The 72089-nt window shown below is 39.9% G+C and overlaps 2 protein-coding genes and 1 long non-coding RNA gene across 3 annotated transcripts; all 3 read right to left on the bottom strand.

Moving 5' to 3' along the window:
• Window positions 1-2331: 2331 nt before the first annotated feature.
• On the bottom strand, window positions 2332-3094 carry LOC135932175 (uncharacterized). The gene is made up of 4 exons (XR_010573307.1): window positions 3031-3094; window positions 2854-2940; window positions 2594-2692; window positions 2332-2391 (listed from the first exon to the last, which is right to left on the bottom strand). It is a non-coding gene; the product is annotated as an uncharacterized LOC135932175 (long non-coding RNA).
• A 12540-nt stretch (window positions 3095-15634) lies between these two features.
• Window positions 15635-24105, bottom strand: LOC134617022 (CMRF35-like molecule 7). The gene is made up of 8 exons (XM_063462167.1): window positions 23929-24105; window positions 18674-19018; window positions 18506-18587; window positions 18107-18333; window positions 16353-16407; window positions 16185-16267; window positions 16020-16063; window positions 15635-15906 (listed from the first exon to the last, which is right to left on the bottom strand). Exons 1-8 carry the CDS (start codon window positions 23975-23977, stop codon window positions 15814-15816), a joined length of 978 nt encoding a protein of 325 aa, XP_063318237.1. The 5' UTR covers window positions 23978-24105; the 3' UTR covers window positions 15635-15813.
• Window positions 24106-47948: 23843 nt separating this feature from the next.
• On the bottom strand, window positions 47949-59595 carry LOC134617214 (caspase-8-like). Its single transcript, XM_063462417.1, has 11 exons — window positions 59268-59595; window positions 59164-59183; window positions 58860-58982; window positions 57915-58081; window positions 57717-57822; window positions 57269-57398; window positions 56836-56894; window positions 56605-56719; window positions 56281-56408; window positions 48669-49063; window positions 47949-48099 (listed from the first exon to the last, which is right to left on the bottom strand). Exons 1-11 carry the CDS (start codon window positions 59593-59595, stop codon window positions 47949-47951), a joined length of 1722 nt encoding a protein of 573 aa, XP_063318487.1.
• Window positions 59596-72089: the final 12494 nt, after the last annotated feature.

Below are 72089 nucleotides of genomic sequence, written 5' to 3'. Positions count from 1 at the left end.
CTATTTGATTCGTATTTGTTCTTGTATGTAAAACTCTGCTATTTATGGTGGAAATGAGTTTATTTCTACTGTTCAAGTTGGCGTACCAAATATTTCTCCTGTAATTAGAAGTGTCTCCCAAGCCATTCTCTCCTTTTATCCCATGTCAGGTATAGATGGCAATACTTTAAAGAAAGTTAAATTTGTTATACCTGAAGAGAACCAATCCTGACCTAGAATGGGTGAATGAATAATTAGTTGGTCGCCAATGCCTAAGAAACTCACATAGACAGACTCAATAAGTCCATCTAGGAACAGCTGCAGGAAACACCTCTTCAGTTTAGATTTTAAACATGTGCATGCTCTTTCAGGTTGATGAGGATTATGGTGTGGACTGGACAGGACCACATAATCACCGCCCATCAAATGAGATCACCATTCCTGAGATTCAGCTCCCACGTGCACTGAATGAACGAGAGCTTGCTGTGCTACCAAACAACAACGTTTCACTCAGTCAAGCTTTGGATGCCTACTGTGAAACTGTTCAGTCACTCAAACTTATGTTTGATACCACACCTTAACTCTTCAAAGTAAGCAGGTGCAATATGTTCACATCCTTTTTCTTGCATAAACATACTTCAAAATCACTTGTAGAAAGACGCTATCACATTTAATCAGTTTCTATGTCAGGAGGATTTTTTTTATGTTTCTACATCTATGGCTTTGTAGCTAATACTGACTCAAAACAGCATAACCAATTTCATTTTCAACAAAACAAAACAGTGAGTGGCTATAAAACAGTTTTTTATTTTTTTTACACAGATGTCACTTTAATGATGTTCATGTCTTGGATGTACAGTACATATCAACTCTGAGCAGATTTAATAAAATGCACACAGAACAGTAGTGTAACATCTTAATGCAAATAATTTTTCCTACAAATTTTTTTGTACCAGTAGCGAGTATAAACTAAACATACTGTGTAATTTATAATGTACAGTGAACAACTGATTTTGTTTTCTGAACTTTTTGTCAGTTTATATTTAAAAAAAAAAAAAGCCATAAATGCTCACCTGTACTATTTTTTTCCACTTTAAAGTGTATTAAAGGAACTAGAACTCAGTAAATTGTCACTTTCTTTGAACACTGAATACAGTAATCTAATGCAAGAAAGAAAAAATTGTCTTATCTTACCAAGTGGTTATGGAATCAATCCTAAACCAGACCAAAACCTGAGTCAGTAGAGTTGAGACACACCTCAATGTCCATCAGAAATGACTCATAGGTACAGTAGTGTGCAGGAAGACGTAGAACTTCAAAACAGGTGGAAGACTTTGGAAGAGTGCTGTTGACCACTTCCACAGTCATTTCTCTCGGCAAGACTTCCCATCCTGTCCAAAACTTGATGAGGGCTTTTCGTTGTGCACAAGACGCTGCAACGGAACATTCTTTTGAGCTATAATGACATCCTATATTCATTATTTTGAATATTTTATGGAGAAATACCATAAAAGATGAACACTTACATACAGAGCACAAGACATTTTTGCCCCACTCAAATTGCTGTTGTAGCTGTTATAGATATTTTTATGGTAACAAAGCTAAAAGTAGTCTACATACAATTATAGTGCAACTGAAAATGCCACCACTCAGTTTTTTAATGTATTGCACAGAGGCAGTATGGAGCAAATAACAAAAAATTATACTATAGTGTACTTTGTTAATAAACTGAGATCACTGGACTGTATGTAATTTACCAAAGTATAATCAGAGAAAACCAATAGCAAAATACCTATAGCACTACTGAAGTTGGAGTCCGTAAATTGAGACACACTTTAAATGTTAAATACTTAAAGAACATCCACTGTACTGGTAAAAGCATTTCAAATGGCCTCCAAAGAGATTTTTTTTAATTGTATATGAAAAATGTACTTATTCACATCCGAAGGTTTGATGTGCTTTTCTATTTAAAATGTAAATTTATTGGGGAGAGTAAGTCAGTACTCACAGCGTGGAATAGCAGACGTTCATACAGCCACTTTCTATTGGTTTGTGTGACACCTGGCAGGTCCCAAGCCAGGGCTAGCTCGAGAACATTTCTTCGTTCCAGTTCTGTTAATTCAGCAGTGCCATCAAGCTAGGACAGAGGAAAAAAATTAGTAGTCAGTAGTAGGTACTGATGGCTATTCAATCATGTCTCTAAATTCAATATTTAGTGAAATAGTAATTCTTTAAAATAATGGTACAAAAATGCAAACCAGCTGAATAGTCCTGCGGATATCTATATCAGGGCAATCCTCAATCTGAACTGTAGCTGTTTCAGGTGAGCCACCAAAAAGGACATGGATGACGCAGGACTTATACCAGACACACACGGTCCACCATGAATGAATGAATGTCCCATTATTCTTCCTAAGATCAAACATAATAAATTCACTTAGCCTAACATTGCACGGGGGTAAAAACAAACAGTTTTGTAACTGTATTCAATCTATTTTTCATCTTTATGGTTACAGTTAGGATAATGTAACACAAGTAATGCTGTTTCCTTTAGTGCTGCACATGTATTATTTTAAATTACTCTTCCTATTATTTCTGTGCATAACTTTCTTACCTGCCACCAAAAACATGTCACTCTCAAGCAAGGTCTGAGAAGTGGATGGAGTCAAGTGTTCTGGCTCACCGTCAAACAGTCTTGTAAGATCTGTGTTCCCTGAAAAGAGTACAGCTAGGTTATGTCGCGTATGAGAAATCCAGGCAGTAATTTTAACACAATTAACTCATTTACATAACAAACACATTTTCTTTACATGATGAAATATTCTCTTATTTAATCCACTATACATGTGGCCAGTCTATTTCATACATACATACCAAAATTCAAATGCAAACCAGACTGTACTAGAGAAACTGCCTTTGAGAAGAAGAATCTCTTCACCCCTTCTCCAACAGCAACATCCCCTAAAGGAAGAAGAAAAAAAACAAAACTTGTGAAGTTTCGGATTAGTCAGTCACTGGATTTCTAATGTTTTCCCAATACAGAAACAATACCTTCCAGTTTGCAGCTGACAGGGCCCACCCACTCTACCTTTGGGGCTTTGTAGAGGGAGATAAGTGATCTCTGTTGATCCACAATACTTTCCCGCAAGTCCATTTGCAGGACTACTGCCTTTCTGGTCTCATACTTTGAAAGTAACTCGGACTTGTAGAGCCAGGCTGCTCTGGTTGCATCTTGTTCACATTTCCACTCTGAAAGGTACACATTTGTATGGATCAATCAAAAGAAATAAAATATATGTAATTTTTGCCATTTGTCTGGTATGTTCCTAACTTAATTCCTGTCACTACCTGGTTTTTCCCCTAGAAGTGACTTTTCCTCATCTTGATGAGATGCATTTTCCTGCACTACCATATCACCTGATGATTGCTCTGCTCTTGCTGAATTTATGGTGGAGTCCAAGATGATACCATCTGGTTCCTCTACCCCGCAGGACAAATTCCAGGCATCACTGTTGCTACAGGATGGGACCTCTGACCTTGCTGTTGTACTACGCGTCTGCCTAGCCTGACTTTCAGTAACAGACTGAGGTTCAGCACCACTCAATGAACTGTGAGAGGGATTGGCAGAGGTTTCAACATCCATCACCAATATATAAAGTGGATTTACTTAGTTTCCACACTGTATACTAAAATATACAGAAAATCAAAGATGTTCCTTACCTTGTGCATTTAGTGATGTGGTTTTTCATTTTATTTAAAGGAATGTTAATGTCACAATTCAGGCATTTTGTGGGGGGTCCTTGTTGCTGGAGGGTTGTCAGGCTCTACAGACAATATGGAGGAAAAAATATATATATACATTTTGTGCATGCTGTGATAAACATATTTTGACAGTTCTGCAATTGCATTTGTCAACATGTGAGCAGCAGAAACAAATTGTAAACACAAAATGACATATCTCCTTCTAAACCTTTTCTAACAATTGCTTACATACACAATCAGAACCATTATTACTCATATGCAGTCATGTTTCTAACCAGCTGACAGCTAAAGTGATTTGACACATAGTTGAGCTTCGCTAGCCATTTGAACTAGTTTATTAATACATGCAAATAACATATTCTGACCCTAGTCATTACTCACGTCTTCCAAATCAATACTTTTCTGCAGTGGCCTTATATAGATCAAAGCTTGTCCAATTCCACTCAATGGACTGCGGAGATATCGCACTGTATATCCAGTGTCTGGGCTTGGGATTGTGCACAGATTACGACTTCGTGTTGTACCCGAGATTCTCAGCAGTTCAAACCCTCCTGTGTCTTTTAGCTGAGGGAAGGTATCCTCAATCTTTGCCTTGACCACTTCTGGGTCATCATCCCTTCCTGTAAAACACATTACTTACTGTATATTACTACAAAAATGGTACATATAAGAGTAAAAAGGTAGTTAAACTAAATCTTGAAATATTAACAAATGACATGTAGCATCACCTTGGAATGAAATCCGTTTCTCTCCAAGTCCAGCTGCTGCTAGGTCAAATTTGACTGCTTTAGCTGGCACTGTGTCTGACATATGATCATGTAAACAGAAGAAGGTGTGTGTGTAAATGGAGCGGCATGCTTTCTTGGAAGATTGCGGGGTCAGAGATGAAAGTGGTGCTGAGGAAGGCCTCGCTCTGTAAGGGGCAAACAGTCTTGCGACTTCAGCTTTAAAAAGGGAAAAACAATATTAAAAAAAAAATTCTAAAAGCTTAGATTAATTGCTATTTAATTTGCAAGCATTTTACCCGCTTACAAAATCACTACATTGAACTAAAATTGCTTTCTTTTCGTTCACATAGATTACTTGACTTCCGTATTAGCAGAGAAGATAAGACACTTTAAAACAGTCATGATTAACTATTACCTACAACAATGTAAATAGTGATACAGACATTAACCCAGAAGACGATTATCTTCTCTTACCTAATTTATTGATTTCTTTGCTATGATAAAAACAGTATAAAAAATATGTGATTGAACTGATTAAAAAGCTAATTTTTGGCAGACAGACAGAATAACAAAGCAGTAATAACATCGTTACTTACCCTGAACAGCGTTTTGTGGAGTGGAGCTAGCTGTGATAGCGTTAGCATTTGCTAACGTTAACACTGTGCTGTTTTGATGAGAAATTGGACCAGGGACCGCTTCATCTCCAGTACGCTGCTGCAACACTCTCTGAGACTGAGGTGAAGACGTACAATCTAAGCGGTTAGCAACTTCTCTGAGTAACTCAGAAACGGACTTGTCTCCTGCAGCCATGCCCTTCACAAGCATTGATACACCTGTAACGTTATTCGCGCCCAGTGTTTTACATTTGTCGGTGCCTTAACTTTATTTCGAGCTGCATACTGCCGCCGTCTGCGTAGGAGACGCATTGCACCATTAAACCTAAATCGACACTTCATGTGCTATTACTTATGTCTGAGTAAAGGAGCAACCAATCACACAACTGGCTCCGCCCTGTCTTTCTTGATTGACAGACAAAGTCATTCTGCTGAAAAGTCGCATTATGAAATAAATAAGCCATTGGGAAAAACGGGATTTTGAAATAAAGACTGACTTTGAAAAAAGGCCATTTTGGATTAAAAACGGCTGGAAATAAATAAAATGCCTCAGGAATAATCTCTGTTATTGTGAAAAATAATGACCATGAAATAATATTTCACAATAATAAGTAAATTTATATAGCAGAATGCAATATATTTCACAATAACGAGCTTTTTTTTCCAAAATGTGTTCCATTATTTCACAATATCATTCTCGCATTACATATCTGTGTCTTATTTATTCACATAGTTATTTATTTCATCATGTCCTATTTATTTATTTAATTTTGAACACTTTGGAGTTCCATAGAGTACAAACAAAAAGAAAACCCTTTTCAGTAGCAGTCAAAAACTAATGTGTACACTTATGTCTGCATTTTTATTTTAAATGTGAACAAAATGATAGCAGAAGAGCTGTCACGTGTCTGGCCAAAAGAGAGTAATTTGTTTGTTTGTTTGTTTGTTTTTATTTTATTTATTTTTTTATTTTTTTTTATTTTTTGCCTGTCCCATTCTTTAGCCGTCAGAATTGTTGTCTGACGACCAACAAGGATACCCAATGGATTTATTTTGCCAAATGGATCATCATGGCATTGCCGTATTGGTCCATTTGATCGACCTTTGTTTTTATTATTTATTTTATTTTATTTTCAGTTGTTACAGACGGGACAGACATCAGTGGGGGATAGGAAAAGGAGAAAGAAAGAGAGGAAGGAAAAGAAAAACAGAAGGGAAGAGGGACAGTGAGAAAGGGAAAAAAATCTCCTGGATCACCTGTTGAGAGAGAAAGAATAGAAAACAAGCAAAAAAACAAAGCAACATACTAAACACAACACCATCGCATTAATCTAGCTAAGTGTAAACAGCAGTAAATACTAAATATTGAATGTTGTTGTGCAGCACACAGGACAGACAGCACACAATGTGCTTTGAAGTAGCAGCTAAGAAAGGTGTAGTTTAAGTCTACGAACAGTAAACACCCATGTGCACACCTGTGTGGATCAGCGCGCTTGTATACAAAAGGTTTCCCCATGTAACGGTCTGCTAGAGGGTGTAGAGGGCCATAGCCCCGTCCCCCAGGGCATGAAGCAGGCATGGAGGAGATCCAGGCCCCAGACATCCAGAGGCCCCAGAGTGCGAGAGCCCAAGGAGGACCACCGGAGGGGCATCCGTGCCACCCTCATGGGAAGGGCTGAGGAGATCCCCAGACGAGGGGTCACCCAGTAGCCACGGAGCAGAAGCCAGAGGGGGCTGCACTGGCGTGCCCGCCGGCTCTGCCGGCAGCCAGCTGTGCCAGAGTGAACCGAGCCACAGGCCCAGCGGCCGGAGGCCCGAGGGCCCCCCGCCCCCCTGGAAGAGGCCCGACCGAGCAACAGGCGCCAGGCCCCGCCAAGTAGCCACCGGGAGTGAGCTGGTACATACCTGAGCGCCCAGCCCCGGACACCAAGAACCACCAATGCACCGACCCCTGAGGGCATCAGTCACCGGCAGGGAGTGTGGTGAGGAGAGATAGGCCTCCACACTTTGGAGGGCCTGGGAGTTCCCAGAGAGGTGGAGTCTAAGACCCGACCTGACATATAGACACAGACACACAGGCACACACAGACACAAACATGCATTCCCACCCTTATGCACACATATACAAACACTCAGCACTCACCCAACGTAAGGATTGACATAAATGGACATGTACACACAATCACACTCCCCAAACATACTCTATACCCCGGGTCCAGGTACCCTTGCCCCCAGAGGGGGAAACGGCACCCAGACCCAAGAGATGTTACCCTTTCCCCCGGGGTGGAGGCAAGCAGACCGCCCCAGGCTCCGCAGCAGGGAGGCCAATCGGACAGCCAACACCTCCTCCCAGCCCCCCCGCCCCGATGGCTAGTAGAGAACGGGAGTGTGTGAAGAAGTAATTTGTTTATTTGACTGTTCAATTAAACACTGTTAGACTTTTCGTCTCCACTTTACGGTAACATCCTGGCGTCACTGTTGCCAGCGTCATACCATGACGCCGTGTTACGGTAGCTTACCGTTCTGCAGGATGATACCGTTTTTTGCTGTCGTGGTATAATACTCTTGGACAAATTATGGTAACGCACCGTAGTTTTTTTTACGGTATCTTACTGGCGTCACTGTCTCCAGTGAGATACCGTATGTCGTTATGTCGTAAATTACGTCAACAAAGTAACATTATACTGTGATTAAGAAATTGGGTTATTCACGTTTATTCACGGTATGTCACTGTAAGCCCTCTGCAAGGTAATAAACTGCAATATATTTACCAGTAACCGTTATCACGCATCATCAGTACCAAAAATATTCATCTCTGCTAGAGGATACCGTGTCCCAACAGGCGGTCATTTACTGTTTAACAGGTCGTAATTTACCGTAATTTAAGGAAACTGTAACATACTGTAAGAGACTGGAGGGTTGTATTGTATTTTTAAAAATGTACCATTTATTTATTTATATATATTTTTATATAAAAACATATATATATATATACCCACTATCGATCAATTGATCGAGATAGATATACACACACACACACAAAATATAATTAATGTGCTTCACACCACTTTTTATTTCTGTTCTGATTTTTCCCTGCACATTTCCAAAATCAAAAACTGAAAAGAACTGAAAACATATTTTCCTTGAGGAAGCACTTGTTTTTACTAAAACATGTAATCCATTATTTTCTCAGATGGTTGTACAAACAGTAACGATATTATGTCATATCCATATCATGGCAGACAACATATGCTCAAGTGTTGGATTTTCTTAGTTATATTTTGTAGGGTCTTAAACCTACAATGTGAAGTGCCTTAGCATTCATTTTGTTGGCACCATACAAATAAACTGAATTGTAATGAATATATTATCAAGCCCACACTTCTGCCTTTATATACACTTTATCCAAAATACTGGCTCACACCACCAAATCAATGCACAAAACAGGGTCCACAAGGACATGGATGAGGGTGTGTGGTGTGAAGGAACTTGACTGACCTGCACTGAACCCTGATCTTGCTTTGAGGACTGCGTTCATTGATTTGTAGGGTGAGCCAATACATGTGACAATTAAAGTGTAAGTAGCTGAAATAATTTTTAACAAATGGGTAAAAGAAGGAAAAAAAAATCAAAACTGTTGCACTCAAAAATCCTATTGGACAGAGACAGCGTCTTGCCAGATGGCGAGAGAGCTTGTCTTCATTGTTGTCCGTCTTGTGTAAATATCCAGAAAGCATGGGCCATGGATCATCTGTGGAGACACAGGTAACAACACATTGGTCGCTTAAATTATACAAGAAATTCACTAAAAATGGCAAAAACAGTTACCTAATTTGAAGTTCTCCACTCAAATTCAGTAAGCCGCTGGAGGAAAGTTGTGACATGAGGGTTAATCACTTCACAGTGGTCCCAGTCTTTCTGCTTGTCCCAACCTTGGAGGTACATTTTGTTCCCTCTTCAGGGTTTATCCTTACAAAAAACCTTAAAACATGCCAAAATAAAATAGTAACATACAGTAACATTGAGTTGTGATTTGAAATAATGAGTTACTTAGGGATAATTTATTCATCATCTATCAGTATTAGCTAACTGTTCAAACATACCTCTGAATTAGTTCCAATGTTGCACACGCTGACTCCTGGTATTCTATGGGCAGAAATCTGTGCCATCAGAAACTGAATTTGAATAAGTTAAATTTGAATTTGAATTGCTCAGATTGAATCTGAATTGTAACTTGAATAAAAGCTTTTGAAAACTGAATTTGAATTAGTCTAATTTGAAATTGAATTTATGGTTTGAAAATGATCATCACTAAATTGAAATTGAATTTTATATATTGAAAATGAATTCATTTGCTTTGAAACTGCATTTTATCCTTTAAAAATTCAGCTCTCGAATAATTTCAGTTTCACTCTCACCATTCAGTTTCAGTTCTACAATTCAATTTCAGTTCCAAAATTCAGTTTTTTGGAACTTACTTCCGGTTCCGGTTCAAGAGTAAACGAGCGCAGATTAATAGAACTACGTTTTACCAGCGGGCCGAAAGTGTTACTGACGGGATTCTACAGCGTCTTGAGCTGAATTAAGACTTCAGAAGTCATTCGTCATGTCGAATGACCAGCGGATAAACTCTCAGGTTGGTAATAAATGTATTACATGTATAAGAACAAGCGTCATGTTAACAATTGATAGCCGTACAGTAACTTTTATGCTTATTGTAGCTGTTAGCTAAAAAAGCTAATTTAGCCTAGTTTGCCCTGGATTTAGCTTTGACAAACAAATATGATCGACTGTTTCTAGTAGAATTCCAAAGTTGTCATCTTGTACCCTCTCAGAGCCTTGTATGCTTGCAGAGACCCCTACAGTAGGGAAACATGCAAAACAGCGTCCAAACCTTTGTATTTTAGCTTTATTTATGTCTTACACAGCATCCCAACTCTTTAGCTAACTTAATAACTTTAGCTAAAGTGAATAGTTAGTCTAATTCATTAGTGCAGCATTACTGGATCACCTGTTTGAAGTGATATAATATGATATACAACTATCACTGAAGCAGCAAACTTTGTAAATAAACAACACTTCTCATTCTCTAAACGTTTGGCCACAGCTGTAGATTATACTATCAGTGCTTTTTCACTCTTGACAATAATTACATTTCTAAATTCTCTTTGTGCATTTACAGGTAAACAATATCTAATATTTTATCTAAATGACTGCTTTGTCTTTGAAAAGGTGAAGAGCCTGAGGCCGGTGACAGTCCAGTTCTACTCCAAGTACATCCTTACGGTGGCTCACAGGACAAGGCCACATTCCTGTCCTGCCAGAAGAGAAGAGAAACTTCAGAGTCTTCATGCAGTTCAACCACACCTGTCATATTCCATATGGCAGGGGTCTCAAACTCCAGTCCTTGAGGGATGCATGCAACTTTTCCATGTGTCCCTGGTGCAACACACCTGAATACAATTAGTAGGTCATTAGCAAGAGTATAGAACTTGACTGCATGCTGAGGTGGCAACCCCTAACCCTACCTACTCAAGTAAATTTAAGTAAATATATGTATTTGGAAACATATACTTCTAAAATACTTTTATTGCACCATGTTCATTCACTCATGAGCTGCTGTAACATGAATCAAATGGCTGAATTGCCAACTCAGCATGCATTCAAGTTCTATACTCTTGCTAATGACCTACTAGGTGTGTTGCAACAGGGACACATGGAAAAGTTGCAGGACAGTGGCCCTCGAGGACTGGAGTTTGAGACCCCTGCCGTATGGTGTTCATGCAGTTTTCTACCCCACAGTTACAGCGTGTCTGACTGCCTGTTCAGCATATGCAAAAATATATGAGTTTAAGCATGTGATGACAAAGGCCTTCCATTATGGTGTTTGTCATCACATGTCACAGACATCTGGATGATCATTTGGAATAAACAAAAAACTTGTTACTTCATCTTTTATCTTTATTATTATGATTATTATTATTATTATTGTTCTTATTTTACATTTTTCATTGTTAGGCATTAGGTTTATTTATAGTAGTCCTTTCCAACTTCTTTCCCTCTTCCATGTTACTGTGTCAGCATCTGTTTGGGGTTGGGAGTGGAACAGAAAGTAAGGAAATCCAAAGTGCCATTAAAACCAGGAGAGGTTCTTATATTTCAGAAGAAGGGATTAATTCAAAAGAAATGACCTCAATGCCATATTTTATTTAGGAACCCTAGAGAGCACTTTGCAAAATAACACATTCTTATAATTTCACCCTCAGATGAGCCAAGCTACGACTGTCAGGGAAGGTGATGTAGGTACAGAGCATGTGAGAGTGGTTAAGTTAATGTCTCTTGTCTAGATGAAGGCACAAGAGGGATCAATGGCAATGCGTAGAGATTCAGTATCTTCAGTCTTCAGTGGACACACCATTTCTGGCACAAAACGCCTGTAAAAGATGATCGATTTAGGAGGTGACCTGACAACTTCAGCCTGTCAAACATAGCAATGGAGCAGTATGTTTAAAAAAAAAAAACTAAGCATGCACTCAGTACCCTAAGAATTATTATGGTAGTTAAACACAGTGATAGTCACATATCATATCACTTCAAACGGAGGTGATCCAGTAATGCTGCACTAATGAATTAGACTAACTATTCACTTTAGCTAAAGTTATTAAGTTAGCTAAAGAGTTGGGATGCTGTGTAAGACATAAATAAAGCTAAAATACAAAGGTTTGGACGCTGTTTTGCATGTTTCCCTACTGTAGGGAAGCATACAGGGCTCTGACAGGGTACAAGATGACAACTTTGGATTTCTACTAGAAACAGTCGATCATATTTGTTTGTCAAAGCTAAATCCAGGGCAAACTAGGCTAAATTAGCTTTTTTAGCTAACAGCTACAATAAGCATAAAAGTTACTGTACGGCTATCAATTGTTAACATGACGCTTGTTCTTATACATGTAATACATTTATTACCAACCTGAGAGTTTATCCGCTGGTCATTCGACATGACGAATGACTTCTGAAGTCTTAATTCAGCTCAAGCCGCTGTAGATTCCCGTCAGTAACACTTTCGGCCCGCTGGTAAAACGTAGTTCTATTAATCTGCGCTCGTTTACTCTTGAACCGGAACCGGAAGTAAGTTCCAAAAAACTGAATTTTGGAACTGAAATTGAATTGTAGAACTGAAACTGAATGGTGAGAGTGAAACTGAAATTATTCGAGAGCTGAATTTTTAAAGGATAAAATGCAGTTTCAAAGCAAATGAATTCATTTTCAATATATAAAATTCAATTTCAATTTAGTGATGATCATTTTCAAACCATAAATTCAATTTCAAATTAGACTAATTCAAATTCAGTTTTCAAAAGCTTTTATTCAAGTTACAATTCAGATTCAAATTTAACTTATTCAAATTCAGTTTCTGATGGCACAGATTTCTGCCCATATTCAAGAGTATAATTAAAATATACTCGACTCAATCACAATACTAACCTTACAAGTATACTATTAATTTACTTTTTAGTTTATATTTGAGTTACTTCTGATTGAAAAACAGTAATTGAAATGCAATTGAAACATATTTTTCACATGTAACAAGTCTCTTCATTCCCTAGAAAGAAAAGGAAAAAAAACCCGATCTGTCAACGTCTCATTCACCCAGCGGTGCAGAAAGAGTTAAATTACGTTCTCTACCTCATGTGACAAATATGGCCAATGTGATTGGCTGTGCCTTTCAGGGAGCTCTGTTTAGTTTTAGCAGCGGCAAGCCTGCGCTTGACCTGCAAGGAGGAGAGGAGGATGGCAGCAAAAAGGAAGAACCTCGATATACGAAAGTATTTTTCAAAGAAACCTGTAAGTCACTTAAAGTCAAGTTCACTCATAAAATGTGTCCGTCATAATAACGTTACAGGCTATGCTAGGCTTTGGCCCACATCAGTCTAAAATTGTATGTAACCATAAATAACGTGTTTTGGAAACTAACTGCACAACATGCAGCACTATTAGTTATCTCAGTCTCAGAGCAGCATTTCTAATTTTGATTGAAACTGTCAGAGAAAACGGCAGCCTCGAGCAAGCCAGGATATTAGTTATTAGTTATAGATATTAGAGGCCGTTAAAATTATATGTTTAAAGTTAAAATGTTGGTGACACAATAAATTCATCCTAATAGTGTTGACATATTCATAGGGTTCATTTTTGAGACAAAATATCATGAGGTAGTCGTGATTTTGCAAATATTTCAACTTGTAGTGCAGTTTGCACAAATTGTTTTAAAAATGCACTCACCCTACAAACCTTACCGATGAGTCAAGATCTGCACAAAGTGACAGAAACACTGAAGCAGCTACACATTTTATTCTTATTGTCATGTATGTCCTATTTGTCAGATGACAGAAGAACCAACACAAAGCTCAGAGAGTAACGGTGATACAAGATCACAGGTGAAATGTGATGATGACTTGTTGGTTCATGACTGTATTTGAAGCACATGTGTGACTGCATGTATGTGGAGTGTCTCACTGTTATTTATCAGGTGACAGAGGCAGCTCTGCCATGTTGTAGCTCAGACAGAGGTGAAGAGGCGAGGTCACAGGTGACTGACTGATGATTCGGTGCTATAGATTAACTAGTATTTATTATCATGACAGTTGTTAGGCTGCTGATGTAAATTGATTCATTAGTGTATATTTGACAAAGAATCTGAATTGACATGTCTCACTTTTTATATGGCACGAATCAATGTGTTATTTTATCAGGTGGCAATATGTTCTAGTGCAGTCAGAGGGGAAGAGCCAGGGCCAAAGCTGAGGCACATCAAGCACAGAATAATAATTTTAATCTGAGGATAAAATGCATGTACTGAGGCTGAAAGAAGCTTCAGTGTCTCAGAAGACTAAAAACATGGCTAAGGTTAACAATGACTCAAATGAGATTAAACAATGCTGCTGTATGCCATGTTCACCAGGAGAGACTGGACAGTATAGATGTAAAACAAATATGCCAGCAGTTTATCTCAGTTAACAAGAGGAGAAGGCATGCGTTTGGCTCCTTCACATACTGGACATTGAGTTGTTGTGTGGGGCACCAGTAGTCCATGTCTGTTGCTGTAACAGTAGTTCATGTTTAGAATAAAAAATCCCAGCTCACTGATTTGATCGGGGCAACAGTGTGCCTAAACTGTTGCATGATTTTGCTGAGAGATCTTTTACTTTGTGGTAATCTTAGATGAGTAGTTTTATGGACAAAAACCACGAGGTCATTCAGTGTTCCCTTAGTGCTAATGTATAAGAGATGTTGGTGTACTATAACTGAAGTAATGTTGTTAAGTCCTTAAAGTCATATTCTTTTATTGTCATGACTGTATTTGAAGCTATTTTTATTTTTGTATGATACCTGATTTATATGGAATATAAAAAATAAAAAAAAAGGAATATAGCTGAAGTAAACTAAAGCCTAAAATACTTAGTCATTTGTTTAATAGTAATTTAACATTATATAATTAACATATAAAACTATGAATTGTGATTTTTTTAAATGGTTTAAAAGCATGTAGAATTGCATATGTAGGCAAGTATATTTCTCCTCTTTTTTATTAAGAAGCAAAAACAAAAAGGAAAAAAAAAAAAAAAAGAAACAGGGCAGGGTTCCGTGGTTGAATCATCCGTCCCCACCAATGCCAGAACCAAATCTACGCCCTTGTAATACAGACACGATTATATCACCACCTGTAGCGCTGCTGTGCTCTTGACAGTATTTGACATCATTTTGCACTTTCTACACTGTTAGAGTACGATTTTGACCCTTTTGAGCAAATGCAGCATTAAAAAGCCCTAGTCAATTGCATTAATAAGCAAAATAGACAGAAACTAAAGCAAAGCCAAAAGTAAACTATACTGTCCATATTTGCCATCTGTGAAACACAAACAGTTAAACCCCAAGTGAGTGTTTCTTCTCTTCAGTAACAACTTTGATTGGCAGATTCAACAAAATTTAATTTTAGTTAAATATAGCTCCAAATCACAACAACACTTGCCTCAAGGTGTTATATATATTAATGTAAAAACGCTACAAGGAGCTAACCCTGAACAAGAACTTTGCAACAGTGGGAAGGAAAAACTCCCTTTTCCTTTTAACAGGAAGAAACCTCAGGCAGAGCCAGGCTCAGGGAGGGGAAGACATCTGCAGTGACCGCAGTGAGGAAGACATGACAAAAAATACACAGTGGAAAAGAGCCAGAGATTATTAATGACGATTAAATGCAAAGTGGCATGTAAGCACAGAGGCAGTGAAAAAATGTTAGTGAAGAAGAAACCATCAGTGCATCATGGGAAGCTCCAAGCACTCTAGGTCTACTAAAGTGTAACTAAAAAGGAAAGTTTTATGCCTAGATTTCCATCTAAATGCTAATTTGCCATAAGACCCCTACAATGAGCAAAAAGGGTCACAAAAAGGTTGCAAAAATACATAGAGTCTGGTACATAAATAAAAAGTCACATATAATTATACATGTGTATTTTTGATTTATTTTATTGAGTCTAAAAGACTGAGTCTATATAAGACAAGTCTATAATGTGCCAAATTTATATTGCAGGAAGTAGAACATATCGCTTTGTTTAGACGTGGTTTGGTATGTTAAAAAATATACTGGAACAAAGACCATGTGTTCTGTGTGGGAAAGTAATAGAAAAATTACATTCAGTTACAAAGAGTAATAATTAACAGTTCACAAAATGGTTTTAATAAGCAAGTACGTTAATTGTACCCTTGTTGTCAAACTTAATAATGTGTCCCTTGCTTCGCTGCAGGTCTCTCGTGGCCTCTGGATTATCCTGTAGTTGACAGAAAGGAGAATGAGCGATCTAATCATCAAAAAATATCCCTGATAATTGTGTTTCTTAAAGAGTGTAATAGATCAGAGATGGCCATGATAATGGGGGCTTACAGGGGATTTCTCTTCCGTCTCCTTAAAGCGTGAAGAAGCCTTCTCTAGAAAGAATGCCCAAAATATAAATGCAAATTAGTAGTCAGATACTGGCTGATGCACACACACACACACACACACACTTAATAACAATTTAAAATTCAAAGGAATATGAAGTTGCCTTACTGCGCGGTAACTTTCTTGCCAATACAGCCAAGCCCACAAGGAGCAGGAGAGACGAACACCCCACTATAGACTCCAACATGTAACTAGGAAGCAGGCACAAAGCAGACTGAGCAGACAATCCACCTTCAACATTCATTAAAGTGAAGATAAAGAAGTGCTGACTTTTACCGGTAACGGTACCAGGGCTGACTCGGAGTAGGTGGGGATGTCACAGACTCTGTTGCTGAAAGTAAAGATATTGTAGCGCTAAAAAAAATACTCATAACAACTCTGTACATATGCTGTGATAGGTGAAGAGTGTTTCCAGCATCCTAACATCAATATTGTTCATGGGTGACTTTTAATAATCGATACCCTGAACAAGTAGAGACTTGAGAGCCTCTGCCATCTGTCACAAACACATATTGATCTTTAAAGCTGCTTCTTCTCATTTCAGCAGCTGCAAGGTGACATGGAGAAAATGCCAAGCAATCACACAAATACCTACAATGCATGATGTAAAATACAGCAGGTAATAGGTTATCGAAATGATAAGCTGTGATCATTTATTTGTATATGTCTGAAATTGGAAAATGTTGCTATTACTCTAACATAAGAACACAGAGATGGTAAATATGCCTGTAAAAATTAGCATGTAAGGACTGTGAAAAATGGGAAGGGTCTTAGTTTCTTTTCCTCCACTTAAAACAATGCTGTCTATAACATAAAATGGCATTATGCATGTCAAAATCATTTGCAACCAATGATACACAATACACAATCTCAGACTACGTCTGTTTAGCATTTTATCAATTTTTGGTTCATTCTACAGTTAGGGATAAATTTCATATTAATGAGCTTTATTGACCAAATATTCACTTCAAGGCATGGTTGTTTTAATTAATTTTTAAAAAATCAACTGTTTCTATTATTTATTTTTTTCTTGGCCATTTAGCTAAATGTCAAGTTTTGCTATTCAAATTAGCACTAGGCTGCATTTTAGGGGTGACATGTTAGCGAGGACCTAAAATTAAAGAAATGTCAACTGTGTTACCTGTCACCCTGTTTTCCTTGGATAACACATTCTATCATTATTTAGACTTAGTGTCATGTATGAGTTTGTCTTGCTGTTATTAAAACTCAGAAATTACATGGTACATGTGATAAAAGTAGAAGAGATTAACATAACTGACATAAACATTATTATAATGTTGAGGTTTAGTACTGAATAAATAATCACACTCTAACTAGACCTCACTACCAGATGAAATGAGCATTTGTTTTCAACATGATCTGCATTACCTTCAGAAATACTCATTTCAACATAGCAATGATCTCATAGTATGACTCATTTTGATGTGACTCGGTGGTTTGAAAGGATGGGCTCCAGCTGACATTTGTGTAATCTGGTCAATAACGAAGTAAGGTTGGAAAACTGAAAAGAATTGCTTTCAATCATTACACTCACAGTGTTACAACGGCAGCGTTACATACATTATTAAACAGAGTGTTTTAAGTTGTAGGGAGATTAGGTTACCTTCTGCTGAGAAGCAGCACCACATGCTGATTTTGAGAGAAGCACTTAATATTTATAGAAACACAGAGAGAAAATAAAAAGGGTTTTATCTGAATACAGGTTTCTCTTTTCCTCTTAATGCATGCCGTCAGCTGTGTGGCTCCTGTCAGTTGTATTTCTTTTACCGCCGACTGTGTTACATGTGATTTTTGTGTCATAAATCTTTTAAATGTCGGCTGAACAGCAATAAAAATATCGGGGTACATTTCTAGAGAGGGAAGTCTTACATAAGGATGTTGAATAACTCTAAACTCCCTGCGATGAAAAAAATATTCATCCTTGATGATATCAGCACTCAGAAAATTCATAATAAAGCTTAAACTTCACAGTATGTCCAAAAAAAATAAAGGGCTCTTTATCAACTTACTAGTAGAGGTGCGTGGTGTGACCTGAACCTTTACGGCTACTTCCTGGTTCCCTGCAGAACATGAATACCGACCAGCATCTCTCATCTGCAGCTTCTTTAAGGTTACAGAGAAAGTCCCAGTTCTGTCATCGCTGATGGCCACTGAAGTATCTTCGTAACTCCCTTCAAAACCCGTCGACAGACAGGAGCTCCGGTCTCCGCTCCGACACCACTTCTTCTCTCTTTCTCTGTTGGCAGGCAGTCACAGGGGAGTCAGTGAATGCTCACTGTCCACCAGCATTTGACACCAAAAGTTTCTGGACATTCCCACATTTACTGAAGTGTGATCAGTGCTTCTTTAAGGACAGGAGTTTTAAAAGGTAAAATGTGGATAAAATCCTCCAAAGCAAAACCAAATACCTGAATCTCTCACTGTAATGGCATTGAACCGTGACACTACTTCCTTCTTCCCCACTCACCATGCTGTTCACAGCTAACAGACCTGCAGAGATCGTGAAAATGCAACAAGCTTCTTTCAAACTGTGGGTCAAGAAATGTTTATCATCTTAATATTTCTCCATTACTCACCGTGAATCACTTTCAGGTCAATGGAAGCAAAGGAATCAGGCTGGGTCCAGTCACCTAATTCCACACCACACGAGTACCACCCAGACTCCGTCTCTTTCAGGTTGTTCATGGTCACTGTGAACATCTTCTGGTCCGGGTCGTCAAAAATTCTCACTTTGTCTTTACTTGGATTGGTCGAGGAGGTCTTGTCCGTTCGAGCCAACATGTTGCAGAAAGTTCTCGTCCGCCCATGACACCAGTATTTGACATGGTGTTTATACTGAGGGCCATATTGACACGGGACAGTGATGGATCCACCCTCCAGGACACTAAGCTTGTCCTGAACGGTCACCCAGCAGAGAACAGCTGACAAGAAGAGGAGATGATTGAATGTTAAACACCAATTTGAAATGAAACTTTCGGTTATGACACAACCTTAACAGAGCAGTTGCTCACATCGGACACCTGTTATCTATAAATAAGAGGTGGGGAAATGTGGCCTTTGGCAACACTTGTACCATATTTATCGCTTCAGTTTCCTTTGTTACAAAGCACAGTTTCCTGCTTTAATTTCCCTCTTCATACTTCTCAGGAGTGCATAACACCTATAAGAGCAAAACATGATTTTTACACAGCTTAGTTCTTGTATGTTCTGTTTGCTATGCTTATTGCTTTCTGGATCCAGCTGCAAATTGATTTTGTATAAAACATCCAGTCATGTAAGGTATCATCAATCTTATTGTCTAACTCAACAGCACATTTTTGTTTCCCCTAAAGATAGGTTTATGCTTGTAACTTAAAACATGACATACTTAGCCATATTTTTACAATAACGTTATTCCCCCTGACAGGCACATACTAAGCCTCTCCCTTCCATAGCTGGGGAGAATTCATTTGGCAGGCTGCAGTGAAATTACTTGATTCTGGTGCCTGAAAACCTTGGATATGGTCCAGTCTTCATTTGTCGGATTAAGCTTCAAAGCACAACCCCCTCAGACACTGAATTAACAAACAATTATTCCAATCCTTTCAATTTGCTCTGTGAAGGATGTCCCTAAAATCAAATCAATTTATTTATATAGCACTTTTCACAGAATAAAAACCACAAAGTGCTTCACAGTAATATAAAACAGAAATACATAAAATACATTAATAATCAAACATGCTGTCCCTAAAGCCCCACTTGCTCTTTTGTTGTTGCTTCTGCTACAAAACCTTTTATGGTCATCTATTTCCTGGAAAGATTTGGGATGATCTCAGAAGCGAAACACAACTTTTTTCCAGTTTGACGTTTCCGGAGAAATGAAACCTAACATTTCCCAAAGTCACTACTTCCTGATCCCTACCCCATATCCTTGTATTGTTTTGAAAATTGTGGCAGACTGTACAGTGATCCAGTGATCGCGGTTCACTTTTCAAGGCCTCGCTGTTTCACAGCAAACAGCAATTTTTTTGGTGCAATTTTGCATGTTTTTTTGTTTTTACAGCACATTGTGTTCTGCGTCCTGATTGGCTGTAGACCATTTTCAATCAATCTCGTGCCGTGTCTCCTGTACAGTACAGAATGCATCCAGCTTGTCAAATTTACATAAATCTTCGCTAGCAGAAGACAACAAACACAAGAGTGTCGACGTCAAAGGATTATAAGGCGCATTAAGCGAAACAAAACAGTCAGATAAGTCAAATTTTACTCAACTCATTCTTCTTGCTTCCACTACTTCCGTACCATTGATTCTCTCGCAGCTGCTCTAGTCCCGTATTCTGGACCTGAAAACAGGGTTTGATCTTTGGTTTCATTCTATAACCCTAACTTATTTTTCTATGAAGGTTTGAACTTTTAGAGTGATTAAACAAGAGAGAAATTTGTGAAAATTTCAATGCCTGTCTGAGAAAAGTGTATAAAGTGTGTAGTGTGGGGTTTTACAGCCTTAAAACATCTATAATAATTGTAAAAAAATAAAGTTCGCTACTTTGCGGATTTCACCTATAGGTGGGTTATTTTTAGAACGCAACACCCGCGATAAACGAGGGACCATTGTACGTCTATTTGTATCCTACAAGAAATTTCAGACTGATGAACTTGATAAGAGTGCATGTTGATAAAAGGAAAACTTATTTTAATAGCTTTTCTCTATATTTTTTATGAAATCTTTGACTTTGTTTGTTGTTAATGTTTATAATGTCTCTTTATAATATGTCTAATGGTAAGCAGCATTGCTTTTATACAGATGTGACTCTATGGGGTTAGAACGATGCCACCTTAAAATGAAACTGAAAAAAATATTGAAAGTGAAAAAAAAAATGATACTGAAAAACGATTCATTGAAATTGCACATTTTTTGTTTTCACTTAAAAAAAAAAAATTCTGTTTCATTTTAAAGTGGCATCTTTCTAACCCCATATGACTCTGGCATTTTTTTGTGGTGTGATTGTTAGACAGGTTACTGTTCAAAATGCAGACTGTAAATGACATTGTCTTCTACAGATTTACTCTTCAAATGTGGTTTACTCACTTTTTGAGTAAAGTGTAAATGTACTGGTAAAAGTTCATATTATATAACAAAACATTACAACTGAATGCAGTGAAATTACTTGATTGTAGTGCCTGAAAACCCTGCATATGTCTAGCCTTCATTTGTCGGATTAAGCTTCAAAGCACAACCCCCTCAGACACTGATTTTATACTTTCAATTTGCTCTGTGAAGGATGTCTGTAAAGCACCTCTTTCACTTTCATTGTTGCTTCTACTACAAGACCTTTTATGGTCATCTATAGGGATGGGTACCGGTATCCGGTGCCATGATGGCACCGGTTCTGACATAAACGGTAGTAACCAGACCGAAAAACAGCGCACATTTCGGTGCTTTATTTCGGTGCTTTTTTTTTCTCAGATGTCATACACTTTGGATTCTAGCCAATCATTTTACCTTTGCAAGCGTAGTAGGCGGGCCCAGATACGTACGTTCTTTTAGAGCAGAGCTACAGATTAAAAATGACCAAGTGTAGCAGAAATGATGACAGATGATGATGGCAGCAGCCGTTCTTCTCTGCGTGAGTAGCTTAATGTTGTTCGTGTGTAATTTACGTTGAGTAGGCTAACCACGTTATTACATTAATGCATGTAAGGTGAACTAGCAAACAGCCTTGTAGTTACATGCGGCTGTCTTCTTGTTTGATGGCATATGCTCCCTTCACCCTGGACCAAAAAGGCTAAAATGACCAAAGAAAAAGTGGGAAACAGTTAAACATGAGAGGTTTTTGGACAAAGTTTGTGTTTTTTCCATTGTTTAAGCACTGCTTCCAGCCAAGAGTGATACCATATATGCCCTATAGCTGCAGAAAAGGCTAACATTGTTATATTTTTACAAAAAAACAGCTAAACATAGGAGGTTTTTGGACAAAGTGTGTGTTCTCCATTCTTTAAGCACCGGTTCGAGCACCGTTTAAGCACCGGCACCGTTTCAAAAGTACCGGTTTGGTACTGGAATCGGATAAAACCTAAACGATACCCATCCCTAGTCATCTATTTCCTGGAAACATTTGTGATGATCTCAGAAGGGAAATTTTTTGCCAGTATGACTTTTCTGGCAAACCTCCCCCCCCCCTAAAATTCCCTACTCTTTTCAGATCCCTATCTCATATTCTTTTCGATCCCATTGTTTTGAAACATTTTGGCAGACTGCATGTCTGTTTTCATCTGCAGGACAGTGATGGATCCACCCTCCAGAACACTAACCTCGTCCACAATGGTCACCCAACAGAGAACAACTGATAAGAAGTGGAGATGACTGAATGTTGAACACCAATTTGAAATGAAACTTTCAGTCATGACACAACTTTAACAGAGCAGTTGCTCACGTCGGACACCTGTTATCTATAAATAAGAGTTGTGGCCTTTGAAGTGCTTAATATGGTACAAGTGTTACCAGTTTCCTTTGTTACGAAGCACATTTTCCTGCTTTAAAAGACCTACCATAGAACCAAGTCCGCCAGAGCTTATATTATATTTTTACATGCTGTAGTGCCAATTTTGGGAGCATTTCAAGTTGATATACATCAATACAACCATTATAGCCCAAATTTTAATAATATGTATGCATTAAGTGCATAGTAATTACATAAATTGCAAAAAAGTGCAATAAACTACAAAAAAATTGAAAATCGTTTTTGTTTTTTTAACAAATATTTCTAGTTAGAGAAATTTAAGAGGCTTATCCCTCAAAACTGTAAATACAAAAAAGTTGCACAAACTAGTTTCCCACCACAGGAAATTTATTTGAAGTGTCTTCATAGTTTTACTTTTGAAATACACCAATTTTTATATACTGCAGGAAAAACGAAAATAAATATTATAGTGCAAATTTGCAAAAAAGCAGCATATGCATCAAAATAAACTATTTCCAGCAGTGCAATTAGAGTTCTAAGCATCCCAGAAACGACACAGAAAGTCATAAAGTCAAAGATAACTTTTAAAAACACCAGTATAGGCTCTGAGGCCCTGACAGTAAAAAAAACTACATTTCCGCGAAAATGACGTCACTTCCGGTTTCGGGCAGGTAATGGCGGACATGCGAAAGTTCGCGCTGACATCTATTCCAACGTAGGAAGTGTTATGAACAGCTGATCGGATCGGCAAAACGTGTTTCTGGAATATTATGTTTTTGTTGCTGCAAGCGCTTTTTATGCAGTTTTTGCAAAGCTATATGTGGAAGAAAACCGTGACCTAGGACAAGCTGATGGCATAAGATGTAAGTACAACTTCTCCAGTTTCATATGTAAAAAAAATTATTGCTCTAGCTTATGTGGTTGCAGAGCTACCGAGATTTAAAAATAGTTACGCAAATCGGAGCGGGGGCGCTACGCTCGGCTCTAAAGGGTTAATTTCGCTCTTCATACTTCCCATCCAAAATTGGATTATCCCTTTATGATACACAGGCTTTTGAAGTCCTGACAAAATAAACATCAAACATACTGTTTGCTAAAGGACAAACTGTACAGAAGCTTGGAAGAAAAATTTCAAGCCTTTAACAACCTTCTAGTCTGTCTTAAACAAACGATTAATAACAGAAAAGTCATAAAATTGTAAAGAGAAGCAAGCCTAAGGAGTATCATACATTTTAGCAAGGGTATTTGCTAAAAGCACAGCAGAGAAGTGAGGAAGAGGCGGCACAGACATAAATTATCTTTGTTTTTTCCAATTATGTGAAGCAGAAAACAGCTTGAAAGTCTTTTTTGTCTGACTTCTCTAATCAAATGCACACAGTCACAGTGAATACCTGGGATCCATGGTAACACGCTGAGCGTGAGTATAGAGAGTCGCGGCATGTTTCCACTTCAAGTTTGACGCTTAACAAGAAAGTGTTCTTTGCTGCGCAAACACAGACTGCAGGTTCCACAGAGTGTCAAATTCCCGTTTGTTACGTGGCCATTGGCTAGATGAGTCTGGGTTTGGCAGTTCAGTGATGTGGTCTCTGGCCTGCTGCAGTGGAGGGGTGGTGCAGTGAGCTCATGGGGTGGTGCCGGAATGTCATGTTGTGGAAATTTTCCACAACATGACATTGGAAACAAGAAACTCAATAATCTATTAGTCTCCACTCATCTGACCCTCCTGCATCATTCTGTTCACCCCTGCTATGATTCAATCATTTTTGCCCAATATAATACTAGTTCACTAGTCTATGTATCACTTCTTAACCTACTAAGTGAACCGGACAAGATGATGGTAACAGAACCGCATGCTTAAAATACTATTTGATCTTCACGAGCTTCATTGCATGTGTGTTTGTGTTAGTAGGATTAATGCATTTTTCTGTTTGTGTAATTTTTTTGTGTACCTCTCCTCTTTGTGGTGCTCCAGACACTTTTCAATTCTCCACGCAAGGCAGTCTTTTTTCTTCCCAGTTTCCTAAACCCAAATTTCATTCCCACACTAAAACAGCCTTCCTCCATGTTCTCCCCTGCTCCTTCCACTGTGGTCCCATCTCATCTCCCCCCCTTGCAGCAGTCCAGTGAGAGTCAGTTGTCTTTCAGCTTTGTCCTGTGTTTTCCACTGTCTCATCTTGCCATTTTCTCCAAAAGTGGCAAATGTCCAACTCAGGCAGTCTTTTCAAAAGTCCATTCACACACAGTGAAGTTGCAGCTCGTTGGAAATGCACATCCATCCATCCAGTCGTGTTGATGCCATTTTTCTCATTGCTGGAGATTCTTGGAGCTTGTGTTCTCAGGGTGACAAACACATGGAAGTTAAGTTGTAAAACAATTCAGCCAGAACTTGGCTTGAGTGTTTCTAATGGTGTTAACCTATAATTTCTTCCGACTGCTGCACGTGGAAAATTGATCCAGGTCTGTTCTTCACCTGCAAGTGACACACTGAGACATTTTGATCATTCTTCTCACTGCTTAAAACAACACATCTCCTCTCTCTGGTTCTGAACTCCCCTTTCTTAAAAACCCAGAAAGATTGTAGTTGTTCTACACTGAAAAACACCAAACCCTCTTTCTATTTTTTTGCTTATTTTCATCAACAAGTCTGCTAAAAAAGAAATTTTTGTGTGTCCACCCTAGGGGAGCTGGTGGCCTGCAGTACCACCCTCTTCCGCTAGTTGGAAACAACTTTTACACACATTTCTACACTCCTCTCTTTTTTTTCTTTGTTTTTGTTCCCCATTTTCAACATTTTAACCCCATTTTTCACAGCTTTTACACCCACACATCAACCTATTAACTCACTTGTTCAACATTTCTTTTCCTTTCTCCCCAACTGTTCTTCTAACTTTCAACTGGTTCATGCTCAGTGAACCCTTTGTCACACAACCATTCTCTTTCATCTTACACAACATATTTTTACCCACAGTTCTTACCATACAGTCACACACTGAGTTTTGTCCCTGGCCGCTCGGTGGAGCGCTTGCCGCAGCCGCCTCTCGAGCCGCTAATCCGGCTCCGCTAGCTGCTCCTGGAATCTAGATTCTCTTTTACTGCACGAGACGTCTCTCGTGAGGTCCCTTGCCTTCTACAGACCAAGGAACGAACACCGCCTGTCACAATCTGAAAGCAGGGACTCAAGCGCAGAACAGGTTGGTGTCTCAGAGCACCATTTATTTACACACCAGTGCGATAATATATACAGTGACAGGGAAAAATCCAGGGTTCCAAGGAATTAGGGGAAGGCTCTCTCTCTCACGCTCGCTCACGTCCTCACATCCAATTCACACACGTTCGTACAGCTGGGAGGTCACAGGTCCGGGACGGTAAACTGGAACAAGCAAGGGAAAAATCACTCACAAGTCACGAATGTAGGGCATAAAGGTACGAGACCACGGGAGCTGGGAAGAAAGACTAACGTCAGTAGCACAATCATCCAGCGATGAGAGGATCTGTGGCCCAGCCTCAAATAGTCGGGTAATCAGCTGATCGCCAACAGGTGTGTGAGCCAAGGGCGGGAGCCAGCCGTGAGCTCCGCCCAGGCAGAGAGGTAGGGGAGAGAGAGAGAAAGCAAAAACACAAGTGTAGCCTTGTGAGGCCGGCTGGGCAGGCACGGGGACCATGACACCGCCACCCCCAGTCTCCTTTAAAGACGTTAGGATCTTTTAGAAGACGCTAGGGATGTCACTCCGTGATTCTATGAGAAGACTCCTTCGGAGCTCTTGCCCTGGAAGGTCGTAACACGTTCACCTTCTTGAGCTCCCCGACGGCCGCAACACGCTCACCTCCTTGGCCAGACACAAAACTAACTTGTTACAAGTTAGCTACAACTCACCCATCTGCAGGAGTCCCCTCAAAGTTGATGGTCTCGGTGGTGGCTGAAACACATGGATCCGTGACTCCTCCAAGGTACCTTTTTCCTCAGGGGTGATCAGCCCGTCCACAGAACCGTTGTTCAGCGACCACACGGACCATCTTGTTCGTGACGCCATTTTGTTGTGGAAGTTTTCCATTAAATAAAGCCTGCAGACGAGCAGTGAGCGGTAGCTAACATTCTTTAATCAAAACACAAAGAACAGACAACCAAGTTAGTGGAGAGCCTGCATGACCGCGGGGCAGACGGTCAGCAGAGTCTCCCTGAGTCTAACATGAATCTCAGTTAAATACCTTCTTCAGGAACAAAAAGCAGTACACAGCTGTTTCACACCTTAAGGTTCACACTCCCAGAGTCCTCGAAGAGACAAAAGATTCTTCCTGTGGAGTTGTCTGCTTCCCCCCAATTTTTTACTAGACCCCCACCATTTGTCTTATAGTATGAGTGTGAGACATGCTAAAATCCAGTGGCACCAAGGCATTATACAATAAAATAATGTGATTAATACATAAGTAAAAGAAATTCCTATACACTGACATGACAATAATTGCCTTGCCATATCCCCACGCTGTATGATTGTCATGTTACAGGCAGGGCAGTGAAAGTGCACCGGCATATCATTTTGTCTGTAAGAGAAGGGAAAAAAAGAAAAAACAACAACATGTAATTTAAATGCAGTTGTATAGAATGCAATCAGTTTATTTAACAATCAGATTGTACATATTAACAAAAATATTCAAGCCATCCTCAATAACGAAAGCAAAATGGTATGGATCACAAGACCTGTCAAGAAATGTGGTGAACAGGAAAAAAAATATTTAATGAAAACACACTTTTTTCTCTTGCTGATGAATGCACTGAACTGTACAATGTGAAAAGCAACTTTTAAGTCAACAAAGAGACTGCAGAAGTGCTGAAAAGAAGTGCATATTTATAACTTTAACTATGAGGTATATTTAATACCAACATATCTTTAAAGGCAAAGCATTTTTAATGTGTCCATTTATATGCCCCTCAATCTTTGCCCTGACAGTAGGGCTGAGAGTGGGGCACAGAGGGCAGTGAAACAGCCAACACGTGGTGCATTCCTGCAATTCTGGTTTGGAGGCAGAATTCCAAATTGATATGTGCATCTAAAACAGAGAGAAAAACAGATAAACACCATATACACATTTAAGTTCAGGTTTTAGCAGAAATAACACGTTACAGTTAGCATGTAAGAGATTTGGGAGAAAATTCTTTACAAAAACGTAATTTACAAGCAATGTTCCCTCTAAGCTGCGCACGTGCGTAATTGCGCACTGCTGGCACGGTCTCTGCGCACAGAAAATCTGCGTTGCGCACAAAAAACATCTAACGTGAATTGAAATTAAAATTAATACTTTAACAATTCTGTTTTGCAGTGTTAGTCAGTAAGTAGGGTTGCCAACCGTCCCTTAAAAAACAGAATCGTCCCGTATTTAGAAACAAAAGTACACGTCCCGTATTGAGCTAATAAGGGACGCACTTTGTCCCGTAATACAGTGAGAATCAAAAGTAGTCTATAAATGTTAATGGAATTAACGCTTTGTTTGAAAACATAATTCCCAGCCCCTCTCCTGCTTTGTGACCGATGAGCTGACAGCACACTTATGACAATTCGAGTATGACAATTCAGATTACCGCTTATCTCATTGGTCGAGGAAAGGTCACTCGCGGAGAAAATACCGGAAGACAACAGATGACCACAACAAGAAGCATGGCCAACAGGGAAACAAACGCCGACACTGCGGTGCAAGTCTCGGACGACAGTACACCTAAAGCTGGGCATACACTGTGCGATTTTTTCAGTCGCGTTATTCAGCTTCTGCTCAAACTGCACGATTGACTCGCAGGGGTTATAAGTTCGTAGGTCACGATGCAGGGTCTCACACTATACCGCCCGATGCTCTGATGCGACCCGAGTGCTCACACTGTGCGTCCATAAAATGAAGGTTATAACAGAAAATCTGTCGCTCACTCTCTCTCTGTCTTTCACTCACACAGACACGCACCACCACCATCAACTTTGCTAAATTACTAATGAAAAACATTGATCAGGCAGCTGTGATTGAGCAGCAATGTAAATCCAACTATTTTCACGGTTGTTGTGGTCGTGATAATTTTGTGAGGCCACATCGAAAAGGCTCGGATGAGCTTTCCAAAGTTCTACAAGTTGTGCCTCCATCGCTTGTGTCCAGATCACACGCTGCACAGCCGTGCTGCTCCGTCTTTTTCACCGACGTTTACGTGTTTGCGCGTGAGCAGTGTGAGCGGCTGCGGTGACACCCTCACGAGCGATTGATGATCGGGAGCTGGTCGTGAGGTGTTAATCGCTTCTCGTTACCCCACGTATACTACATGATGCACGACGCACGATGAAGGCCAAACTCGGGCCAATCACCAAATCGGTCGCGTGACTCAAGAATCTGCTCAAAATGGGCCAAAAATCGCACAGTGTAAGCCTAGCATTAGACCAGCAATGTTTGTTCCCCTCAGAGAAAGAAAAAAAAGGATGCAAAAGTACAGGGAGGAATGGGAAAAGGAAAACACCTGGCTGGGGAAAAAGTGCACGATAACACTTGTGCGCACTGCACTGTGTGCCGGCGCACTTTTTCCATAGGCATGCTTCTAATGGTGGGCACATGAAGAATATGAGGGGCGTGAAAGCTCGGGGAACCCTTAACCAATTTTTTGTCCACCAGGCCACGGCAGAAGCAGATATGGTATGTAAACACTGGTTTGTTTGTTTTTAAACCCTCTGGTTAAGGTTAATATGGGCATGTGCAGTGAATATCAGCACTATGTGGCCAGAAGTAGGGATGGGTATCGAAACCCGGTTCTTGTTGAGAACCGGTTCCCACTGTTTCAATTCCTTGGAATTGTTTGCCATTTTTGCAAACGATTCCCTTATCGATTCCAGTCGCCCCGAATGACGTCACCGCTTTGCGGAGCGTCATTTACCTGGCAGGAAACATGGCGGCTCAAACACTAAAAAGTTTGGTCATACTTTACGAGAACGAATGACAACAGGGCAACTTGCAATACTTGCAAAGTAGATATTTCATTTAAGGGAGGAAACACTACGAATATCCAGAGTTATGATAAAAATATATACAATGTTTGGTTTTCTTCCTGAATACTATCGTTGTTTATATTTACTGCGGGAAGAAACGGTAAACTGTGTTTTATAAGAAAAAAACGCTCGAAAGCACTCTCCACCTGTGAGCAAAAACAAACCCCACCCCCCTCTCACTTTCCTATTCGTCCAAAAAAGTACCATGTCGACCAATCAAAAAATGATATGGCAACGTGGCATCTAGTTGTTAAGAAACGGGGGGAAGTTTTAGGAGTGACGGCGGTGTTTTGAGATGTGAGAGATTTAAGACGTTTAGCGCAAATCTTGTGTAGTTAGTGTGTAGTCAGTAGTTTTGTTGTGTGTGTCAGAACAATGAGACGACTGCTGAATGTTACAGGTGTTACAGGAGTGATACATCTCCTGTTGTCAGGCCTGCAGGTATCAGGCTGTTGTTCTTCTTTATCTCATAGTGGACAGAAATTATTTTTTGGAGTGGCACAAATAATTTGTGTGGCATCAGATTTGATGCAGAACACCGGATTGTTCTGTAAATAGTTTGAAATGTTTATTTAAAAATGCATTGGCTGCATTTAAAAAAAATAGCTGCAAGAAACGTTGTTGTTTGCTAAACTGAGTTACTTTTTTGAAGGAGTAACTATATAATTAATTGCCCAACATTGGTCATTATATACTATATTTTGCAGTCAGAGTGTTACAGGACTCTCTCCCAGACCACAGACTCATACTCATAATACAAGTCAGAGCTTTAGAAAAAAAAGAAAAAAAAGAAAGTTGTGTTTTCGAAATTGGAGTTCAAGTTATTTTTACTTCCAATAGTGTTAACATACTACACAGGTCAATGACTAGATGTGTTTTTTACATTTTCATTGTAAGTGTGCTAAAGTAGTTAATTAAAGGTAGTCTAAAATAAATGTAAATGCTGTAATTTGATTTGATTTTAATAAACCATATAACTTGGATGGAATCGACGCTGGCGTGACCACAGTGCACACGTCTGATGTCGCTCACAGTGGTCCAAGGGATCGCTCAGGGAGTTTGTGTGTTCGCTCAGACACATGAAAAATTAGAGGGAACATTGTTTACAAGACACTTTTATTTGTGACATACGTATCTATTGATATATAACAGACAATTTAACAAAGGCTAACTAAAATCTGGGCAATAAAAAAGCAGAACAGAATGGAATAGAGAATATTAGTATTTATAAATATATAAACCCCTTTTTTGACGAACTTTACATGTTTTTGCAGGTGGAATGAAAGACATGAATAAAGTGCATTATGCAGTAAATGGAACAATGTGCATTGATGTTACAGATAGTGAAAAGTAGTTCAATAACAAGCAAAAATCAAATACGTTTGAAACTGACCACTAAATGCTAACCAGAGGTGTCAAAAGTACACACATTCCTTACTAAAGTTTAGATACCTCGGGGGTATGACCGTTGTTGTAACGCTAACAAAGTGCCAACGTAATCAGTGTAAGCAAATGATTTCTAAAATTATATAATTATTAACGGCAAATTTATAAAGACTCTGTGCCAACCTTTACGATCCACTTGCAAGGTTTCCACAGTCGATGATCCATGCAGGAACGTATTTCCGCCTACTGTGGAGGTCACGTGTTTCCGGCTACTGTGGAGGTCACGTGTTTCCGGTTACTGTGGAGGTCACGTGCTTCCGGCTACTGTGGAGGTCACGTGTTTCCGGCTACTGTGGAGGTCACGTGTTTCCGGCTACTGTGGAGGTCACGTGTTTCCGGTTACTGTGGAGGTCACGTGTTTCCGGTTACTGTGGAGGTCCCAATATGGCGCTCCCCAGTGGCTGCAGCCAGACACTTCTCGAACGCTGGCCTTCATTAGCCTGAGAGAAATTCAGCATATTTGATGAGCTTGTTTACATCGCTTTATAAAACTACAGAGTCCAAATAATAATATAATAATAATAAAAAAGGGCAGAGTCGGCTTTTCCTACTGAGGCGGCTCAGGTCCTTCAATGTTGGTAGGAAAATGCTGACCATGTTCTGTCACTCGGTGTTGGAGAGCGTCGTGTTCTTTGCAGCGGTGTGCTGGGGAAGTGGGGTGAAGACAGCTGATGCCAACAGGCTGAACAAACTGATCAGAAAGGCTGGTTCTGTCCTGGGTGTCAGACTTGAGAACCTGGAGGAGGTGTCTGAAAGGAGAATGCTAAAAAAGCTTCTTTCTATCATGGACAACCCCTCCCACCCCATGCACGCCCCCATGATGGACCATCGGAGCAAACGCAGCAAAAGACTCATTGCCCCGAAATGCAGAACTGACCGCCACAGGAAATCCTTTGTACCGGTGGCAATAAGACTGTTTAACTCTTCCTCACTCTGTAGGTGATTCTCCTGAGACTATTACCAATGTTATTCTGTTCCCTTCCAGACCGTGCAATATTACCCAAGAGTACTTATTGAATATTTGTTTCATCCCCCCATCATATGCTGCTACTCCCTTTTATTCTATTGCACAATACTTTGTCACTTTCTAGAATTGCCTGCACTGATAGTTAAGTTATTTATTCACCAGGATATAGCTATGTATATTACTTCGTTAGAGTTATCCGATACTATGTCTTGCACTATCCTACTGTATATTACTGTACACTACTATTCTTATTGTATATATTGTATATCTTATTTATCTGTTCCTCTGTCTCTCCTGCTGCTTTGAGCATGTACATGACAAAAGAATTTCCCTCGGGATAAATAAAGTTGTTCTTATTCTTATTCTTATTCTTAATAACAGCTCATATCAGGTGAAAGGAGTCAAAACTCTGCAAAGTGTGGCAGACTCGCGCGTCAGCAGCAGAGGGCACTTTAGGAGAGCGTGTGCATTCAGTAACGTGACACCGCCAGTGCTGAAAATGAGTCAGCGCCTTTCAGGCCTCACTGTGTGTGTGTGCCTTCAGAGAGATTCCTCCAGACCCCACCCTGCATCCACAGTTCCAGGAAGAAAAACTTTTCACATCTGCCAGTGCTTCTCTGAAAAACAATACTGGGAACATAAAACAAGCCCACACTAAAACTTGGAGCACAGCATTAACGAGAGTTTAAGGCTTTGTGAGTAAGGTTGATTGTCACTGATCTCTAAAATCGATTCCGATTCACAAGGTCCCGATTCCACTCGATTTGGATAGGGGAAAGTCAGAAATATTACAATTCTGATCATTTATCAGTTCTGACACTTGTGAGACTTCATTAGATGTGTAAACATCACAGCAGATGCCTTTGTGACAATGTAACTGAGGATAAAGCCAGGCCTGGCTTTTTATAGCAGATGACCCCCTTGAAAATATTCTGCAGTAGAACAAAAACTGAAGAAAACCATGAATTAACATATGAACATTAACTGATGCTGAACTAAACCAGAGCAAAGTTACACAGATTTTATTAGATACATAGCTAAGGGTTTTGCAATTTTTTATGTTTTTTTTTTATAAGACTTTAAGGGCAAGATTACATAAAATCACACCAGACAAAGGAAAGAAAGTTTAAAAAAACAATAACATCCAAGCACAGCAAGAAAGACAAAAATGAAAAAACAAACAAACAAAAAAAAAACCCAGAACAGGAAAACAAGGGGAAAAAACACCAGTTAGCCAGTTCAAATCAAAAGTTCAAGAAAAATGCTAGTGTCCAAAGAAAATGATCTTCTGTGTGAAGTTAAACAGGGAAACAGAGAGTTCACTGAGTCCAAAAGATGTGGGGAACAAGTCCAGGAAAGAATCAGGGTCTGGCAGAAGTGCGGTTTCACATAAACACAAAGTGCAGTCAAATGGGTAAAAGATCCCTGTTAATATGATTCAGAAAAGGGCCCCAGATTTCAACAAATTTAAAATGCTTGTCAGCCAGACGATAACGAACCTCTTCAATATACAAACATGCAATCATCTCACATAGCCAGAGCCTAAACAAGAAAGGAGATGGTGATTTCCAGGCTCTAAGAATAAGTCTTTTAGCTACAACCATACCAAATATTAAGGCTTTCTGAAGAGGATGTCCAAGTGCCAGTAAGGTTAGGGAGCAGCTTAGCACTTTAAGTATACCACCTGGCTTTAATTTTGAGTCATAATATATATTCAATATATATATTGTTTTCTGTATATATATTAAATATCTCTGCCCAGAAACTCCTGATTGTAGGGCAGGGCCAGAAAAGGCGGCCAAGGGTTCCTTCCATTGCTTTGCATTTATCACACAATGAGGAAACAGATGGAAAAGCAATCCCTAGCTTTGTTTTAGAGAAATGCAAACAATGAAGGAGTTTGAACTGTATACCGTATTTTCCGCACTATAAGGCACACTTAAAATCCTTTAATTTTCTCAAAAATTGACAGTGCGCTTTATAGTCCGGTGCGCCTTATGTATGAATTCTGATTGTGCTTACTGACCTCGAACCGATTTTATGTGGTACACGGCGCTCAAAAATCTGTCAAAAAATTTTCTAGTATGACTTTAGTAAGCTACGAAGCTACACCGCTTGATGGATTATTAGAGTATCACGGCTACTGTAGTCAGGAGCCTCTGGGTGCAAAACTCAAAAGTCTTTTGCCCAAAGTCAAACGAACACTGAGAGTTAAAAACTGTCTAAATTCTTTTATCCTTAATAAAATGATCAGTGTTGCTGCTTTACCGGGTGTAACAATTAAGTTTAACATCCAGGCATCCATGAAAACAGAATTTATTAGAATTAGAAGTTAGCAGGAAATTAGCTCACTAGTTTTCACCTAAACATGATATACCATGTTCTGACTGAGAGATTTCTGAAAACAATTAAAACGTACAGCTCTGCTATCACTTCCAACATAAATGAAGACAGGAAACTAAACAGCAGTGACTTTTGTAGGGTTACTGAAGTTGGGCTAGCTGGTATATAATGATGTGTGATCGCCAGCGACACAGCTATGTTAGCATAACATGAGGATGAACGCTAACTTTTTTACACTTGATAAAAGTTAACGTGAGGGTTCCAGATGGGACAAATGCAATCGCATGGCAGGATGCTGTAAATGGACCAAACTTCAGTCAGGAGAACAAATGAGATAATCCGTCCACAATACAACGTTAGTCATTAATATACTGCAACAACATGCAAATAGAGCAGCTGCGAGAGAATTCAACATTAATGATTAATGGTACGGAAGTGGAGGAAGTAAGAAGAATGAGTTGAGTAAAGTTTGACTTATCTGACTGTTTTGTTTTGCTTAATACACCTTTTAATCCGGTGCGCCTTATGTATGAAAACAGATCAGTTAATCGACAGTGTGCCTTATGGTCCAAAAAATACGGTAACTTGCAATCTGGCATTAACAGAGCATTCTTTAATATTCTTCAACCCATTGGCCCATAAACCGTCCGATATATCTACTTCCTTGTCCTTAACCTAAGCATCTTTGATGTGGTATGTAGGTGCTGTAAGTTTAAAAAGTGTCGTAAACTGGTTTATTAGGTGGGATTTTTAATCAAATAATCGTAGAAGTCACTATGAGCAGGGGGCTGATCCAAATGGGAGAAAGAATGTTTAACAAAATTCCTGATTTGTAAGTATCGAAATAAATGAGCAGAGGCAAACATAAATTTTGATTGCAAATGAGCAAATGAAGAAAAACAATTGTTTATGTAGAGGTCCTTAATAGTGTGAAGACCTAATTCTGACCAATGCTTATATACTGGGTCCATCAAGCCAGGTAAAAAAGAAAGGTTATGAGTTATGGGGGCAAAAATGGATAGGTCTGGAAGGCACAAAGCAACCCTAACTTGCTTTAAGATCCTAAGAGAACGACCAAGGACAAAATCTTTATTAAGAAGTTTGGTAGGTATGTTTGGCCTAGAAAGCAGAATAGCATTAAGTGATGTACCAAAACCGGATTTAGCGTTGTGTGCCTCTATAAAAGGCCAGGAAGGACCACATCTCTTCTGAACAGCAGGAAAAGCTGAAACATTATTCCAGAAAACCCACATTCTGGCGTTGCAAGCCCAATATTAGTGCCTGAAAACTGGGAGGCCTAATCCACCCTCAGAAGTGGGCTTCTGCAAGTTGGCCTTTGCAGTTCTATGGGGTTTATCTGCCCAGATAAAAGACATAATGATAGAATCAATAGTTTCAAAAAACGATGATGTGAAAAAGACGGGTATGTTTTCGAAGAGATGAATGCATTTAGGAAGTACCACCATTTTAATTATATTGACAATTCCAATTTAAGAAAGTGGGAGAAGTGTCCATTTATCTATCTTAGCTTTAATAACTATGAATGAGGTCCTGAAAGTTCAATTTAAATAGTAGCTTGTGGTTTCTGGGAATATTAATACCTAGGTATTTAAAGTGGCTGGTGGTGATTTTAAAGGGCAAGCTAGAGATAAAGCTGAAAAAGCCCATCTACCAGTGGCATAAAAATGGACTTGTCCCAATTAATTGGGAAACCATAGAGTTGCCCAAATGTGTTGATAAGGCGAAGCAGGGGAGGCAAAGAGAACCTGCTTCTGACAGTGTCAGAGCCACATCATCCACACATAAAGTTATGATGGATTTGACAGGACCACAGGATATACCAACAATATTAGAGCTGCTTCTAACTGCAATGGCCAGAGGCTCCATAGCTAAAGCAAAGAGCAGGGGGGACAAACAGCAACCCTGCCTAGTCCCTCGGTGAAGTAGAAACGGATGTGATCTATCAAAATTTGTCAGTGTCGATGATCTTGGTCGTGCATAAAGCATACATACCAAGGTTGTAAAATTACTACCAAAGCCAAATTTCTCAAGCATTTCCACTCAATTTGATCGAAAGCTTGTTGTGCATATAATGAAATAACAGCTGAAATTTGGAGTGTTTGTTCCATACAGTTCATTCAACAGACGACTGGTATTAGAGAAAGCAAATCTGTCTGTAATAAACGCAGTTTGAGCTCGATGAATTAATGTGCCCAAAAGTGTATTATGACGTGAAGACGAGACTTTTGCAACGATTTTTTGATCGCAATTTAATAGACTCAGCAGGCGATATGAAGCAACATTAGTGAAGACAAACGCTGGCATCATACATGCTATCAGGAAAAGAGCTCTGTGCAATGGAGGAGTTCACCATCCTGAGTAAAAGTGGAGCAATTACATCAACATGGGCTTTATAAAATTCTATGTTGAACCCATCAGGTCCACATGCTTTCCCACTTGGGAAAGAAAGAATAGCAGCTTTGATTTCAGTGATGCTAAAGTCAGCTTCAAGTGCTTGGCTAGATTCTGTAAGGGCTGGAATGTTCAGAGAGTTAAGAAAGCTAGAAAGCTCAAAGTTGGTGGTGTACGATTTAAAAGAGTAGAGTTGGCTGAAAAATTCCACAAATCTAACATTAATCAGCTTAGGGTCAGTAATTAATTCACAGGGCATTACATATGCCCTCAGTATTAGATTGGTGAAGTGCCTCCTCTAATGTTGATCATTCAGACTCAATTTGGGACAGACGATTTAATCTAGGGCAGCACGGTGGTTAGCACGGTTGCTGCACAGCAAGAAGGTCCTGAGTTCAATTCCGCCATCAGGCTGGGGTCTTTCTGTGTGGAGTTTGCATGTTCTCCCCGTGTTTGCGGGGGTTCCCTCCGGGCACTCCGGCTTCCTCCCACCGTCCAAATGCAGTTTGTGGGGATAGGTTAATTGATTAGTCTAAATTGCCCATATATGTGAATGTGGGATTGAATGTGAGCGCGAATGGTTGTCTGTCTCTGTGTGTTAGCCCTGCGACAGACTGGCGACCTGTCCAGGGTGTACCCTGCCTCTCGCCCTATGACAGCTCCATATGATAGGCTCCAGCCCCCCCCCCCCCCCCCGCGACCCTCAAAAGGACAAGCGGAAGTGAATGGATGGATTTAATCTAGTCTTTTTCAAAAATGTTTGAAAGGAGATGATCTTGCCACGCAGTACTGCCTTAAATGCTTCCCAAAGCGTCGAGTCAGAGACCCCACCATTGTCGTTGTGTTTTAAGAAATCAGAAATCTCAGTAGAAACATAAGTGGAGAAAGTTTTGTCTGACAGAAGTGTAGAATTTAATTTCCAATTGAAAGTTTGAGGCTGTAAATTAAAATCTCTTTTCATAGAAAGAGGGGCATGGTCAGAAATCAAGATTTGATGATAAGGAGAGCTGATAATATTAGGTAATAGTCTAGAATGTTTAACAAAGTAATCAATTCTGGTAAGGCTACCATGTACAGGTGAAAAAAAGAATATTGCCTGTAATTTGGATGCTGAAGCCTCCAAACGTCTACCATATTGTTCAGTTTTACCATGTTGTTCAGAACTGCCATGGATCTAGTCATAGGGGCTATTTTTGTAGATTATCTATCCAGAACAGCATCAAAACAGCAGTTAAATTCGCCACCGATTATTATATTACAGTTATTATAATCGGAAATTAGGTAAAATATTTTAGAAAAGAAGTCAGGACAGTCGAAATTAGAGGTATAAATATTTAGCAAAACTAGTGGAAAAGAGTTAACAGACCCAGAGACAAGAACAAACCTCCCACATGGATCAGTGATGACACACCCAAATATGAATGGAGTGGTTTTCCATATAAGTATACTGGCCTTGGATGTGAAAGTGGACTGGTAGACCTGCGACACCCACATTGCTATTAAACGTCTTAAACGTTAAATGTTTTAAAAAGGATCCTTGGGCACAGCTAGCATAATGGACAGGTTTTTTGATGGGGCTCCCACACAAACCCAAAGCAGAAGATGAAGCATCGCCAATTATGTTTCCAAACCAACTTCCTTCCAAGCCAGACTGGAAAATATGATGAACCATATCTTGCCTTCGGCTTCACCTGCACAAGTGCCAAGGTAGGTCTCCCCGGCAGAATTTGTTTCCCCTGCCTCGGGAGCACTCGCTGGGCTCTCCAAATCATGGACAAACAGTATCCCACATTCTTGATTTTTAGTTCACAAACACTTATAATGAATAACTACTCCTGAAATTTTGGAGATTAGCTCTTTAAACAGTAAAGTTACAGTGGGATACAAATAACATCAGGCTGATCCTGCCACAATTTGTTCCCCCTGACCAAATGGACGTGTAAGCGTGTAAAAACTTCATCATGTAAACAATAATGTGGCGCAGAGCGTGACGTGAAAAAAGACACACATTGCGTGACAAACTCCGTATTCCTCGTCCACACATAAATGCAAAGACTGAGTTTTTAAAAATCTCAGTTTTCGGTGATTCACGCCATTAATGTGTGGACGAAAGGACGAAAGGCCCAAACGCATAGAAAAAGCTGCGTTTTTAAAAATACCCTTGTAGGTGTGGATGTAGCGTAAAAGAGTTATTGTGAGTACAATAAAATAATGACTAGAATAGAATGTGTTTACATTTGCTTAGATGATAGGGTGCAGTTGTAGATTAGAAGAACAGGAAGTGATTTTTAAAGCTGTGTTTTAGATTGGGATAGCTATAGGCCTGGGTGTGTGTGATTGTGGAGAGTGAGGAATTTATTGATAGTGGGGGTCTCCCTGTCGTAAAAGATAAACAGGAAACCACAGTTTGGGGGGTGCTAGGAATCCTTCAGATCCGGCAGCTTGTCACGCAAGTTGTCGGTGGTTAGTTAGTTCCTTTCTTGTAGCTTCAAGCATATAAACACGGCTGTCCATTGTAGTAAGTGACTCTGCCTGGAGCTTAGACAGAGTTGATTCAATTGTGTCAAGGCAGTTCTCCATTGATAGCAGCTAGTATGGCAACAGTGCTCACAGAGTTTTCAGCTGAAGCTGCTTTCTGGCAGTGTGTTACGTCTTTTTTAGGTGGCATATCGTCCATCGTAGTTGATGCAGAACAATACTGCTGTTGACTAGTTAAATAAAGAAGCAGGTTGTCACGTTAATTATTGAAAAATAGGTAGAAAAGTGTGGAGCTGTGAACAGTGCGGTCTACTGCATCACTGTACATGAACGCCCCCCAAAAATTTTGCAATTTTTGAAAATAATAATAATAATAAAACAATGGCCGACAGCACTATAACCAAAGGTAGACTGGTACGTAATAAGCAAGCGAATAATGGAGAAAACCGAGATTTGAGATGGGAAACTATTCTTGAAGTACACTGACAGAGAGGAAGAGCTGCTGGTTCAGAGAATTTTGGTTGGAGAGTAATGAAACTCATAGCATCAGAATATGTGAGCTGTCGGCTCTCAGTCCTGACGGGATGTCCGTGCATGTGCCGTTGGGCCGACAACTCACAGATTCTGATGTGTCAGGTCTGTGCTTTGTGTTTACGTCTTTGTGCGGAATACGTTTATGTGCTCTCATTGGTGTTTTGGCTGTTTGGTGGTTGTTGAAATTAAAGATTTAACCTGAGATTCTGGCGTTTCTGGCAAATGCATTTATATTGAAAAATCGATTCAGGATTTAATGATTCAATATCATGTTATTCAAGCTAAAATCGATTTTAATTGGAAAATTAATAATTGAAACCCACCCCTATTTGTGAGTGATAGCGGGAGGATATCCTCTTCTTCTCTCTGGGACTGAGAACTACCGACTAGGTTGACATCTCTTAATTTGGTAAGATGTTGTCATGTTGCCGCATTTCTTTCCATTCTGTTAGAAACACTGCTCAAGGTGAAGGTGGTGGTGGTGTTTTGTCCTGGCTGACCCCACTTACACACCTGAAAAGGCTTTTTTTTTGGATGACATAGGTTTGGTAGCTGGGTGGAGTGGGACTGTGTAGACGCTTTTAGGATAGCCATCTTTCTTTTTCAGTTCAGTCAACAGAACTAAAATGTTAAACACGAGACAGCTCGTATGCTGAGTTTTTGACTTTTTCTTTGTGACTCTTTTATCGTTGCTTATTTATTTGCTGTTAGAGATGAGTTACAGGGTGGGTAAAGGCGGCCCTCTTGCTTGTTGTAGCGGGAAAGACAGTTCTGTATCTTCTGGTGCCATCACCAGTCCAGGGAGACCATCACCCTCAAATTCCTCAAAGAAGGGAGTGTAGGAGCCATATATGAGTTTTTCCTTTTTTGGATTAAGAGGGTTGGTTTAAATGCACACACTATATTGGTGCACGGTTGTGGGGCGTGACTCATGGGTGTGTATTAGATGATAAATGGCGTCTGAAGACATTGGCTTGGGCGTACCACCACAGTTCGTGTTTAAGACAGTTTGTGTTCCTCATGGCTGACGGTATGGTACATAAACACCCACCGCTAGTATGCACAGAAGACTAGGCTGAGTTAGCTAGTTTAGTTTTAATAGGCAGATTAGTGGGGGATACATTTCTCCTGTTAATTGTGTGTGTGTGTGGCCAAGGTCTATTGAAAGTCATTAAGTTGATGTTAGAATGAAGCTGTGTGGCATATTAGGTGCAGTTCAATGTTTGGATTTTGTAACGTTTTAAAGAAAAATGGAGACACACTAATTAATACAATGTGTTGATGTAGACATGTTTTTCCATAGTCAGCCAGCTCCCCAGCTGGCCCCAGTAGGTACCCCCGCTCTATGGAATCCACCAAGGCCAGGGGGCCCAGGCCCATCCAGACCGGGGCCCACGGCAGCAGCACTGACAAGCCCCATAGAACCCAGGGCGGCCCACCCGACCCCACCGCAGAGGAAACTGTACCCACCCCATCGTCCAGTCTTCTCCCAGACTACACAAGACAATAGACACCCAGGTTAACTTCATTCTCCACCTCTCCTATATCTCTCTCCTACCTGCAGAGTGAACTCCTGGAGTGCAGAGAACTCCTGCAAGGATGAAACAACCTCCCTGCCAGTTGAAGAGCCCCCCAGTTCAGCTGATGCATCAGAGGGCCCATGCGCCAGGGCTGAGCTCGTGTGCACCCACCTGCCCACAACCTCGGCGACACACCAACCAGGACCCAAGCCCCCAAAGTCCAGCCAAAGCCCCAGCCCGGAGGTAGAGCACCCCCAGAACTCCAAGCCCCCACACCCACCCCGGACCCACCCAGGGGCAGCCAGGCTACCAGGCCAGTAACCCACATCCGCCAGCACAGACCCTCCCCCAGCCCTGCTGCATGCAGCCACGAGGAAAACACCATCTAAGAGCCACCAGAGCCTCTAACCAAGTCATGACCACAACCCCTGGGTTAAGCCCTCCAGGGAAAAGGTCCCTAGGGGCTCTCCAGATGCCCATGCCCATCCCTATATATTAATTTATATAATTACTACTTGTTAAAAGTGCAGTAAATTGTACCTCTCCTTTCTCAGTTCCAAACCCATCTGCCCTTTAAGTCTGATGTCATTAGCTGTTTCTGGGTCCAAACTGCTCTTCAGTTCTCAAAGTCAAACTAGCCCTGCGTCATCACTGAGAGTAAAAGACTGTTTAAATTCTTTAATCTTTCATAAAATGCTCGATGTAGCTGCTCTACCGGGTGTAACAGTTAAGTTTAACACTGAGGCATCTATGAAAACAGGAATTATGAAGTTTAGTAAGTAAGTTTCCATTTAAATATAATATACCATGTTCTGACTTAGGATTTCTGAAAAATGAAAACGTACAGCTCTGCTATCACTTCAGACATAAATGAAGACAGAAAACTAAACAGCAGTAAAGTTTGTAATGTTACTGAAAGTTCTCTGGCCATTAATTACAAAAATATTCCTGCTACATTTAGGGCTGCCACGATTAGTCAACTAGTCATGATTACATCGACTATTAAAATCGTCAATGACTAATTTAATAGTCAACGTGTCGTTTGAAGCTTTGTAAGATCCCGAAAGACGCAGGAATAAGTAGTAGGATTTAAGAGTGTAATAACAGACTGAAACAGAAGAGGGCAGCACTGCATGTCCAGGGATGCCAGCTGCCGTTAAACCCCGAAGAAGAAGAAGCAGTGTCCGGTTTCATAGCTGTGTCCAAATTTATCTGTATCCTTCAGATCGGAGGCCGCATTTGTAGGCCAATTACATTACAGTGACGCGGCGAAGCCTGTCCAAATTCGAAGTCTCCCCCAAATGCGGCCGAAAAATGCGTCCTTCATTTCCCCAGTTTTGAAGGATGGGTTGAGTGTATCCTTCATGGCCCAACCTATCTCAGAATTCATAGCGTGGCTCAGCCAATTCCAGTTTTCAACAATGACGGCAGCTACTTAGTTTTAATATTGCTCTTTCAGGGTCACAAAATAAACTTTTAACATATTTTCAGGCGAGAATGTAGCTGTGTAAACCTCAAATATCTGCTCGGTTTATCAAGACATCACATATTTGCAAAAGTGCTCCGACGTTTTCGGAGACCCACCAGCTCGATAGCTAGAGGGTTCAAGGCTCACTAGAGCCGGCGAGAACAGCGAACTCCCGGCACATCAATTCAATTCAATTCAATTCAATTCAATTTCTTTATTGTCCCACAAGGGGAAATTAGTTCAGCAGCAGGATAAAAAATAAACAGAACAATACTTTAAAATAATAATGACAATAATAATGATAAAAAGTCCAAGGACAGTTATTTGCCATTAAGGAGACAAGATGCAGTCGGGATAAAAGAGACCTGGAGTCTTTTAGTCTTCCTCACAGGTACTCTAAAACGGCGGCCGGAGGGCAACAACTCAAACTCACTGTGAAGTGGATGGTTTAAACCAGTGGTTCTTAACCTGGGTTCGATCGAACCCTAGGGGCTCAGTGAGCCGGTCTCAGGGGTTCGGCAGAGCCTCCACCGCAGAGGTCACAGAGGTCCAGACACACCCGAATTATCGTGTAAATTTGTGATGACACGCCCCCTTCTGGCCATCACTGGCTGCAGACTGTCATGCTACACTGCTTGGCCAATCAGGGCTGCGGGGAATGTAGCGCGCGCAGTAGTCAACAGGTGAATGTAGTGGTAGTACTTCGTGTGATTTATTTTAACATTTTAATCCATACTAACTATGTCGGGCAAAAGAAGAAAGTGGTCGGACGAATATGTACAGTATGGATTCACATGTATCACGGAACATGATGGGAGTGAGCGTCCTATCTGCATGATTTGCAACGCCAAATTGAGCAACTGTAGTCTCGCACCGGCAAAACTAAAGGAACACTTCTTGAAGCTGCATGGAGACGGGGAATACAAGAACACAACACTTGCTGAGTTCAAGGTGAAGAGAGCCAGATTCGGTGAAAGGCCCACTCTGCCTGCTCTTGGATTTGTAGCCGTTAACAAACCGATCCTCACAGCATCGTACGAAGTTGCTTACCTGATCGCAAAGCAGGGCAAGCCACACACCATTGGTGAAACACTCGTGAAACCAGCTGCGTTAAAGATGGCAAATCTGATTCTCGGAACAGCGGCCGAAGGTAAATTATCCCAAATTCCTCTTTCAAATGACACCGTCAGCGACAGAATAGAAGACATGAGTAAAGACATCTTGGCTCAAGTAGTCGCTGATCTGATTTCAAGCCCGGCAAAATTCAGCCTTCAGCTCGATGAGAGCACAGACGTTGCTAATCTAAGCCAGCTTACTGTTTTTGTGGACTATGTGAAAGATGACATGATAAAAGAAGATTTTTTATTTTGTAAGCCTCTTACAACAACAACTAAGGCAGCCGATGTGAAGAAGCTTGTGGATGACTTCTTCAGAGACAACAATCTTTCATGGGACATGGTTTCTGCAGTTTGTACGGACAGAGCTCCAGTCATGCTAGGAAGAAACTCTGGCTTTGGTGCGCTAGTAAAAGCCGATGCACCACACATCATTGTGACTCATTGTATTTTGCACAGGCATGCATTGGCAACAAAAAACTTTCCTCCAACAATGGCAGAAGTATTAAAAACTGTGGTGGAATGTGTGAACTATGTGCGAAATAGTGCTCTGAGGCACCGCATTTTCAGCGCATTTCAGCTAAGAAAGCCCTGGATTTTTTTATACCATTTGTTACAACATATCTTTGCGAGCAATCCTTTTCGACGATGCTGGACATAAAAACGAAGAAAAGGAACAGACTTTTCTGTGAAAATGACATGAGACTGGCACTTGCCAAGGTGAAGCTTGCCAAAGTTTCTAGCCAAGAAAATGCTTGGCCCCCGCGGTCTTTCGCTACTCAGGTTAAACATGATATATAAGTCAGTCAGATCATTTAAAAATGTTATTGTTTGGCTTTTCTCAGTGTTTTATTTGTTCCTGAGTAAATCGGTTTGGCTGAGATTAAAGTTATAGTTTTTACCAGAGGTGTGGACTCGAGTCACATGACTTGGACTCGAGTCAGACTCAAGTCATTAATTTTATGACTTTAGACTTGACTTGAAAAAATGTTCTAAGACTTGTGACTTGACTTGGACTTTTACACCAATGACCTGGGACTTGAATTGGACTTGAACCGGTTTACTTGAAAAGACTTGATATTTCACCCCAAATATAAAATTTAACACGCATATTATATAGAAAGTGTGCACCATTAATTCAATTCATTCATTCATTTATTCAAACCACACTCCGTACTTATGTGTGCGTGAGCTGTAGCACAGCCAATCAAATTAAACAGATTTTTTTAAAAAAGAAAAAAAAAAAACGCTCAAAAATGCTGCAAGGAGTTATTTTTTTCAGGTACATAAACTATGAAGTAGTCAACAAAAAACCGAAATGCAATATGCAAAACATGCAAGAAGAGAATCACAGACAGAGATGGAACAACTTCCAACTTTGTCCGACAGTTGAAGTTGCATAAAGAACAGTAGGTGGTGCTTCTCTTTTGCTACGATGAGGTAGCTGACTTCATCTAACTAGCAAGTGTTGTCCAGGCTACGTTGGTGATACAGTTTTTTTTTAATGTGTATGATAATTTTGTCATGCATTTTTAATTCCGGTCCTACAAGCGCATCCAAGAATAACATGCAGCTTATCTCAGAACTGTCGGTGAAAATTATTCTTGGAGCTAAGTTTAATTGAGCTGCATTTTATAGAGGTGCAATTTCACAATTTGTGTATATTTTCTAAGTTCACTATTTCGTCATGTGTTGAGAAAAACAGAGATTTAAAAATCACATGGTCTAATATTTACATTTAGCATATAACTGCAACATTCTTTTTTCGTTTTTTTTTTTTTTTTTTTTAAAGACTCGAAAGGACTTGAAATTCAAAGTTTCAGACTTGTGACTTTACTCGGACTTTTACACCAGTGACTTGAGACTCGACTCTGACTTGCCTGACATTACTTGAGACTTGACTTGTGACTTGAGGATAAAGACTTGAGACTTACTTGAGACTTGCAAAACAATGACTTGGTCCCACCTCTGGTTTTTACACTGCTGAATAAATGTCAAACAGAGAAGTGATTAAACAGAAGTGTGAAATGGTAGAGAATTTACTCCAGTGTCCTGTTATATTTTAGATAGAAAGAACAGACAGCCGAGTTTATTAAACTCCACCAAGACAATCTGCAAATTTCATTAAAACTTTAATAAACTTTCATGTTGTCTTTATTTTTAGTTAGCACATACCTTAAACACTTCAACCTGTAAGCTAATGATGGTTATATAAGAGCAGACGCATGCTGGTGCAATAAGCTGTATGTTTTACGTCAAATGGACGCATGATCTGATTAGTCGACTAATCGTAAAAATAGCTACATTTATGTTCCATTTAACCCTAGAACACTATCGCTGGGTGATTTTCACCCGAGCAAATACATTTACATGATTTCTCTCTCCTGCAGCTGTTAGTGTGTCGAGGAGCCTTCACCAGGGAAGTCTCAAATGTCCCAGGAATGGGTGTATCAAAGACCAGCTTTCCAGCGTCATTATTTTTTTTTTAGGAATTTTTTGTTCTTGAATTCCAGATTTTTCTGTAATTTTGGAGCATTATTTTAGCATCCCCCATGACACTTTTTTCATTTTGTTAGACATGGCACAGTTGAAAGTAAAAGCTGACCACTCTGATTTGTCATGTGTTTGATATATTTTGATGACAAGTACTTTTAGTTGGTCATATTATATCGGGTAAAAATCACCCGGCGTTAGCGATTGTGTTACTATTTATAGCGATAGTGTTCTAGGGTTAAAGTAACCAGACACTAAACCTGAAAATGAAGTCAATCACACATGAATCCAAAGGTTACAAAAATGAAAGCAAGATGCACCTTCGGGTGGTCTTCTCCTCATGTTTAATAAGAATAAAGCATGTAAATGTAAATAAGTCAGCTTAAACTTTTTTGACTGACTTACAAATGACTCCATGTAAGATTAAAATTTAGAAAAATAAAAGATTTAGAATGATAAAAAAGACAAAAAAAATATTCCTAGGATTATGGTACTAAACCCTGAATTAATCATCCATTCCTAATTATGCTGTAAGGTGTGCTGTGGTGATTTACATGGTGATTTGTGGTGATTCTGTTGCATTCAGGTGGCAGCACAAGTTTCAGGGTGAAGCTCACTTCAGGCCTCACAGACTCATGTTAAAATGCCCAACACTACAAAAACAATAAACATGTTTACAGTTTAATTTCCCATAATAAGGCCAGTTATAAGACATTCACTGTATACTTGAATAAAAAAGGGCTGAAGAATTTGGAAAAATTAAACACCAAATCCAAAATTTAGAATTCAAATATAAAGAAAAACAACAGCAATCATTCCTTTTTTTTAAAAAAAAGGATCATTTTTAATAATTTTCTATTATTATATTTCACTTTGTTTTGAGTCATTAAGTGTACAAGTTTATTTGTTGTGTATCATACACAGGACCTAATAAAATATCACACATTTCTATAATTAAAAGGGATTCAAAACAATACATATGACAGTGAAATTTTCCTTTTTTATTTATTTATTGAATTCATGTTTCAAATGAAAGTCATTTGTTTATAATAATTGTCACCATATTTTACTACTCATATGTAATTTAAAAAATATTGGACTTAACATGTATCTGTAATTAGTGTTAACAAGTTACAGGATGGATGCTTGAAAGTCTGAAACCAGAGCATATAGAAGGTGAAGGAGTCTGGTTCCCCCTAAGGTGACGTAGAAAAGTTATTGCTGATTTAATTAATTTAATTTAATCTCTTCACAACTTTAAATATAGGTTACAGGCATTTCTGCCTTTATGGAAACACCTATAAAAACACGTTAATATATATTTTAGTAATCACCTCATTGCCCATTCAATGACATGTACACATTAAATAGTAATATAAATGAGTTCTGAAATGTGGAGAAATGGTTTGTAAAACAGATGACTACCGCTTAATTACAGTTGATTCAGTAGCGTATAATTATGTGGCAGAAAAAAAAGAGAAATCTATTTCAGAAACTAAATTTTATATACCATGATGTTTTCTTTGATTCTTGAGATGATATGAAAATACAAATTCATTCATACATATGTGCAACACACACAGTTGAATATGCTGTAAATCAGACTCATTGCAAATCTGGGACTTATTTTAGTCACAGCCGGGTGACACAGATTTGAGGACAAGCTTCTTGGTGAGAGTGTATCTGGGCTCTGGCATTTGTTTGTGGAATAAAAACTCTCCTTTGCTGACCTCCCTGTTCACACGTGTCAGGACAGTGAGGATATCATCCATCTCCTGACTGCAAGGAAAACATCGGAAACACACTAAAAATTACATCTTGAATTTTTGGAATATTTGAAACATTGTGCTTTCTGATGTTCTGATCACCATGAGCAGACCTACAGATATGCACACAAATATAGTTTTATAAATATCTTTTTTCCATTGCACAAACTATGAAAAGTACAGTTTATAACAGTGTGCTATAAAGATCTCAGATTTGTCAGTATAAACACGACAGTTGTGCCTAAGTAAAGTACACATAAAATTAGGCTTACTTAAAATATTTTCTGTATATCATCAAATAAATTGTGAAATGTGTCATATGTTACCGTGAAATTGCAATGAAATATTGTGTAATTCATGTATATCCATGTTTTAACCTTTGTTTGCAGTGCAAGAATACAAAACGGCACAAAAAGCAGCCCCATTTATAACTAAGTAATTCAGATTTGACTGATTCATTAGGTTTGGGTAAATGATCATCATTATGGCACATGTTACGACTGACTTAGGGTCAAGTGTGGTTTTAAATTTCTTCCAGAGTAGCATTGTATGCTCTTAAACTCTTTATAAGGTGTCTCTCACCTTTCTGCTGATCTTGTCAGCTGCCTGCACAGCTCCTGGATGTAAATGGATCCTGTGAGTGTATTTCGAAATGACGTGAATTCCTCCACGGTGGCCATGCCTATCAGAAAGTCTGCTTCTGAAGGCACTGTCTCGAACTGTCTCCCCATGTGTGAATTTCCTTCCATTAAGAATTGTGTCTCCCTCGCATCCTCTCCTGGTGTTGTGGTGCAGGGATAGTATCCTTTCTGGTATCCATCACCCTGAGGTCCGTCAAAGAAAAAGAGTTTGGGCTTCCCTGCCAAGGTTGGGGCTCTTCCACTTGTAAAGGGGAGCATCAGCTCTTTCAGGGACACCCTGGTCTCATCGGTGCCAAAGACACACCCCTTTTCTCCATATGAAAGCACGCATACCACCTTAAATCAGAGGCATATGGCATAGGTATGGTGTTAAGGACAAAAAATACAAAACGACAGATGGTAGAGGATTTTGTGAACAAGATACTGCAAGATAACTATAACATATATATATATATATATATATATATATATATATATACATATATATATATATATATATATATATAGTTCTGTGTGTGTTCTGTCTGTGTGTGTATATATATATACACACACATCTACATATACATATATATATATATACATATATATACATATATTCTTAACCCCTTAGAGGGGTTAAGAATATATGTATATATATATACATATATATACATATATTCTTAACCCCTTAGAGGGGTTAAGAATGGTTATCATAAAAAAAGAGAAACCCTGTTTGAGAATATCACATAATTACAATCGTTGTGATAAAGCTGATATTAAAGAAAATAAAGTGAAATTAAATGTTTGTCATATTGGCTTTAACCGCTTACCCTGCCAATTCAAATTTTCTCTTCCTACTGCAGAGAAATGAAATTGCATGGTGAATGAAAATTTACAATACACTTGTCAGTTAGGTTTGTTTTTAATGACAGTTGTAAAACGTGTCGCTATGAATATTTTTCTTCCTTCCTTTCATGGAACCAATGGATCCTATGCTAGGACATGTAATGAATGAAGCATGGAACCGCCTTTTATTAGTGTTTAGAGAACCAGATCTTATAATGGCTGCTGAGCAGATACTTCTGGCTCATTTCTCACTGTCAGAAACCTTCCTAAGTAAATCTGACTTTTTGAATGTAGTCAGTGTTTGAGTGGTACTGGGCAACTGTGGCATTCATGATCACAGTTGTTTGGTCCATGGCAGTAGTCATCAGATTTAGAATAACCTCATGATGGCCTTTGGTGATATTCCACCTTTTGAAAAGTGGAGTTGAAATCAGTTTTCATAGCTCATGTAACATATGCCTGTTTACTGTTAAATACAGTTGGTAAACTCTCCAAAGCCCAGGTCAGGTCATAACAGCCTCTCACCCACCCCCAAATCTATTGGCTATTACTTTGAAGCAAGTTCTTTCCCCCCTTCACCTCTATACCAGATCTTATGAACTAGAGGAATATATATAAAATGATAGAGGCGCACAATAGGGAGGCAAACATTGGAGAACAAAGTGCTTGGAAGTAGTGCAAAGGATTTAATCTGAGTATAGAGTATCATTAGTCTGAGTTATGTGGATTACTAGGACCATGAGTCAGATTGGTGAGGCGGGTGGGCAGGGGTGGGCTGTGGGGGAATAGTGTTTGTTAACAGTCTGAATGGCCCAGGGGTAAAAGCTCTTTGCAAGTCTGGAGATGTACGACCTGATTGACCTTGACAAGAGAGCAGCGGGTCAAACAGGTGGTGCAAGGGGTCACCTGTGATGGCCCTGGTTTTCCTGAGACAGGAGGAACTGGCAATGACCTCTAGGAGTGGCAGAGAGCAGCCAATGATTTTTGGGGGAGCGGTGTTAATTGCCCCATGTGCTACTTTTCTTTTCTTAGCAGTGGCCCCTGCATACCAAACACCTAGGCATTGCCAAAGCACACGCTCCACTGAGGAGCAGTAGAAGGCCAGCAGCAGTTTCTGGTCCAGGACATAGAGGAAGTGCAGCCGCTGCTGGGCCTTCTTTGCCAGAGCATTTGTCTTGTGGGTGCAGGTGAGATCAGTGGAGATGTGGGTGCCCAGAAACCTGAACATGGAGACAGATTCCACCTGTTCTCCATTTATAATGAGAGGAGATTGGACCCGTTTGTGCCTCCGGAAGTCCATGATAAATTCTTTTGTTTTAAGGACGTTCAGCTTCAGGCCAAGTCAGACTTATGTTGGGTTAGGAAGTTGGTTAGGAAGTCTTTGATCCAGGAGCAGGTGGCAGGGGGGATCTGAAGGTGGTCCAGTTTGGTGGTAAGAATATCTGGCATTATGATGTTAAAGCTAGCAAGCCTTGTTACCAAGGAGCATTCACAAACCATAATGATGGATAGGTGTAGCTTTGTTGTTAGTAGTAGTAGTGATTGTTATATCACCTGTTCGCTTACAGAATGTTGTGGTCACTGATTTTTTTCGATGGATTTTTAAGGATTTTGATAACAAATAAAGGAGTCTTAAATTGAAACTTTTACATATGTTTGAACAGCAGGTGCGTCAACATTATTCCCCTATTCAGCTGCTCGGCGACTCAAAGGTGTGACAGTTGCCAACAGTGTTTGGCAAGTTACTTTGAAAAAGTAATTAGTTATAGTTACTAGTAACTTCTTTAAAAAATAACTAGTTAGTAACTAAGTTACAATATTTAAAAAGTAACTAATTGGCAGGAAAAGCCAGGGTATAACTGGCTACTTTTTATTTTACTTATACCTTTCACCTTTAAAAACTATTTATCTTGTTTGTTATCATTCTTTTCAGCACAACCTTACATGCTGGACTTTACAGTTACTTTCTCATTTTGACATACTGTATTAACACAATTAAGCTAAAATGAGACTAAAAACATAAAATCAGAGTAGAAAAAAGTTATATTTTTACTGTATCAACCACAAACATTAACTAATCACTTTCATAACTTTAAATACAAATATTAATTGTCAATTTTAAAACCCTATGCACAAGTTTTGCAAACAACAGTTGTACACATTTATTTACCTAAAAAAAGTTTGTTTGTTTTTTATAACCATTTCAAACAGTAAATAGTTTGAAATTGTGTTCATGGGGTTCTACATCAAATAAGATGAAACACAACCTATTTGTGCGATTTCAAAAAAGAATTTCTGTCCAATATAAGATAGAACAGCGGTCCCCAACCTTTTTTGCACCACGGACCGGTTTATGTCCGACAATATTTTCACGGACTGGCCTGTCGATACTCGATCTGTACCGGAAACCCAATCCATACCACACATGCCCAAATCTTACATCACTTCCTCTCTTTGCCAACATTGCAACAGTTAATATTATTGAAATGCAGCGCCCAGTTAGTTCCTAGCATTTCTCAACAGTTCTGCCTCCTTTTCGACTGCCTGGGACATTTAAACAATGGATACCTCTGTATACAAACAAATTCATGCTTTTTTCATATAATATACCAGCCAAGAAGTCGTAATGAGCTTTGTTTTGTTTAATTATCAAGGATCTGACATTATTTTGATTAGCTCAAAGTTGCCTAAATCAAAGTTCCATAAATTACATTTGTTAAAAAAAAAAAGCTTTTTATTTCCATCAATATCTTGTGTTCTGTCTCTTTTTCTCTCAATCTGAGTTGTAACACATCCTCTCTACCTGTATCTGTTGTTCATGCTCTTGAAATCAGTTGTTTGTGTTCAGTATTGTTACAGTAAACCTGTGAAAATTATAAAGTGGTCCTGTGTAATTTTATATCAATATATACATATAAGTGTGGGTAAATCTCGATTTAACAAATTGTTAACCTAAGAGTACCCTTTTAAAAATATTTTCAAACATTAATTTTGCAACATTATGAAAATGAACACTAGGGGGTTACAAAGAATTCAAAGTTATTTCAAGACAAAGTGGCAAACCAAGAAATCTAACACAAAAATACAAAGTAACCCAATTTTAGGTGATGAGCCACATTGGATTTTGTGCAACAACTATATTATATTTTATATTAGAAAAACATTCCTAGGATATGTGGTGCAAATTGAGAATATCTGCTGTATTACAATAATAAATTTTCAGCTTTTAAATCAAAATATAGCCTATTGTGTGTAAAAATTAAAAATTTGTAATGCGCGACCTGAAGATTCATGAGCCAGATTAAGTGTTTCCTGACAATTGACAGTGATAGCGGACATCATCATCACAATTCCAATCAATCCTCTCCACACAGACAAGCATAAACACACTCGGCTATCACTAAATCAAATGTAACACGCATACACAAACACGATTTGTAATGACACAAGTTCAGTTTACATTAGGCCTCATTCGCTCGGTCAGCAAGTGGCGGTATCCTCGTACACTGGGGAGTAAACTGCCATTAAACGAAACAGAACAAGAAGAGAACTTCTGCACATGTGCGGTACGGATCTGTAGGGTCCGACTTTGCACATGCGCAGTAAGGATCGGGGCATCCTGATCCGCAACTTTCTTTCTTTTTTTCTTTTTTGTCTACATTATATTGAAATGTTTCATTATTGCAAACATTTTTAGAAATACTTATTATTCTTAACATTTTAACAGATACTCTGACCCGTACCTATCGTAAAATGCTTCGAGCGGAACTGGACGCCTTTTGCACGGTACAGATCGGGTTTCTGGTACGGATCTGGTAGCAACAGGGCCTTTAAGGTGTCACAGATAAATATAACAAAACCAGTACCGGTACAAAAAAAAATTATTCATAACACACGGGAAAAGACCCAGGGAAACTGAGTTAATGATAAAAAATAACAATAAAAACAAAAACTGATAAAAGAGCTGAAAACCATAAATTTCACACCCGAACCTCAACTCTCGCGGCCCGGTACCAAACGACTCAGGTACCGGTCTGTGGCGTGGGGATTGGGGACCGCTGAGATAGAACATCACAGGCCTGATAACCTGCAGGCCTGACAGCAGGTGGTGTATCACTTCTTCTCTTTTCCACCTGGAGACAGCGTTTACATTGCAGTCTGCTTTTGATGGCTTTTTGGCAGCAACTGTAACATTCAGCAGTCACCACATTGTTCTGACACACAAAATAAAACTATTGACTAAACAACACACTAACTATACAACACAACACACTAACTACACACACTAAATGTCACAAATCTCTCACATTTCAAAATTCGCTCTCTCTCTCCGTCATTCCTAAAACTTCCCACTCTTCCTAAACAACAAATGCCATGTTGCCATATGATTTTTATTTATTTATTAATTTTTTATTGGTCGACATGGTGTATTTTTCCAGTGGATTTTTTGTTGTTGTTTGTTTGTTTGTTTGTTTTTTGTCGTAAACAGGGAGTGCTTGCTAGCGCTGTCCTTAAACAGTAAGCGTGACGATAGTATTCATGATAAAAAAAATTTTTTTTCATGATTCTAGTTTTTCGTGGCCTATCAACAGTTTAAAAACAGGTATATAGCATCTTGTTGCTATGTCATCTTAAATTGGTCATGTGATTCGTTTACCACGACTACTTTATTCTTCCTCAACCAATCAGCAGCACTCGTGCCATTGTTTCGCCCCCCTCCTCAGCTCCCGGTGAGAATAAGACAGCTTCAACCATCTGTGTGTTTAAAAAGTAGTAACGCACCGCATTTTCTTGTTAGTGACGGCGTTGTAACGATAGAAAGATTAATAGTTACAGAAAAAAAGTAACACTGTTACTTTTAATGTCCTTATCCCCATCACTGATTGCCAATAAACTGTATGCAAATACTTGCTATTAGTGTCATAGCAGGGTGCTGGTTTCTTCTGAGTTTCTCTATTTTCTTCAACCTAGTGCTGGCATTGGCTTCCCCTTTTGGGTGGACCCTTGGATTTTCTGTTCTTCAGCTGGAAGCCACCTGTTTGTCATTTGCTTAATCAACTTCAGTTCAAAAGAACCACCTGCTCCATCCAGTTTCTGCCAGTCTGCCTTTAAATGAATGGTAATCAGACCTAAAACTTGTTTCCTAGTGGTTTACTCGTGTTCATGTTTTTTCTTGTTTTCAGTTTTCCTTCTGTTGGCTGAAGAGCCCTTTGTCTCCATTTACTGCAGTCAGTCAAGCAAGCTGGTTTGTTAACCAAATCCACATGGATAATTCTACACTCAGCCTCCAACAACCTGCAAACCCTCTATTATAAGAAGTAAGCTTCTTCTTATCCTCTGCTCCTTAAATAATTATCTGTGTGACTTCTGTGGATCCTGTGTGTCCTCCCTTAGTGAATTTAACCCTTCCGGATCTGGAAAAAATTCCTGTGCTATTGACACAACTCCTCAATACTTCTATCCTTTTTTGTAAAACTGTGATATTTGTCTCTTTTGCCTCTGAATTTGGGTGCTTTTTTGGTAATCAGCCACATGGCCATGACAATTAATGCTAATGAGTAAAATAATACAAGGCTGTCACTCGACAAAGCCGGTGCATAGACCTTATAGACAATCTGCTAGCATAACTTACTGTGAGGCACAGAATCTGTCAAATAATTCATTTAAAAATGCTCCAAAAGGCAACCAAACTGCAAATATCATTAAAAGGTCCAGTTCAGTGACTAAAATTCGCATGAAGCTTAGCAGTCAGCTGCTGTTATCCACCTGTCACTCAAAGCAGTCACACCTATAATAAAAACATAATTTTAAGCGTAACATTTTTAGCTCTGGATATTGCTGCTTTTAATCGCCACACAAACATGACAGCCAAAGCTCGTGACCACAGCTGAGGATAAGGGACGTAACACGACCAGTAAATTGAGAGCTTCACTTTTACATTCAGCTCTCTTCACCACGACGAACTAGTACATCACTGCAGCTGCAGCACCAATCCATCTGTCAATCCATCATGAACAAGACCCGGAGATACTTAAACTCTTCCACTTGGGGCAGGAACTCATCCCTGACCCAAAGTGGGCACCTTAATGAAGCCAACAGAATCACATGCTCTGCAAAAAGTAGAGATGAGATTCTGAGACCACCCAAGTGACCACCCACCACTTGGCTACACCTAGAAAATCTGTCCATAAAAATTATGAACAAAATTGGTGACAAAAGGCAGATTGGGCGGAGTCCAACACCCACCTGAAACACCCTGAGGGACACCGTTGAATGTCTTCTCCAAGTCCACAAAACACATGTAGACTGGTTGGGCAAACTCCCATGCACCCTCAAGTATCCTTAAGGGGGTAAAGAACTGGCTTCCTAGCCACACCTTGGATCTTCTGCTCATAGGGGCTTCTAAATGGCTCTTTGTCTGGTCCCTCACCCATGGCCAATTTCCAATGGGAGAACTACCAGGGGACACCCCCCCGCCCACCACCACACCCACCCCCGCGATCCCTGGAACACAAACCCCTTCACCACCATAAGGTAGCAATTCAAGGAGGTGTTTTTGAATCGCTCTTTGTCTGGTCCCTCACCCAGGACCAGACGAAGAGCAGAATTTGCCATGGGAGATCTTACCAGGGGATCACTCGGACACACAATCCCAGAGATATAAAATAAATTAAGAATATAGAATGGTTGTTGAGGATACAATTCTGAAGAGGTATGAATTTACTCACCAAAGCATCATCATTCACAAAATTCCTCTTGCTGTACATTCTTATTTCATTTAGCATTTGTGCTGCAGTCAGGTTGTTGTGTATCAGCACTTTAAAGCCAAAGAGCGTGAACACTGTGTTCAGAGCATCTTTGCCACATAGAAGAGAAACAAATTAACGTTTAGCAGTAGATTACATGACCAAAAAATATATGATCCATATGTGCAGTAATTGTTACAGAGTTCAGTAGCTCCTAGTTAAAACAGTCATACATAAATCAGGTTTATGTATGACCCATATCATGATATCATGTATCATGATATGGTTTGAAGGTAAGAACTCTACCTGCATCCTTCTGAGTTCCTCTTCGATTCTTCAACAGATATGTTCCTGTGAAGATGTCATTTTTGAAGACTACACATAAACCATGAGATTTATGAGTCAAAGTGTAGTATTCTGACTACAGGACACAAACAAAGCAAATTATGAATTATATTAATGTAAAGAAATATGAATAATAAATATTACTGTTCTGACAAAAGAATGAATGAAAGCATAAAAGCCTGTATGGACTACCTGATCAGGAAGAGAGATGGGCTGTGGTCGTGCATCAGTGTAAATAATCTCTCCTCTGCCTTGAGTACATAAGAATAACATAGGAATTTATAAAGTAGGATTTTCTAAAAAATAATTACAAATATTTTTAAACAGAGAAACCTACAGCTGGGCTGAGTTTCAGTTACAGACAGAGGAAGATGGGATTCATGGGTGTCAAAAAACCTCTGTGGGAATAAACATCACAGTGATCAGCAAGCTGACACACAGAATTAAATATTCAGAAACACACACATAGACAGACATGGTTGTCAATACTGACATTAGGAGGTAACATCTGCTGCTGCTGCTGGGGGACTCCTGTAACGAGTACAATCATTTGATGATGTTCACAGAAACACACTGTTTACATCTAAATGTTTTTCTGTGGTAAAGTGAAAAATGTCTCTCAAACCTTGAACGTAGTTCTCTACAATCATTGCCAGCTCTTGATCAAACTCTTGGAGTACTTCATGCAACACACTAACATTTGTGTCTGATATTAAATCTTTCTTTTCCATCTCAGCAAACACATCCAGCGCTGTCTGGAATTAACAGCAAAGATGGTTTTAGTTCACAGAGGCTCTGCAGCTACACTATAAATCTATCAACTGCTTCACAGCAAAATGCTACTCAAATGCCAGTTTAAAGATGTGTGCCTTTAGCTGTTTTATGAACAAGTCAGCTGGGTGCACAGATCATAGACTGAAGGGCTCTGTGACCTTTAGTTTTTAGTTTAGATTTAGGGACGGATGTGCTTAGAATAAGAGTGAGTGATCGCTACTTAATGACTACATCTTGTAAATGTAGGTGTGGTGAGTTAATTTTTAAAGAGCTGGAAAGGTGTGCGGGTGTTATCTCACATTGCATTGATCCAGTTTTCTTTTAGCCAGCTTTGATCTCAGTAGAAACTTCATAATTATGAGATTCTCATTATTCATAGAGTCATATATTTTGTACAGCATCACCCTAACAAAATAAGAAAAAAGAAAAATGTAAAATAGTATTTAAGTACCAACTATTACTATATCATGTTAAAGTCAATGTAGGACAGCTTTCACCTGTACTGTGACAGAACAGGATTCTCATCTGTGTCCTTCGATCGTCTGCTATCTATGCCCAGGGACCTGACAAGATCTACTCGATCAATAGTTGAGAGAAGCTGAAAAAGGAAATGATCGTTCTGCAGGACACTTAATCTTGAGAACAGTTCTTTGGTATTAGTGATCTGTAGGAGGAAAAAAACACTTTAGAAAATCTATCAGTGAATATGAACATTTCTAGGCTATCACACTGTCAGTCCCACCAGGGGCACATCTATAAACATGTCAGTAAAAAAAAGGGGTGGAGAAAGATAACAGTATAGAACAGGCGTCTCAAACTCCAGTCCTCGAGGGCCGATGTCCTGAAACTTTTCCATGTGTCCCTGTTGTAACAGACCTGAATAAAATTAGTCAGTCATTAGCAAGACTCTATAGCAGGGGTGTCGAACTCCAGGCCTCAAGGGCCGGTGTCCTGCAGGTTTTAGATGTGTCCTTGATCCAACACAGCTGATTCAAATGACTAAATTACCTCCTCAAGCTGTCTTGAAGTTCTCCAGAGACCTGGTAATGAACTAATCATCTGATTCAGGTGTTTTGACCCAGGGTGTTATCTAAAACCAGCAGGACACCAGCCCTTGAGGCCTAGAGTTTGACACTGCTGCTCTATAGAAATTGACTGCATGCTGAGCCATTTGATTTATGTTACAGCAGCTCATGAGTAATTGAACATGGTGCAATAAAAGTACCTTTAGAAGTACATTTTCCAAAAACTTACATTTACTTAAATTTATTTGAGTAGGGTTAGGGGTTGCCATTTCAGCATGCAGTCAAGTTCTATACTCTTGCTAATGACCTACTAATTTTATTCAGGTGTGTTGCAACAGGGACACATGGAAAAGTTTCAGGACATCGGCCTGGAGGACTGGAGTTTGAGACCCCTGGTATAGAACGTGCAGCACTGACCCCTTTCAGATGATGTCTGCCAACAACATCACGACACAGGAAGCAAAGTGCTGCGACCTCAGAAGAGTCCAGCGCCTCTTCTATAGAGGACGACCTGCTCCCACCAGCACAGGCCTGGAGGGACTAATAAATACAAAAACTTATTACCATAGGCTATATGAATGTATCAACAGTCTCTGAGATGACCCTATGTTACATCTCCTGCAATATAATGTGAAGGAAACTGATTAAATTGCACATTATCTCTCTGACACAAATGTTGTCACTTATTGAGCTGCTCTGCCTTCCAGAAGTAGGACCTCACCTCCATTTGACTGGAGCCATCTTGTGAGGAAATCAGAGAGAAACAGAGTTACACATCCAACCAGAATATGATCTCAGAAACAGCATTTCTGTGTGTGTAATTACCATGCTGAAGTAAAGAAGCTTGGTCAGGTAGAAACAGGGTGTCATTATGTAAGTCCTTCAGCTGAGGGAAAGTACTTTTAATGTTTTCATCAGTTTGCAGGAGGTTCAGAAAAGCTCTGCAGGTATCGTCTCCTTTACTCATGATCTTATCCACGAGCTCAACAACGTGTCCCTCCACATCTTCCCTGTTGATACTTTTAAGGTTGTTGTACTCCTGTTCAGTGATCAGCTCCTTCTCATAAACTTTGTTGAGGATCAGCCTGTAGTCTCCGGACAGAATCGTTTGGATGGCTGTTTTATTTCCCCTCACAACGTCTTTGGCAGACATGCTGAGTCTGCATTACAGACATTTACACAGTTTAAGTATCACAATTGTAACTAACAGCAGCAAGATGCAGGTTTTATTATCTTATGAAAGTCTTAATTTTAAATGTAATAGTTATTGCATGTTACCTCTTTTGGTGTCCTTGAGAGTGTGCACAGATGATTCAGTGGCCCTGCTTCACTCTATTATGTCCTGGAAAAGAATATACAACTCCTCAAAGCAAATACTTTCATTTATCTGTAAGCTACTGTATTTGCTGCAATAATTAATAATGGCTTAAAAACAAAGCTATCATTTTGCAAGAAATGTGAATGTGCTTGAGTGATAATTTCATGTGTGCCCTGTAGAAGACTTCTTAGCTTAAATTGTGCATTACAACAACCTGTTGGGAACAATTTGTTCAGACATAAACATTGATGCCGTAGTACTGCAAAATCAGACATGGTTGTAATTTCTATTCAAATTGTAGCTGTATGAAATGTATGACAGTCCATTAACCAAATAATTCAGATCTTTTCTGTTTAAAATGTTAAGTGACAGACAAAATAATAATACTATTGATAACAAATATATTTTGCTTATATAACTGTTTTTGCACCATCAGTACCTATCAAAGAGGAAGCAGGCTGGACCTGTAGTGCATAACTACTCTCTCCTACAATCAAGTTTATGGGGATTTTTTGTTTTGTTTTTTCAAAGATAATAATTGAGAGAATAACTAATAACCAGGGTGACTTCTGAGAGGTTTTCTCCTTCCTACTAAAACATCTAAAACATAAAAGGGGATATATATTTCCTCAGGCTGCTTGTCCCCATCTTCCAGGTTTGGCCCCATGCTATAAAGCACACATCCAGACCTACCATGAAGTAGATCATTTCCCTAGCAGGCGGCACCTGCATGAGTCAAGCTGTAACTATCACCAGTTAATACAGGCTTGTTTCCTAAATGACCTTAACAGGCTGGAAGGAAAGGCACTTATTCAAGTGGATCAGCAGAAGGTGACTCTGTGTGAAAGCAGAAAAGTGTGATCAGAGGATTTCAGAGAATGTATTTATTTTTGAACAAAACATTGTTTTGCCATTTTGGCTGGTAATTGCAAATGTAAGTCAGTCCTCACAGACTAATGTTAAAATGTCCAACACCACAGTAGGAATAAACATGTTTACAGCCTTGGTATTTATAACCAGTTTCATTTCCCATAACAAGGCCAGTTGTAAATGGGTTAGAGCAGGGGTCTCAAACTTAAATGAGCTGGCCAGACACGTGGCAGCTCATTAAATAATTTAATTATTTTTTGCTTTTTAAAGAACTTATTTTAACATTGCACTCAACAACAAACAAATCCTCTCTAACAAAAAAAATGTAACTTCAAGGGCCAAACTCCATTATATTTTTTTCACGTCAATATACGGGTCGCTAGTTTGAGACCCCTGGGTTAGAGGAAAATATCATCAACTAAATAACTCAAGTCACTTTTGGCACAACACGTGTACATGAAATTATACGTAATCACAGGGTACTTGTGATCTAACAGTGTAATTATTTTATAGAATCCTGCAAAAAACTGACTTATTACAGAAATTACACATAATTACAGGCTACTTGTGCCTTAGCTGCGGGTGCTACAGTGTAATTGCCTGCAAAATGCATGTAAAGGGTACTTGCACCTTTGTCCTAGGGCTGGGTATCATCACTGATTTCTAGGATCGATTCAATTCCAATTCATAAGGTCCTGATTCGATTCCATTCGATTTGAATCAGGGAAATTTTGCCTCAGACAGTCATAAATATTATAATTCTGATCATTTATCAGTATATATCCGTATTTTCATATCTATAAAAAGAAAGCTGACAGTTGTGAGACTTCATCAGAGGTTTAAGCATCACAGCAGATGCCTTTGTGTCAAAGTAACTGAGGATAAAACACAGAAAAACATGAAGGAGATTTTCCTGGCCTGGGTTTTTATAGCAGATAACCAGCTTAAAAATATTCTGCAGTAGAACGAAAACTAAGGAAAACCATGAATCAACATATAAACAATAGCTACATGAAGTGTAATTTCATCGTGGTGGAAGCAAAACAGCAAGAGGGGACGATGTTTATGTGAAGCAAAATGTGGATCTTCTTTTACTGCTGGTTCAGTCAGTTTTGGTTGGAGAGAGACAAAACCCGCTTCTTTAAAATCTAGAGCAAGAGGGACTTAAACACAAAGCGCGGACGCGCAGACACATCAGAATCTGTGAGCTGTCGGTTTTCAGCCCTGACGGCGTGTCTGTGTCCATGCTGTCGAGTGAGAAAGCCGACATCTCACTGGTCTCACGTCTTTGTGCAGAATCCGTGTACCTGCTCTCATTTACTATTTTAGCTGTTTGGTGGTTATCGAAATTTTGTGAGGTTTAACCTGAAATTCTGGCGTTTCGGACAAAATAAATTTATATTTAAAAATCAGGATTCAGGATTTGAATGAATCGATATCGTGTTATTCAATCTAGAATCGATTTTATTTGGAAAATCAATAATGAAAACCTACCCCTACTTAGTCCCTCCATAACATGTACCCTAGAAAGTAAACGGTATTGTTTCATTGATTCCTTTAAAAACCTTTCTCTCCCTGTGAAATACAGCAGCTGGACCTTTAGCTAGGAACACTGAAAAAAAAACTGCACACAAACAGTTCGTGTGTTTGCTGATGTTTGTTGAGCTGATAGAAATGTTGCATTTGAAATTACCTGACACTTCAAAAAATCTCACTCCCCTTACGCTCGCTGGTCTTCTGCAGGGCTGGCTAGATGCTGAAGTACCGCAAACATAAGCCACAAGTAATACTAATAATTGTTGTGTCCTGTAATGTTATATATCAAACTACACCAGTAGAGGGTGGCGTCGTTAAAAAGTAGAAGTATAATCCTGTCCAGGAAGTTTATGAGCTGCGTTCATTAAAAGTCACTTGTTCCTTGCTGATGATAAATAAATAAAAAGGCCCACTTAAACCCCTGACTATGGCACATGTGTTTGCATCTGGTGATTAATACACGAGCAGGACTGCCTTTCATGTGTTTCTCGCAGTGACGAAATAATGACTCCATTCAAAAACGTCAAACCGAAAGTAACGAGCCTGTTTTGAAAATGAAAAATGAAAAGGAAAAAACCTACTCAAGTGAAGTAGATGTAAATTTAAAACTCTACTTAGTACAAAATATTTGTCTTTACTGCCCACCTCTGCTGTTGTCCACGTCCAGGTTAATGCATGCACTGTTGCTACTTCCGCTGAAGTGTAATCACAAGTGAAACTCAGATTTGCTGTGTTGTACATTCTTCTAGAGCCAAACCACACCTACAAATATACATTGCAACACGTTCTCACTCCTAACTCATCAAATGTTAGTAATAGAACGAGTGCTAATATAACAGCTTTAAGATGCATTTGTAGATATTATTACGTATTTTACCGTTATATGGTGCTAACTTAAAGTTACGGTGTAAACGTTACTTATATTGCAATAAGGCTGTACTGTTTAAACGATTTTAGGACAGAAATATTAGCCTCTGTGATGAAGTAATGAGTTACTACTTAATAAAGTTTCCAGTAAAGTGATTAATCGCAGTCACAGATTGACAGTAAATATCCCGATTAGCTTCAATGCATCTATAAAAAATATGTGCAAGTTTCAGTGCTTTGTTTACATTGTATGATACTTATACAGACTCAGAGTCAGTGTAAAATACAATCCTAGCTGTCTGAACAAAGTCTGCCTCATTTAATCCCGCATGACAAACCTCAGGATGCAGGTTTATTGAGCCTCTTTCCTGCTGGCACACCTGTCACATCGGAGAGTCAGCTAGAAACTTACAGTAACGTGGACATCATGCAAAGACTGCCAGACTCTGTAATACTGTAATCTGTAATAAACAGTGATGGGAATAACGGCGTTACAAGTAACGGCGTTACTTTTTTCAGTAACGAGTAATCTAACTAATTACTATTCCTATCGTTACAACGCCGTTACAGTTACTAACAAGGAAACGCGATCCGTTACTATTTTTCAACAAACAGACGGCTGAAGCTGTGTTCAGCTTACCGCATCTTATATCAGTAGCACGGAAGTAGCTGACTACGTAAGTAATCTGGAGCTTTAAGCAGCTGCGCGCTCCCGCGGACGCGAAAATCACGATCACTGTCTAGCACAACACCTGGAGCTAAGGGGGCAAAACAGTCGCATGAGTGCTGCTGTTTGACTGAGGAAGAATAAAGTAGTCGTGGTAAGCTAATCACATGACCACTTAAAGACAAAGCAACAAGGTGATATATACCAGTTTTTAAATTGTGTTGATAGGCCACGTAAAACCAGAGTCATGATAAACAATATATAGCGGCGTTTTTTCCTCAATAGTTTCGTCACGTTTACTAAGGACAGCGCTAGCAAGCACTCTCTGCTTATGACCAAAACAAAACAAAAAAACAGCGGAAGTTTTAGGAGTGACGGCGAGAGAGAGAGAGAGAGAGAGCAGAAAAAGAGAGAGAGCGAGTTTTGAGATGTGAGAGATTTGTGACGTTTAGCGTGTTTGGAGTGTGTAGTTAATGTGTTGTCTTGTGTAGTTAGTGTGTAGTGTTGGGGATAGTTTTGCGTTGTGTGTCAGAACAATGAGGTGACTGCTGTCTCCAGGTAGAAACAGGAGTGATACACCTGCTGCTGTCAGACCTGCAGGTATCAGGCTGTGATGTTCTCCTTTATAGTGGACAGAAATATTTGGAGTGGCACAAATCATTTGTGTGGCATCTTATTGAATGCAGAACAGCTGATTGTTCTGTAAATAGTTTGAAATGGTTATTTAAAAAAAGGGTAAAAGTAAACTTGTGCACAGGATTTTAAAATTGACAATTAATATTTGCATTTAAAGTTATGAAATATGATTCATTAAAGACAGCTTAATGATGAATCACACTTAATAACAAAGTTGCACTGCATTACTGAGTCCTAAAACTCACTGGGCTACATACCAAACTGCACCACTGTGGAATACTGTCGAAGAATAATGCTGTCCAGGAATAAGATGGCTAACTGATACTGACACACATGTAAGCTGTGCTACATTCAACTATGTGCTGCGTTCATTAAAAGTCACTTGTTCTTTGCTGATGACTTCATTATCAGCCACCATTGCAATAATAAATAAATAAAAACGCGGGCCCACTTTAACCCCTGGCTATGGCACACGATTTTGCCTTTCATGTCTTTTTATATCTCCTGGTGATGAATACACGAGCAGGACTGCCTTTCACGTGTTTCTGCTTAGGCTCAAGTTTTTATGTTTGGAGGCTCCCAGTGACGAAATACAACAAATAATGGCAGTTTCTCAATTCTCTCGCAAGTCCGGACTTCGTACATTCACACGGGAGTCCTGACTTCCCGAGGACGGCAGTGTACTTGATGACATCTCCGGTCCGGAGTTTTTACTGCGTTACCTTCTTAATGTAACTGTGATTAATATTTGCAATGGAAATTACACATGAAATGAAAAAAATGCACATGATGTAGAATGTTTATTTTTAAGAAAAAAATTTTTTTTAAGTATCTTAAACACTTTGGCAAAATTCGCTTTTTACGTATCATCTGTTTTCATAATGTCTAATAAGTTTTCACAGCTAAGATGGCGCCGAGTATGGCAGCCTCGTCGCGAGCTCCCCCAAGCAACAGCTGTTTTTTGTGTTTAATTTTACTTTTCCTTTATTTTTTCACGAGTAGCACATGTCTCCTTGTGTACGACCGACAAACCTTACTGGACATAAAAGACGGACTTTCTCATCACTTTCCGGAGTTCAAGTTTTGCAACACGGACCCTCCGTTTGCAGACCCCCCATTCATCTCACCTGAGACGCCTTTGTTCTGGGCCTGTGGAGGCCGCAAACGCCGACGCAGAGGGAGAAGATCTGGCGTTCTGGTTCGACTGAGACGGCGCACTAACAGACCACCGTTACCCAGTTTATTACTGGCTAATGTGCAGTCTCTGGAGAACAAGCTGTGCGAGCTTCGGGCACGGATCTCATTCCAGCGAGAGATGCGGGACTGCTGCGTGATCTGCCTCACAGAAACCTGGCTATCGGACAAGATACCGGACTCCACAATACAACTACCGGGGTTCTCTGTGCACCGCGCGGACAGGTCACAGGAGCTTACTGGGAAAAGCAGAGGCGGTGGTGTATGTTTCATGATCAACAACAGCTGGTGTGATTATGTGAACGTGCACCCGGTCAAATCTTTCTGCTCACCGGACCTGGAGTACCTGATGGTTAAGTGCCGGCCATTCTGGCTACCGAGGGAATTCACAGCAGTGATTATTACGGCGGTTTACATTCCCCCACAAGCCGACACTGACCGAGCACTCAGGGAACTGTACAGCGCGATCAGCAGTGAGGAAACCGCACACCCAGAGGCGGCGTTTATCACGACCGGGGACTTTAATAAGGGTAACCTGAAGAAAGTTTCACCAAAACTCCACCAACACATCCATTTCAACACTCGTGGAGACCGGCTTCTTGACCACTGCTACACCTCTTTCCGGGATGCGTACAAAGCCCTCCCCCGCGCACCATTCGGCCAATCAGATCACCGCTCCATCCTGCTCCTGCCCGCCTACAGGCAGAAGCTGAAACAGGAAGCTCCAACCCTGAGGGCGGTGCATCGTTGGTCGGACCAATCGGAGTCTATGCTGCGGGACTGTTTTGATCACGCGGACTGGGAAATGTTTCACGTGGCTGCTAATGACATTGATGAGTACACAGACTCAGTCTGCGGATTTATCAGAAAATGCGTGGAAGATGTCGTCCCATCCAGAACAGTTAAATCCTTCCCAAATCAAAAACCCTGGATTAACGGAGATGTTCGCACGGCGCTGGCGGCACGGAGCACCGCTTTTGCCTCCGCGAACACATCGGACTACAAACACGCACATTACCAACTCCGGAAGACGATCAAAGCAGCCAAACGTGAGTACAGGGACAGGGTGGAGCAACAGTTTGACAACCCTCGGAGTATGTGGCAGGGACTAAACACGATCACAGACTTTAGAGGGAAAACCAGCACACCGCAGACCACGGCCTCTCTGTGTGAGGATCTAAACGTATTCTACGCTAGATTCGACACAGCGAACACCACGAGACCGGACAGTGCGCGCACCGCGGATGACGTCAGTGCGCACACTGTGTCTGAGGAGGATGTGCGGAAGTGCTTCAGGAGGGTGAACGCACGCAAAGCTACTGGTCCGGACGGGATTCCCGGCCGCGTCCTCAAGTCATGCGCGGCTCAGCTGGCTGGAGTGTTTACACACATCTTCAACCTTTCCCTCTCTCTGTCTGTAGTCCCAGCCTGCTTCAAAATGGCCACCATCGTCCCTGTACCCAAATCCTCCACCATCTCCTCATTGAACGACTGGCGACCTGTAGCCCTGACCCCCATCGTGAGCAAATGCTTCGAGAAGCTGGTCAGGGACTTCATCTGCTCTGCACTACCCGACTCACTGGACCCTCTACAGTTCGCATACCGCCACAACAGGTCCACTGATGATGCCATAGCCCTGACACTCCATGCTGCCCTGTCACACCTGGAGAAGAGAGACACGTATGTGAGAATGCTGTTTGTAGATTACAGCTCAGCATTCAACACCATCGTTCCCTCGAAGCTGGACAGGAAACTGCAGGATCTAGGACTGAGCAGCTCCCTCTGCAGCTGGATCCTTAACTTCCTGTCTGACAGACGCCAAGTGGTCAGACTGGGCAGCACCACCTCATCCCCCATCACACTGAACACTGGTGCTCCACAGGGGTGTGTACTGAGCCCTCTCCTGTACTCACTCTACACCTACGACTGCACGGCCACTAGAAACTCCAACATCATTGTGAAGTTTGCGGACGACACTACAGTGGTGGGTCTTATCACCAACGGTGATGAGACGGCCTACAGGGAGGAGGTCAGCGCCCTGACCCACTGGTGTCAAGACAACCATCTCACCCTCAACGTCGCAAAGACAAAGGAGTTGATAGTGGACTTCCGGAGGTGCAGAGAAGTACACACCCCCATCACCATCAACGGCGCCGCTGTGGAGAGAGTGAGCAGCTTCCGCTTCCTTGGTGTACATCTGGCTGAGGATCTTACGTGGTCAGTACACATAAACAAAACAGTGAAGAAGGCGCAGCAGCGCCTCTTCTTTCTCAGGAGACTGAAAAGATTTGGCATGAGCCCCCGCATCCTCAGGACCTTCTATCGCTGCGCCATTGAGAGCATCCTCACTGGATGCATCACCACCTGGTACGGCAACAGCACCGCTTACAACCGCAAAGCTCTCCAGAGAGTAGTGCGGTGTGCTGAACGGATAATTGGAGGTGAGCTTCCCTCCCTCCAAGACATCTACAGGAAGCGGTGCCTGAGGAAAGCGGGGAGGATCATCAAGGACTCCAGTCACCCCAGCCATAAACTGTTCAGACTACTACCATCAGGAAGGAGGTTCTGCAGCATCCGGTCCCGTACCAGCAGACTGAGAGACAGCTTTTTCCATCAGGCCATCAGACTGCTGAACACTTCATAGACACCTCATCTTCACTACTGGAACTTCAACATTATGCACTCCATACTGTACATTAATGCCACTGTCAACTACCGACCTCTGTATATTTTATATATCTTATTTTATTGTTTACTCTATTTCATTTGTAAAATATGTATATACACACTCACATACACACACACACACACACACACACACACGTAGAGAAACATATTTAGTATACACATCCAGTAATGCATATACTCTTATATATTGTACATATATTTATTACTTTCAGATTTAGCCATTCTTATATTTTGCTTTTTTTTACGTTATTGTATTTTTGCACAACTCTGTTGCTTGTGAAGCTCGCACACAAGAATTTCACTCACTGTACCAGTGTACCTGCACATGTGACGTGACAATAAAAGTGATTTGATTTGATTTGAGCTTCATACGGTTAAGCAAAACCACTACATGACAGAAACACAAGCTTAATCTCTCTATTAATATATATGCCTGAATAAAAACAAACAGGTGAGATGTTAGAATGCTTTTATTTTCATTTTAATTGACACTCAAAACTTACAATACACAACTGCTGGGGTTTTGAAGAGAACTGAACAATTGTCACAATACGGCTGTGTGCAGGCAAGAGTAGGACCCAAACGCAAACTCACTTTTAACAGGACGAAACTTCCAGCAGAACCAGACTCAGGGAGGGGCGGGGCCATCTGCTGCAACCAGTTGGGGTGAGGGAAGGAAGACAGGATAAAAAACATGCTGTGGAAGAGAGCCGGAGATTAATAACAAGTATGATTCAATGCAGAGAGGTCTATTAACACATAGTGAGTGAGAAATGTGACTGAGGAACAGATACTCAGTGCATCATGGTAATCCTATATGCCTTAGCAAAAAGGAAAAAAATTTTTCCTTACATAATTCCACTTGTTTTGTGACATAAAATAACTAACCTCCATCCTCAGATTATCAGTGTGTGGGAATGGGGCAATGGGAGTGGAACACCTGAGCCTGAGACAGCAGGTTGGCAAATATGTGGTTTATTTTACACATATACAAAGGGTCTGCCTTCACCAAATAAATTATCATGGTAAATACTAGTGATGGGTAGATGAGGCCTCGTGAAGCGTTTCAGCACATTCCCCAAACTGTATCGATACTGTGTCGACACAGTGTTGCTGTTCTGCTCCATTCTGACACCTGCTGGACCTTAAATATCATTGCAGGCAGCTTACTTGAGACTCACAACAGACACTGATTCAATGACCTAGTCATACTTGTATTCACTGTAAGGTATTGTACTTTCCATGGAATCATTTTATATCTTTTACATCGCAAATATTGTAGACATCTTTAAATATATTTTGAATGACATTAAGCGAAAATTAAAATGAAAGTATTGTGAATGTAATATTACCCATTTAAATGTAATTGACTCAGAGTTTATTATAAATTTCTATTCAGAAAAATAAGTTTATCCAATGTTTTTGCATTCAGTCTATTGTGTTTTTTTGACACCATTTCCCCAGCTTTGGAAAAAACACGCTCACAGGGCACAGATGAAGCTGGGGTACACAAAACTGTAAAGCCAGGTGGAAAAGGTTCAGATAAGATGTCTTCCTATTCCCCCAGTACGTTAAAGGATCCTCTGATCTTGGAATGTTCCTCTCCGACACTCTCCACAATGCTAAGGGGTTGGCAGTCCTTTATAATAAAATTCAGGACTGCCTGGTCAAAAATAGTCTTCTTAGATGCTTAATTTCAAAATAATAAAAACACATATTAATAAAAAAAAATGATGATAAAGCTGTTCAGTGTCAATATAGGCCTACCTGTGTTCATTCTCAGTGTGTTTGTCTCCTCATTTTCATGTTTGGCTCTGTAATACCTAAACACTGAGGAGGTGCTTTTGTTTGTGTAAGAAGCTCAGCAGAACAGATGTGACATTTAACCTGCATAAAATGAAATAAATAATTTACACTGCAAGTCACATTGCTGTTTTTCCTATTCTGATAGACTACACTGAAACAAAGACAGACAAACAGTTACCTTATTTGCAGTTAAAAGATCAAACTGATCCCACACAGCAGAAACGTTTCTTTTTCTTTCGGGCTCCATTTTGTTATGGAGAGATATGTATATTTTTTTTTATCTTTGCGAGAGTAATTTTGTGTTTTTTTGGTGGCGACTCATTCCGTTTGCAGATGCGGATGCGGTACCTTTTAAACACAGTTTGGCACGTTGGCAATGAGCGATACAGCGGCTGTATCGATCACGTGACTTTTTCTCAAAGCGACGCACGCACCGATACAGGTTTCGCTCTGTGAGCTTGATACATGCGTCGGTGCATCAGTGTTGCTCAGTGTTGGGCAAGTTACTTTGAAAAAGTAATTCAATTATAGTTACTAGTTACTTCTTCAAAAAAGTAACTGAGTTAGTAACTGAGTTACAATATTCTAAAAGTAATTAATTACTTGAAAAGTAACTATTGCATTACTTTAAAAAAAGTTTAACCCTCTGGGGTCCAGGGTATAATTGTCCATTTTAACTACTTTTGATTTTCCCTCCACATTTTACCTTTAAAAACTATTTACTTTGCCTTGTTTGGTATCATCCTTTTCAGCACAACCTCACGTGTCTGAATTTACAGTCATGTTTTCATTTTGACTGTATTAACACAATTGATCTAAAATCAGACAAAAACCATAAAATCAGAGTAGAAAAAGTTATATTTTTTACTGTAACAACCACAAACATCTTTAATGAATCATATTTCATAACTTTAAATGCAAATATTAATTGTCAATTTTAAAATCCTGTGCACAAGTTTACTTTTACCCTTTTTTTAAATAACCATTTCAAACTATTTACAGAACAATCAGCTGTTCTGCATTCAATAAGATGCCACACAAATGATTTGTGCCACTCCAAATATTTCTGTCCACTATAAAGGAGAACATCACAGCCTGATACCTGCAGGTCTGACAGCAGCAGGTGTATCACTCCTTTTTCTACCTGGAGACAGCAGTCACCTCATTGTTCTGACACACAACACAAAACTATCCACAACACTACACACTAACTACACAAGACAACACATTAACTACACACTCCAAACACGCTAAACGTCACAAATCTCTCACATCTCAAAACTCGCTCTCTCTCTTTTTCTGCTCTCTCTCTCTCTCTCTCGCCGTCACTCCTAAAACTTCCGCTGTTTTTTTGTTTTGTTTTGGTCATAAGCAGAGAGTGCTTGCTAGCGCTGTCCTTAGTAAACGTGACGAAACTATTGAGGAAAAAACGCCGCTATATATTGTTTATCATGACTCTGGTTTTACGTGGCCTATCAACACAATTTATAAACTGGTATATATCACCTTGTTGCTTTGTCTTTAAGTGGTGTGATTGGCTTACCACAACTACTTTATTCTTCCTCAGTCAAACAGCAGCACTCATGCGACTGTTTTGCCCCCTTAGCTCCAGGTGTTGTGCTAGACAGTGATCGTGATTTTCGCGTCCGCGGGAGCGCGCAGCTGCTTAAAGCTGTAGCGTCCAGATTACTTACAGCTACTTCCGTGCTACTGATATAAGATGCAGTAAGCTGAACACAGCTTCAACCGTCTGTTTGTTGAAAAATAGTAACGGACCACGTTTCCTTGTTAGTAACTGTAACGGCGTTGTAACGATAGGAATAGTAATTAGTTAGATTACTCGTTACTGAAAAAAAGAAACGCCGTTAGTAACGCCGTTACTTGTAACGCCGTTATTCCCATCACTGGTGTTGCTGAACCCATCACTAGTAAATACAATGCGCTCCTTAAATTTTTTTTCTTAAAATGCAGCTTTTATGTCTTTTAATCATGATTTACAATGTACAATTGTACATGGGCGTGCACGCACACACACACACACACACACACACATACACACGGATAA

This window comes from Pelmatolapia mariae, linkage group LG18 (genome assembly GCF_036321145.2).
Source record: "Pelmatolapia mariae isolate MD_Pm_ZW linkage group LG18, Pm_UMD_F_2, whole genome shotgun sequence".
Lineage (NCBI taxonomy): Eukaryota > Metazoa > Chordata > Actinopteri > Cichliformes > Cichlidae > Pelmatolapia > Pelmatolapia mariae.
This window is presented reverse-complemented; position numbering and strand designations above follow the sequence as displayed.

Excerpts from the sequence above, each read along its gene's own strand:
- LOC134617022 (XM_063462167.1), bottom strand. The coding sequence starts at position 23,977 with ATGCCGCGACTCTCTATACTCACGCTCAGCGTGTTACCATGGATCCCA. Across the intron at positions 18,588-18,673 it reads TGACCTGAAAGTGATTCACG|GTCTGTTAGCTGTGAACAGC; the intron begins GTGAGTAATGGA and ends CGATCTCTGCAG. Across the intron at positions 16,064-16,184 it reads GGCAAGAAAGTTACCGCGCA|AGAAGGCTTCTTCACGCTTT; the intron begins GTAAGGCAACTT and ends CATTCTTTCTAG.
- LOC134617214 (XM_063462417.1), bottom strand. The coding sequence starts at position 59,595 with ATGTCTGCCAAAGACGTTGTGAGGGGAAATAAAACAGCCATCCAAACG. Across the intron at positions 57,823-57,914 it reads CCTGTTCTGTCACAGTACAG|GGTGATGCTGTACAAAATAT; the intron begins GTGAAAGCTGTC and ends TTATTTTGTTAG. Across the intron at positions 57,399-57,716 it reads GAAAACTGGATCAATGCAAT|ACAGCGCTGGATGTGTTTGC; the intron begins GTGAGATAACAC and ends TGTTAATTCCAG.